Below are 72,089 nucleotides of genomic sequence, written 5' to 3' on the forward strand. Positions count from 1 at the left end.
AGGTGGCAGATTTTAAATTAATTGGAAAAATACAAAATGGAGAAGAAAGAGTTTTTTTCCACCTAATTGTTAAGTTTGAATATACTGCCTGAAAGGGTGGTGTAAGCAGATTAAATAACATCTTTATAGAAATGAATGGAATCAATATATGAAAAGGATAAGTTCCTATGTTATGGGGAAAGAGGAAGAGAATGGAAATAACTCTTTGTCTATTTTACTGAGCCAACACATGCGGTGGGCCAAATGGGTCCCCTTTGAACTTTGACCATTCACACAATGTAACAGAAGACTGCTGATACCGGAATTATATCCTGCTCACAAAGATTTTCAGTAGAGATAGAGAGAACATTAAGCAAGAAGAATAAATGGAAAATGACAAGGTATTGCAGCTCACTAATGCTGGTTGATTTGCTTTCAAATGTTAATAGTTAAATGTGATATGCACCACTGGACCAACTATAAGCTGATTGCTTACTAGGAACATTATTTACAGTTGATAGCCATAATGAAATATAAATCTAATGAGATTAATTCTTACAGCAACATATTTGTGTTTTGGGTGATGCAATCTTTGTAATGATAAATGACAAGTTAAGCCAGTTGGAGTCAACACTGTGGGAAATGAGACAAACACTGCCTCAGTAGTCTTGGCGTCAGTGCACTCTCTCTTCAGTAGCTCACTGCTACAACTAGCAGATTGAGTGAAACAGATGCTTCATTTCATTTTGATCCCATCAGAGGCAAGTCATGTTTGGCTTCAAAATGAGGAAAGAATCCTGTAACATTATATATGTCAGTAAACAGGAAAGTTGCTGAATAATAAACATAATATGTTAACTATTTTTATCTGTCGAATGCTTAAATTAAGATTTCCTATTTATCTGACAATAAGTCAAGTCAAGTCAAGAGAGTTTATTGTCATGTGTCCCAGATAGGACAATTCAATTCTTGCTTGCTGCAGTACAACCGAATATTGAAAACATAAATACAGAACAGATCAGTGTGTCTATATAGCATAGACCATATGTGTATATATATATACACATAAATAAACAGATAAAGTGCAATAGGCTTACAGTTCAGAGTCTGTTTGTTGGCGAGTTTAATAGCCTGATGGCTGTGGGGAAGAAGCTGTTTCTGAACCTGGATGTAACAGATTTCAGGCTCCTGTACCTTCTACCCGATGGTAGCGGAGAGATGAGTGAGTGAACAGGATGGTGTGGGTCCTTGATGATGTTGGTTGCCTTTTTGAGGCGGTGACTGCGATAGATCATTTCGATGGTGGGGATGTCAGAGCCGATGATGGGCTGGGCAGTGGTCACAACTTTCTGCATTCTTTTTCGCTCCTGGACGCTCAAGTTGCTGAACCAAGTCACGATGCAACCAGTCAGCATGCTCTCTACTGTGCACCTGTAAAAGTTCGAGAGAGTCCTCTTTGACATACCGACTCTCTGTAATCTTCTCAGGAAGTAGAGGCGCTGATGTGCTTTCTTTATAAATGCATCAGTGTGCTGGGACCATCTTCGGAAATGTGCACGCCCAGGAATTTGAAGTTCTTGACCATCATCCCATTGATATAAACAGGATTGTGGGTCCCTATCCTACCCCTTCCAAAGTCCACAATCAGTTCCTTGGTTTTGCTTGTGTTGAGAGGCAGGTTATTGTGCTGTCACCATTTGGTCAATCAGTTAATCTCACTTCTGTACTCTGGCTCGTCCCCATCAGTGATATGTCCCACAGCAGTGGTGTCGTCGGCGAACTTGATGATGGAGTTTGCACTATGTCTGGCTACGCAGTCATGAGTACAGAGTGAGTACAGCAGGGGACTGAGCACGCAGCCTTGAGGTACTCCCATGCTGATTGTTATCGAGGATGACACATTTCCACCAATAAGGACAGACTGTGGTCTGTGGATGAGGAAGTCGAGGATCCAATTGCAGAGGGATGCACAGAGACCCAGATCTGAGAGCTTGGTAACCAGCTTTGAGGGGATCATTGTATTAAAATGCCGAGCTGTAGTCAATGAATAACAGCCTGACATCTCTCCCTCTCTCTCTCTCTCTCTCTCCCCCTCTCTCTCCCCTTCTCTCCCCTTCTCTCTCCCCCTCTCTCTCCCCCTCCCCCTCCGCCTCTACTTCCCTACCTCCCTACATTATGTGATCCGTTTCCGCGCTATATCTCTAAAGTGAACTAAAAGCGTACTCCCCCCTACACAAATTACCGTCACCACACAAACTGAGTTTCAGCTAACGACAGTCTTTGTTAACCAACATCTCCATCTAATACTAGACCAAGTGCAGACCCGTTGGGTCTTTTCCCCCAACGTGCAGTTGTGGGGGGGGGGAAGGCGGCGTGCAGTGTCACACACACTAACTACCCCCCCACCCCCCCGCACTCACGCTAATTACCCCCCTTGATATTATATTAATATTATTAATTTGCTCCTTTTACCCCATAAACACCCTATCTACTGACACATAGCCCCCAACTTGCAGTCACACCTAGAGAGGGGGTGGGGGGCGGGGGTCGAGAGTGAGAGCAGAGAGAGAAGGGGCAGAGACAGAGAGAGAGACAGAGACACAGAGAGAGGGGCAAGAGGGAGAGGGGGTGGAGAGGAGGAGAAGAGGGAGGGTGGGTGAGGGGGGAAAGGTGGGGTAGGAGGGGAGGAGAGAGAGAGGGTGAGAGTGAGGGGAAGAAAGAGGGGGGTGAGGGGGAGAGGTGGGGAGTAGGGAGGGGGAGGGGAGAGGAGGAGGAGAGAGGGGGAGGAGAGAGGGGGAGGGGGGGAGAGAGGGGGGAGAGAGGGGAAGGGGGGGAGAGGGGGGTGGGTGCGGGGGAGGGGGAGGTGGGAGGAGGTGAGGGGGAGGGGGGTGGGGGAAGGGGTAGGGGGTGGGGAGGGGAGGGGGTTTAGGGGAGGAAGGGGGGGAGGGGGAGGAGGGGAGACCCAGCGGGGAGAGAGAGCGGGGGGGCTGGGGGGGGCGTGCGAGGCGAGGGGGGGAGCGGAGATGGGGGAGAGGAGAGGCACGGGGGGGGCGGCCAGGGGGGAGGAGAGTGGGGGAGAGAGGCGAGGGGGATAGAGGCGAGGGGGCGAGAGGAGCGGGGGGGAGAAGGAGAGGGGGGGAAGGAGGGAGAGGGGGGGAGAGGAGAGGGGGCGACGAGCGAGAGGGGGGGTGAGAGGAGAGGGGGGGAGAGGAGAGTGGGGAGAGGAAGAGGGGGGGAGAGGAGAGGGCGGGGGAGAGGAGAGGGGGGAGGTAGAGGAGAGGGGGGGGGAGAGGAGATGGGGGGGAGAGGAGAGGGGGGGAGAGGAGAGGGGGGAGAGGAGAGGGGGGAGAGGAGAGGGGGGAGAGGAGAGGGGGGGAGAGGAGAGGGGGGGAGAGGAGAGGGGGGGAGAGGAGAGGGGGGGAGAGGAGAGGGAGGGGGGAGAGGAGAGGGAGGGGGGGGGAGGGGGGGGGGAGAGGAGAGGGGGGGGGAGAGGAAAGGGGGAGAACCTAAAAAAACATTTTAGAACCAAAAAAGACACATTCTGCAAGCATTGTAGAACCAAAAGAGACACTTTTTGCAAACATTTTAGAACCATAGACACATTCTGCAAGCGCTTTAGAACCACTAAGGACACTTACATTTGAGTAGACATGTGTTCAGTGTTATTCACAGCTCAGAGAAACATGACCCTCTGCCTTCCTCCATCTTGATGAGAGACTGATTGAGGCACACCACTTCCTGGTTTTATAGTCCCTCACCCCTGCCGCCAGTGGGGGCAGCAGAGAGAATGGGGAATTTTGTAAAAGCATTAATATCTCTGTCATTTTTCATCGACGGGAAAAATCCTCAGCACACATATGGCGGAGGGGGGCTCTGAGCAAGGTGGCCAAAAATGACGGCCGTAGGTGGCGGCGTTCTCTCGGAAATCGCAGCACAGATGGCCAAAACCGGTCAAGAACAGACTTTTAGTAATATAGATAGATAGATGCATTAATACACCAACATCAAACACCTTTATCAAGCCTCAGGCGCATATTTTGCACATGTACCCGCCATTCAACAAAGACAGATACATCAACTAGCCTGACTTTCTAACAAACTTCCCTATCCCCTGCCTAGATGAAAGGCCTGGATAGAGTGAATGTGGAGAGAATGTTTCCACTAGTGGGAGAGTCTAGGACCAGGTGCCACAGTCTCAGAATAAATGAATATATCTTTGGAACGGGGATGAGAAGGAATTTCTTAAATCGGAGGGTGGTAAATCTGTGGCATTCATTGACTTGACTTAGTGGAGGCCAAGTCAAAGGATATTTTTAGGGTAGAGTTTGACAGATTCTTGATTAGGAAGGGTGTTCAGGGTTATGGGAGAAGGCAGGAGAATGGGGTTGAGAGGGAAAGATAGATTAACCATGATTGAATGGCAGAGTAGACTTGATAGGAAAAATCGCCATAATTCTGCTACTAGAACTTATGAACTTATGACCTTATGAATGCCAGCATCAGAACTTCACCAGCGGGAGCCTATGCCCTTTGAATCAGTACTCTGGAGGAGACAATGCTGGCAACTATTGATGCAGCTGACAATGGATCCATTGGTATTCAAGTGTGGATTCAAGTGGGCTGGAGGGCCTTTTTCTATGCAGTATAACTCTACAACTAGGTACATTTTCCAGCCTTCACTCTGGACAAACCACAATAGACCGTTGTGTCCCTGCATTCGACACCAACACCATTGTCAAGTTTGCAGACGACACAATGGTGATTGGGCTGATCACCAACGGTGATGAAACAAAATACAGAGCGGAGGTGCAGAACCTGGTGGACTGGTGCTCACGTAACAACTTGTCACTAAACACCTCCAAGACCAAGGAGCTGATTATTGACTTCACAAAATCTAGAATACGCCCCAATCTCCATCTACGGGGACAGTGTGGAGAGAGTGTCCAGCTTTAAGTTACTGGGCACTCACATTTCAGAGGACCTCACATGGTCCACCAACACCCTGCGCTGGTCAAGAAGGCACAGCAACGACTGTTCTTCCTGAGAACATTAAAAAAGACTGGTCTGCACCAACAGCTGCTGACAACCTTCTACCGCTGCACCACAGAGAGCATATTAACGTATGGCATCTCAGTGTGGTATCTCAGCTGCACGGAGGCGGAGAGGAGAGCTCTTCAGTGCATCGACCACAGAGCGCAAAAGATTATTGGGACACAGCTACCAGCCTTTGAGGGCATCTACCACACACGGTGCCTCAGGAAGGCCGTCAGCATCCATAATGACTCCTCACACCCTTGTAATGGACTGTTCGAACTACTTCCCTCCGGCAGACGTTACAAGGCCTTCTACGCCCGCACCTCCAGGCTCAGGAACAGCTTCATTCCCAGAGCTATAGCGGCTCTGAACCGGCCCTGCTGAGTGCCCCCCCCCCCATGGACAGTCTCCCTCGGCTGGTCACGTCACACAGACACATCTGCACTCTAGTCTGTTTGAACTGTTTTGACTATTTTACTGTTGCAATGTTCTTTTTACAAACCATGTTCTCGGGGTATCTAAATCTAAATTTTATTAGTTATTTAAGTTATGTCATCGGATGGAAGCTGCATACCAAATCTCGTTCCGCTCATGTGCAATGACAATAAAATATATTATTATTATTATTATTATTGTCACCCGAAATGTTCTCAACCCAAATCGTCACCTATCATTTTTCTCCAGAGATGCTACCTGACCCACTGAGGTACTCCAGCATTTTTTTGTCTAACTTTGTGAATCAGCACATAATTAAAACATGGTATGATGCTGGACTTGATATTAAATGTATACATTATAAAATACTCGTTTTTCTTTGGAGAACTGATTTTTTTGTTGGTGATTATTTCACATTGCACAAGCTGTTTGACTCTGTCCCAGGACAATTTGACTGCTCCTGTCAATAGTTGTCATCCACATAGTTCTAGAGTGTTACCTAAAGGCAGTGAGAAATAGCAACAGGAGCAGCCCAGGGCATGGGAACTGTGCCTTAAAGCAAGCCTCAAGGATCTGCACCCAGAACTTGGGTAAGTGGCAAGGAAGAGGTTGTGCATTGTGAATATAACAACCTGGTACTTTCATTGCCTTAAGCCAAACACAAAGTGCTGGAGGAACTCAGCAGGTCAGGCAGCATTTGGGGAGGTAATGGACAGATGACGCATCCGGTCATGATCCTTCTTCTGACACTTCTTCACTTTTTGCCTTTCTAGTTGAGACCTGGAAACATTCTATTTAAGGCCAAAGTAAAACTCCTGCTGTTTGTGGTCCCATGAGGTAAATAGGTTTGTGGATTTTCTATTCACAAAACACCCGTTTCTTCAGGAACTTCATGCCCAATGGAACTGCTGTGGTAATGGAAAGCAGAGGTCAGGGGCTAAGGGACCACAGTGATCTAGGAGAGTTATGCCCCTGTCCCACTTAGGAAACCTGAACGGAAACCTCTGGAGACTTTGCGCCCCACCCAAGGTTTCCGTGCAGTTCCCGGAGGTTTTTGTCAGTCTCCCTACCTGCTTCCACTACCTGCAACCTCCGGCAACCACCTGCAACCTCCGATAACCGCACGGAAACCTTGGGTGGGGCGCAAAGTCTCCAGAGGTTTCCGTTCAGGTTTCCTAAGTGGGACAGGGGCATAATATAGGACTGGAGAGGACTATCATAGAAAGTCAAGAAATAATTTGAACGCAGGTTTGAGCCTGAGTCCAGGATGGGAGTCTGACTCAGTCAGTTGCTGAGTATAGAAATGATGGTCTCACGGGACCCATTGCAAATGAGGACACTGGCAACAGAGAGGTTTGGGGACACTGAAACTTACCGAGAATGAGAAATGGTGGGGGTTGGTTGATGGCAATATAGCAAGTCAAATCGCATGGCAGTAGATTCATAAGGATGATGGGTAGAAATGGAAATGGGGCGACAAAGATATCCCTTAGCCTGCTTCTTTAACTCTGTAGATGGGTTGTCAAATTATCGTCATATGCAAAAGTATGGTGAGGGCACAGGAACTATGAAAATCTTGCTTGCTGCTGCATCACAGGCACATAAACACACAAATACATACATTTACACCGGATATACACAAATTCTTCAAAAATAGTAAAAAGAAAGATAATGTGCATAAAACAAGAAATTAGTGTATTTCTAGCAGTGACCAACCCAGCAACCCATTAGATCTCACCATCACAGGAAATAGACTATTGACTGACATCTACGACAAACCTACTGACTCCCATAGCTATCTTGACTACACTTCTTCCTACCTTGCTTCCTGTAAAGACTCTATCCCCTACTCCCAATTCCTCCGTTTATGCCGCATCTGCGCCCAGGATGAGGTGTTCCAGACCAGGGCATTGGAGATGTCCTCAATCTTTAGGAAACGGGGGTTCCCCTCTTCCATTATAGATGAGGCTCTCACTAGGGTCTCCTCTATATCCTACAGCTTCGCTCTTACTCCCCTCCCCCCATTAGGAACAAGGACAGAGTCCCCCTTGTCGTCACCTTCCACCCCATCAGCCATCGCATACAGCATATAATCCACAACATTTTCACCACCTCCAATGGGATCCCATTACTGGCCACATATTCCCATCTCCACCCCTTTCTGCTTTTGCAGAGACCATTCCCTCCAAAACTCCCTGCTCAAATCGTCCCTTCCCACCCAAACCACCCCCTCCCCAGGTACTTTCCCCTGCAACCGCCGGAGATGCAACACCTGTCCCTTTACCTCCCCCCTCGACTCCATCCAAGGACCCAAACAGTCTTTCCAGATGAGGCAGAGGTTCACTAGCACCTCCTCCAACCGCATCTACAGTGTTCGCTGTTCCAGGTGTCAACTGCTGTTCATCGGTGAGCAGAGCGCAGGTTCGGCGATCGTTTCGCTGAATACCTCCGCTCAGTCCGTCTTAACCTACCTGATCTCCCGGTGGCTCAGCACTTCAATTCTCCCTCCCATTCCCAATCTGACCTTTCTGGCCTGGGCCTCCTCCATTGTCAGAGTGAGGCCCAGCGCAAATTGGAGGAACAGCACCTCATACTTCACTTTGGTAGTTTACACCCCAGCGGTATGAACATTGACTTCTCTAACTTCAGATAGCCCTTGCTTTCTCCCTCCCTCCCCTTCCCCATCCCAGTTCTCCCACCAGTCTTACTGTCTCCGCCTACATTCTATCTTTGTCCCGCCCCCTCCCCTGACATCAGTCTGAAGAAGGGTCTCGAACTGAGATGTCCCCCATTCCTTCTCTCCAGAAATGCTGCCTCATCTGCTTAGTTACAGTATTTTGTGTCTACCCCAGTTGAGACCAAGTGCCTGAGGGTTCATGCTGACTTGGTGTCTCGAAGCATTATGCCTCCATGACTCTCTCTAAATTCGGACCATTGAACTAACAAAGGTACCATTTTGATTGAAAGCCTTTCCTTTTGTTTTTAGCTTAGTTTAGTTTAATTTAGTTTACTTTAGTTTTGTTTAGAGATTCAGCATGGAAACAGGCCCTTTGGCCCACTGAGTCCACGCTGACCAACAATCACCCCAATACTAGTTCTATCCTGCAATTTACAGAAGCCAATCAATTTACAAACCTACACATCTTTGGAATGTGGGAGAAAACAGGAGCACCCGGAGAAAACCCACGGCGTCACAGGGAGTACGTACAAATTCCAGATAGTCCGCACCCATAGTCAGGATCGAACTTGGGTCTCTGGAATTAGAAACATAGAAACATAGAAACATAGAAAATAGGTGCAGGAGGAGGCCATTTGGCCCTTCGAGCCAGCACAGCCATTCATTGTGCTCATGGCTGATCGTCCCCTATCAATAACGCGTGCCTGCCTTCTCCCCATATCCCTTGATTCCACTAGCCCCTAGAGCTCCATCTAACTCTCTCTTAAATCCATCCAGTGATTTGGCCTCCACTGCCCTCTGTGGCAGGGAATTCCACAAATTCACAACTCTCTGGGTGAAAAAGTTTTTTCTCACCTCAGTCTTAAATGGCCTCCCCTTTATTCTTAGAAAGACTGTGGCCCCTGGTTCTGGACTCGCCCAACATTGGGAACATTTTTCCTGCATCTAGCTTGTCCAGTCCTTTTATAATTTTACTTCGGAGTCACGTGATTGATTCCGTGAAGAACCCGCTCAGCACGCATGCGCGGCATTACGTCCAGCAGAGCAACAGCGGCACAGCGGGAGTCAGGCGCTCCCGCTATGGAGGTGAAAGAACGGACCGTCAGGTAAGCTGACGTCGGGTTTTTCTTTCACAGGGAGCCTTCTGCTTTCAGGCAGAGAAGAAAGGCTCTAGAACAAACCTGTCCCCCGCTCGACTCCACGGAGGAGCGTTCCATCTGGGGGGGGGGGGCAGCAACAGAACAAACCTGTCCCCCGCTCGACTCCACGGAGGAGCGTTCCATCTGGGGGGGGGGGGGCAGCATCAAGGCGGTAGGATCACTTACTCCGACACCGTGTCGAACCCAGCCCGCTAGCGCCTGAGCAGCAGGCTGGAAGTACCACCACGGAAGAGGCGTCCGGCCGGTGGCTCCGACTTATCGGACGGGACGTCTTTCCACCCGCGCGGGGGAAAGACAGCCGCCTGAACAGACCTGCCCCCCGCTCGACTCCACGGAGGAGCGTTCCATCTCGCGGGGGCAGCAACAAGGCGGTAGGACCGCTTACCGGGCGGTCCGCTATACCCCGACACCGCGCCGAGCCCAGCCCGCTAGCGCCTGAGCAGCGGGCTGGATGTAAAGCCATGGAAGAGGCGTCCGGCCGGTGGCTCCGACTTGTCGGACGGGGACGTCTCTCCACCCAGGCGGGGGAGAGACAGCTGCCTGAGCCGCATGGAGCGGCTCTTGGAGCAGGAGCTCCAGCGAGGTGCACCCCAGGAGGGGCGCTCTCGCAGAGGGGGGTCAGGCACTCCCTCCACAGTGCCTTGTGCACTGTCCATTGCTTCCTCCTTTCCAGAGGATAGCTTTGGTGACCAGGACTGGGCTGGTCAAGAACAGGGGCAATGGCTGAAGATCTCGGGAGTATGCAAGGGGTGCAGGAACAGGAAGAGCTGCTAGGTGTGGTGGACAGCTACGTGGAAACCCCACGTGCAGGAGGCCGTTAAAAGCCTGACGTCAGCCATCACATCATTTTTCCTCGTTCCATGGACAAATACGGAGATGACCACAACCTTCGTAAACAAGTCATAAGACCTGCCATAAAATCCTACATTGCGGGGTTGTGCATACCCAAGCCACTGAGCCAGACCCACTGCTCTTTGGCAAAAACCTCACAAAGCATATGAAGGACATACAAGAGGTTTTACAAAACATTCGGCTCATGAGGGCAGGGCCGGGACGAGCAAACCAAAAACAGTAATTCCTACGCAGCAGCACCCCATCGCGTCCATCAGTCAACGTCTGCCATATCGGACTGATGAAAGCTCGGGGTCTGCATTCTATCACCGAAAGTCTTCTTTAGACCAGGGCCCAGAGCGGACCCCATGGAAAATGTGCCACCCCCCAACGTCACCGCCACGTCAGACGACGTGCAACACTCGTTGGACCGGCAGGAAACAGAAGAATACCCATAACCATGGAGGTAGGTGGGTCTGGTTCCTACCAGTATATAGAGTAATACTAACACATGGGAGTCTATCACGAGTGATCAGTATATACTCAATGGCATTAGTGAATACAAATACAATTCATACTAGAAAAATTGCCACCAGGTCAACATTCACCCCAGAGGGTATTTTTCCCCTCTCCGTTAAAGAAACAAAAGGGACAAGCTGAACTGGTGAGAATAATTACAAAGGGTATCATGGGAAAACCTGAACCCTTGCAATTCGTATAAAATATATTCACTAAACCCAAAAAAGATGGTGGATGTCGCATCATCATTGACTTAACTTCACTAAATATGTTTGTTAAGTATATACATTTCAAAATGGAACCGGTTGTTACTGCCAAACAACTAAATTCCAAAGGATACTTCATGGCAAGCATTCATCTTAAAGATGTTTACTATTTAGTACCATTCACAAGGATCATCGCAGATACCTGAAATTTACCTGGATGGGGCAGCTATAGCAGTTTAAAGCGTTACCCAATGGGTTCACATCAGCCCAAGAGTGTCACCAAGACACTAAAACCAGCTCTGGCAATATTCAGAAGACAAAAACATATTGTCATGGCATATCTTGATGATATTCTAAATAGTAGGCAAGACCATGAAATTGACTATGTTAGCTGTTCAGCTACCAAACAGTTATTCGAAACCCTGGGGTTATCTTACATCCAGATAAATCTAAGTTGAAGCCATCCACTATCATGGACTACTTGGGCTTCACAATTAATTCAGTCTACGTGACTGTAACATTGCCAAGAGACAACATAGTTGAATTGGCACTATCATGCAACAATTTAATGGTCAACAAACTACCAACTACTCGACAAGTAACAAAGTAATTGGGAAAATGGTAGCAGCATTTCCGGCTACATAATTCGGACCTTTGTACCAAAAACGACATACAGGTCATTATGATCGTTTCATGAAGTTACCCACTGAAGTAATATCAGAACTACAGTGGTGGGCAAAAAACGTTTGACATAGTTTCAGCCTATTATCATCACTAACCCTACGTCAGTTATCCAAACAGATGCCAGTGCTCAAGGCTGGGGAGCAACTAACTCTATATCCAGCACAAGTAGTAGATGGACTAACCCAGAATCATCGTTACCACTTACACTGGGCATTAATTATCTAGAGATGTTGGGTGACTTTTATGGTTTAAAAGCATATGCATAAATATGCATCACTTGCATGTACGGTTATAAATAGATAATACTACGGTGGTGGCCTACATTAACCATATGGGCGGCATAAAATCGGTATCATGCGACAAGTTGGTCAACACAATTTGGCAATGGTGTGTCCAAAGACATATTTGGCTATCAGTAACTTACCTGCCAGGTAAGCTAAATACAGTGGCAGACACCAGGTCACGTAAATTTAATGACATCGAATGGATGTTAAAACCCCCAAAAAAAAATTTTCACAAAAGTTATAAAGCAATATGGCACACCAGATATCGATTTATTTGCATCAAGGCTAAATCACCAGGTACCTATGTATGTCGCTTGGGAACCAGACCCTGAGGCAGCAGCGGTAGATGCGTTCGCGCTGGATTGGGGAAATTCTTCTTCTATGCATTTCCTCCCTTCTGCCTCATCAGTCGGGGACTACGCACAGTACAAATGGACTCTGCTTCAGGTATTTTGATAGTACCCGACTGGCCTACACAGCCATGGTTCCCAATACTCCATGACATGGTTGTTGAAACTCCGATGGTATTCCCCAGTGACCCAGAGTTATTAACACCCAGTGTCGGGCACAAGCCACCCGTGCCATGAAAAAATCAAACTCCTGGGTTGCAGATTCTGCACAAACCACTTCTGGGACTGGGATTATCATAACAAACCGTCGACACCATGTCAGCATCCCTCTAAACATCCACTAAAAAACAGCACTTGTCCAGCATCAAAAAATGGGAGAAGTACTGCTTGGATACAGGGACCACCTACTCAACCGTTACAGTTACCAACGTACTGGAATTCCTGGCGAACTTTCACCACGATGAAGGACTCAGCTACAGAACCATCAACACAGCTAGAATTGCCCTGCCTGTCTATTTAAAACCAGCTCCAGGACAACAGGCCATGGGGTCCCACCAGCTGGTGGTCAAACTAATGAAGGGTATTTACAACTCTAACCCCCTAGACCAAGGTACACCCCTATATGGGATGTCAGTGTGGTCCTGACATACCTCAGGGGATGGCCACCAGCCAGATCCCTCAACCTGGAACCATCTATGCTCAAAACACTCATGTTGATGGCACTTGTATCTGCACAGAGGGTCCAGTCACTACACCTATTGCGACTGGACACCATGCTCACAGATCCAGACCAGATCTCTGTCGTTATCCAGGGAATGATCAAACAGAGCAGACCAGGAACACCTAATCTAGTTGTGGAATTCCGGGCTTACCCGCCAGAAACACGGTTATGTGCCATGACCCTACTATCCTACATAGACACAACCAAAATATTCGAGGGAGATGAAAAGCCTTGTGGGTCAGTCATAAAAAAACGTATGGTCGGGTGACGAGCCATTTCGAGATGGCTCAAGCAGGTGCTAAAAGCTGCTGGGATAAAAACTAACATGTACACATTTCATTCCGCCAGGGGAGCATCCACGTCGACGGCTAAAAGAATGGACGTGCCTATAAACCACATCCTGGCTACAGCAGGATGGTGGGGGGGAAAGACCGTTCAGAAATTTTATAATAAGCCGTTGGCAAAACCTGTTTTATTTGCAGGAAAGATTTTACAGACTGCAAATATTTAATTTAAGCCCAGGGGAGCAATTTAATTTCTTTGTTGTTATTGTTAAAACATACCATTGTGTTTTTCTACAAACAGATTCATTGGTTGGTTACGATAACACACTTCCTCCCTCAAAGACCTCGGCAGTGATGTAATAATAACTGTTACACGGTTTGAAATCACAGAGCTTTGAAATCTTCACGGAATCACTCACGTGACTCCGAAGTAAAATAGTAAGATTAAACGAGAACTTACCAGTTTGAAGTTTGATCTGTATTTTATGAGGAGTTACGATGAGGGATTACGTGCCCTCCGCTCCCACCCTCAATAATATGGGTCAAATTCATAAACTGATGTCTCCTTATCTTTACTATGTTTACTTCAATAACTGTGTCTATCTGTGATTCCACACCGCTGCTTTGAAGTATGCCGCGCATGCGTGCTGAGCGGGTTCTTCACGTAATCCCTCATCGTAACTCCTCATAAAATACAGATCAAACTTCAAACTGGTAAGCTCGTTTAATCTTACTATTTTATATGTTTCTATAAGATCCCCCTCATCCTCCTAAACTCCAGTGAATACAAGCCTAGTCTTTTCAATCTTTCCTCATATGACAGTCCCGTCATCCCAGGGATCAATCTTGTGAACCTACGCTGCACTGCCTCAATCACAAGGATGTCTTTCCTTAAATTAGGAGACCAATACTGTACGCAATAATCCAGATGTGGTCTTACCAGAGCCCTATACAACTGCAGAAGAACCTCTCTACTCCTATACTGACATCCTCTTGTTATGAAATTATGAATTACTACTCTGCTGCTGTGCCACTGTGCTGGAGACTGATTGCCACCATGTGCTTTTATCAGCCAAGTCTCCTGTCACCATAATGATCTAAAAGCTTATTTCACCAAAATGTTAAAAATGAGTGAGGTCAAAGCTTCAATGAACCTTATTGTCTCAAAGCTAATGTGCAATGCAAAGTATGTTTTCTGATGTCTGGCTTGTTTGTGGTCGGGGTTGAGGAATTATCTGAATTAACATTCTCAAACCTTTGTGTATGTTTGATAGCTAACTTTCAGTTAGCTGAATTGAACCATTTTATAAGGCATAAAACTTATGAAAACAAATTTATATCCAAAATATATTGGTAAAACCATCAACTTTTAAAGAGGATCTGAAGAGGACAAATGCTACTCATCATAATAGCGCAGGGACCTGGTTGTAGTGTCCATTGAACGTCTGGACTGAACAAGCAAACTTCCATTTTCACTGTATTTGTGCATGTGTCTGAAAATTTACAAGTCCTATATGAAAGCCTGATTTAGTCTTGGGCTTGTAAATCCACCAATGGATTTTTAAAATCTTGTTGTTGGTAAGGTTTATAAAAACCACAGCATTAAAATTCAACAAGGATTCCTCTGGTCCCTTGGTAGGAACCTAATTCCCCACCTCATCTGGTCTATAAGGACCTATGTTGGTGACCCAACACTGGCTGAACTGTGTATAACCTAAGGTTAGATGACGGGGGAATCCTTCAGTGAGGATTCCACAGGGATCACAAGGAAACCTTGCCCATGACGTTGCCAGTTTTCCAATGCTGATCCACTTGACCAACTCTTTGAGTTCATCTGAAGCATTAGTGCATCTTACACCAAGTCTCCACATCCTGTTCACACACCGTTCCCTTGATCGCTGACCTATATTGACTCCAGGTCTGAAAAGCCTTGATTTAAAAGCCCTCCAGCTAATTTTCAAATCTATTTTGTGGCCTTACCCTCCCGGCCTCTGCCACACCATCTATATTACTAAAACAATGTGTCACTCTGCTCTCCTTTTTCCTATCTTCTTCCAAAAGCTATGCCACAGCCTCCCATTTTCACATATTCTACTTACATTTTCCCCGTCGAAGCGATAAACATCTTCCCGTCGCATTCCGACCTATATTTCGGAAGTTATTCATGATTTAAAGTTTCAAAAAACGCCAAAACCGCTTTCTCAGAGAGTGTCCAGTGATGATGTCACAATGCCTCTCACAGTGCACCAATCACAATGGGCTCTCAAGCTGCCTGCCGACTGCCACAATGACATCACAATGGGACGTTGCCAACGGTAACAATGGGCTCTCAAGCTGGCTGCCTCTCACAGTGCACCAATCACAATGGCCGCTTCACTTTTTGACCTTAGACTTTAGAGATATAGTGTGGAAGCAGGCCTTTCGGCCCATTGAGTCCGCACCGACCAGCAATCACCCCCTACACTAGCATTTTCCTACACACGAGGGACAATTTACAATTTTAACAAAGCCAATTAACCTACAAACTTATACATCTTTGGAGTGTGGTGCACCTGGGAAAACCCTCGTAGGTCACGGGGGTGAATGTACAAACTCCGTATTGACTGCACCCAGAATCAGGATTGAACACGGGTCTCTGGCACTGTTAGACAGCAACTCTGCCGCTGCGCCACCATGCCCAAATGAATGAAAACATGGATATTGGTGAAAATAAGGTTAGGACCTGGGAGGCGATAAGCAGGATCACAAATGCTGCCAGTGCTGGGATCTCTGCTAAGTAAGGAAGGTAATGTGATCCATTAGGGAAGTGCTGAGTGGAAGATGGAGGGAAGGTGCTCTGCAAGCCATCCACCTAAACTGCACTTGGTCTCGCTGACGTAGAGAACACCACATCGGGAGTGAATGCAGTATATGAGGTTGGAGGAGGCACACATGAATCTTTGTCTCACCTGGAAGGTTTGTTTACGTCCATAGAGGCGTAAGGGCATATGTTTCCCCATGGAATGCCTTTTGTTAATAAAGATGTTTAATAGGTCTAGGCTATTGTTATCAGTTCCATTCCCCAGAGTTTGCCTGGTTTCACTCTTGTCCAACAGCATATGTTGGGAGACATAGTCTGTATAATTAGAGGTCTTTTGTTTGGAGACGGTGCAGTGAAGAAGGACTTGAAAACATTTTGTGGAAGGAATATCCTCCAGGCTTATGAGCAGCATTATTATTTTATTCACAAAATGCTGGAGTAACACAGCGGGACAGACAGCATCTCTGGAGAGATGAAATGAGTGATATTTCACGTCGGGACCCTTCTTCAGACCCTTGAAGGGTCTCAACCTGAAATGTTACCCATTCCTTCTCTCCAGAAATGCTACCAGTCCCTCTGAGTTACTCCAGCATTTTGTGTCTATCTTTGGTGTAAACCAGCATCTGCAGTTCCTTCCTACACATTATTATTTATTCCCTATGCTGGTGACCCAGCACCGGCTGAAGTGTACACAGTCTACTCTAGATGACAGGGGAATCTACTAAGATGTTTCCACGGGGATCATTCATTCTGAGACTCAGAGAGTTAAAGAGAGATACAGCACAGAAACAGATCCTCCTCCTCACCAAATGCACTGATCACTAAACACCTATTTACACTAATCGCACTCTCTCACACAGGCCCATCAACTCCACCCTGGTTCACCTGCCACCCATTTATTCCAGGGATAATTTGCAGCAACCAATTAACCTCCAAACCAGCACACCATTAGGGTATGAGAGGAAAATGGAGAAAGCAGAGGAAATTCCACACAGACATCAGTGAACGTCAGAATCAATGCCAGATCACTCTAGCCATGAGGAGCAGTACTAGCCATTACGCCGATATGCTGCCCTTCATCAGAAATTACGACAAGTCTTCAACCTGAAACGTTAACTTATTTTTTCTTTCCACGGATGCTGCCCATCCTACTGAGTGTTTGCAGCTTTTTCTGATTGGGAAATGTTAGACAATCACCTAAAATTAACAGTGATATAAATAACTTGCATTAATGTTGCATTTTTCCACTACATCAGCATGCCCCAAAGCATCTTTCAGCGAAACAAGTGCTTTTGAAGTGCAGTCAGTGTAATGCTGGAAGAGTGTGGGACAGTTAAACTTTTGCAGTGTACAGTGTTCCTACAATGAACAGAGGTGCTTGTTTTCTGATATCAGTTGTGGAATAAACATGATTCCTTGCCCTTCTTCAAAATAGTGCCAGACCTTTCCTGCCCCCTTTAGAGGAAGTTAAGGCCTTGGTTTATCATTGCCTCTGAAATTTCTGTTGCAAAGCACAATGTTTATGGCAGCATGCAATTGCATATTTGTTAACAAAAAAGCCACGTCATCGCTGAATAAGCATTGGAAAGTTTCTTTTGTGTATTAAGAATTCAAGATCTGTTCTATCGTACCTGAGGCCTCAGGCTTGGTGAACCTTGGACTGACACTGGAGAGAAACATTGCCTTGACCTTCTGCATACTGTTAACTTAATGTGGCTTTCAAGGTGATGAACTATTTTTAGACCAGGACCTCTAAGTGTCAGCCAACAACTTGTGCCCTCTGCAGGGGAGTGGGCCCAATCCACCTTAGAACCAAGAGTGCTATCCACTGAGCCATGACTGATCCAGTTAATTGGCAAGGAAAATAAGTCCATTGAGTTCAGTCTTGAGGTCCTGACTTCACTGATGCTTCTGTCAGGTTGCAGATCAAAGGACAGGAAAAGATTCCATTTATTTTTATGGACCCAATGCATAAGGCGCATTTGTAAACAGATGTGTGCTACATCAAACAGGATGTAGATTAAAGAAAATACCGAAAGTAAAATTGTAAATACATGGATTTGTGCTTGGGATCAATTACATGCATAATTCCAATCGTATTTGTCCGTATGGATTTCAAAAAGACTATTTTCAAGGAATTAAGTCATTACATGCTGTTATTATTGATGCAAATTTCATATGGCTTAAAAGCTTATGTTTTAAATAAAAAGTAAAATGTTATGTGAATTTCCACACATGTATAAATGCATGTTTTTTGTATGTAGACCGATGTAAAGACCTACACAAGCATTTTATTTAAATTCACTCGTTTAAAGGGTATGGATATCCCTGGTTGGCCAGCTTTTAGTGACCCCAAATTGTCCAGGGACAACCAAGCTGGTAGGTCTGGAGTCACAGACATCGGAAAACAGGTTTCCTCTCCTCAATAAGCCAGATGGGTTTTTACAACAATCCAATACTTTTAAGATCACATTACAGACACCAGCTGTTTAATTCTAGATTTATTCCATGAACTGAATTTAAATTCCTCACTGGTATTGGAGGATTTGAGGTCCAATAACTGAATCATTTATGCTACTCTACTGAGGGATAGAGCTTCACACATTCATACACAAATAGTTGGACAAAAATGATAGGATTTATTTCCATTTGAGCTTATGAAACCCTTGTGGTGCATGCACTTACTATTGCAGATCCAAAAATGAATTTGTGCGTCCTCCAGGTTACCGCGTGAGTTTTTTCCGGGTGCTCCAGTTTCCTCCCTTACTCCAAAGACGTACAGGTTTGTACGTTAATTGGCTTCTGTAAATTGTACATTGTCCCCCGCGTGTGGGATAATGCTAGTGTATGGGGTGATCGCTGGTCAGTGCTCACTCGGTGAGCTGAACGGCCTATTTCCATGCTCTAAGTCTAAAGGTCCAAACAGCATCAAGGCCAGTCTGTCACAACTGTCCCGTGTGACAATTGGTTCTCTCCCAGAATGCCCTGGTGTTCTTTGACTACCTGTTGGTGATAAAGGCCTTAATTGTCTTTGATGAGAGACTTTTAACAAATCTTCAGGTGCATTTCAATCATTAAGATAAATACATTTATTTAAAAACAGCCAAAAATCTCAGAAACAATACAAAACATGAAAGTTAACTTTAAAAAAATCCTATTTGTAGGAAGGAACTGGAGATGCTGGTTTACACCACAGGTAGACACATAACTCAATGGGACAGGCAGCATCTCTGGAGACAAGGAATGGGTGACATTTCTGATTTTTCTTGCACTTTCCTTTCCACACACACAGGATGACCTCATGAAATGAATGTTGTACAGTCTATCCAGCTATCCCTGGCATAAGACTAAGGCTGGCTGCCAAGTACATTTGCCCTCTCAGGTCAGGGCATTAGGGCTCTGCCTCTGAACTCGCTGCTGATCCAGGTGAGAGGCTGGATATTCCACCATCTGTCCTCTAATTCATTGCTGACTTCCCCCTTGCAGTGCACAGGTCTGGAACAACTGACCCATGCACGGTTGCAGAAGCACTGGCAAATATTAATACTTCCTAGGCTGAGATTTTACACTCATCTCCTCAAGTCCTTTGCTAATTGTTACTGGGTTTCATTTGTGAAACCTGGCTATGTATATTATCTTGTTTACGGCAATCCTACTTCAGGTAATTAATAAAAAATAATATGCAAAAAACCACAAGGTATCTACTTCAATGCGAAAAAGCACAAGTGATTTAAAATACTTCAGAAGAGAGTTAGATGGGCGCTTGAGGGAAAATTTCAGGCAATAGGACTAAAAACATTTCTCAAATGAGTGCTGGTATTGTCTTGAAGGACTGAATGGCCTCCTTTGTGTTGCAACGACTGCACAATTCCAAGATTTGCAATTCTGTTTGAAACATTTGGAAATGCTTGATTAACTGGTACAGTAAGTGTGGCACAGTGGTGGGGCTGACAGACCTGCTGCCTTACATTCACCAGCAACCTGGGTTTGAATCTGACCTCAGGTGCTGTATGTGTGGAGTTTGCATGTTTTGCTGTGACCCCATGCATTTCCTCTGGGTGCTCCTGTTTCCTTTCACACTCCGAAGATAGACACAAAATGCTGAAGTAACTCAATGGATCAGGCAGCATCTCTGGAGAAAAGGTCTTTAGGAGCCTTTTTGGTCAGAACCCTTCTTCACTATAACTGTTAGAGTGACCATTCCACAGGACTTCCACCCGTTATTCTAACTTTGCATTTAACTTCATCAGCTCATAAGTGGTAGGAGGAGAATTAGGCCATTCAGCCCATCAAATGTACTCTGCCATTCAATCATAGGTGATCTATCTTTTCCTCCTAACCCCATTCTCCTGCCTTCTCCCCATAACCACTGACACCCGTACTAATCAATAATCTATCTATCTCTGACTTTAACATATCAATTGATTTGGCCTCCGCAGCCTTCTATGGCAACTAATTCCACAGATTCACCACCCTTCTCTCACATCTTGAGCAAATGTATATAATAATGGTGGTCAACGTGGCCTTTAATATCCCAACCATTAAGAGTGTATTCTTACAGTGGTAGCCAGCTAGTTTTTGTTGTGGCAGAGAGAGCCAAAGATAATGAACGGGGTTTGATTCTCACTTCCTGATTAAGTTGGTCGAGTTATGGATGTGTGAGGGATCTGTAATTAGCATTACAGTTAATTAGCATTACTTTCCTCAAGGGATTGAGGAGAAAAAAAATCATCAATGTTTCCACTCTTGCTTATTGCAGAATGCTCTGCTGGAAAGTTCAATGTGCGTGAAACTTGGCTGAAGTGAAATCAGTCTCATCCGCAGGCTCCCACAGGGAGGAGGTAAAGAAGTATTTCCATTTATATAGATCTGTATGGTCTCAAGATGCCCCAATGTGAATAACAGCCATGCACACGCACTTTGAGAGGTAAACACATGCCTGGACATGAATGTAGAACAATGACAGGGATATACACAAAATGCTGGAGTAACTCAGCGGGACAGGCAGCATCTCTGGAGAGAAGGAATGCATGACATTTTGGGTCAAGACCCTTCTTCAGACTGATAGGGATGTGACTCTATTAATATAAACAGCTCGTCAGCATTGGGCAGCACAGTGGCGCAGCGGTAGAGTTGCTACCTTATAGCGCCAGAGACCTGGGTTGGATCCTGACTATGGGTGCTGCTGTCTGTATGGAGTTTGTATATTCTCCCCATGACCTGTGTGGGTTTTCTCCGGGATCTATAGTTTCTTCCCACACATCTGATGATGTAGAGGTTTGTAGGTTAGTTGGCTTAGTATAATTATAAATCATCGCTAGTGTGTGTAGGAAAGTGTTAATGTGCGGGGATCGCTGGTCGGTGCGGACTTGGTGGGCCGAAGGGCCTGTTTCTGTGCTGTATCTCTAAACTAAACTAATAAATATATCGTCAAAAAATGCCAGATCTGAATTCTGGGGAGCAACGTTCTCACTTTTCACTTTATCTCTCAATTTACTCTATTCGGCTGATTAAGGCAGTTGGAAGTGATCGTCTAGCAGTCTGTTTGTATTCTATTCAATAAGAGATTAGAAGATGTTCCACTAGAGTGTTCATAACAACAACAGTTCATGTTTATGTAACACCTCCTATATAATAAAATGATCCAAGATGCTCCACTTAAGCAAGAGCCAAAGAAAAATCAGCACACGCTGAAGATGTGTTAGGACAGCTGACCAAACACATGATCATAGAAATAGTGTTCCAATACTGTCTAAGAAGAAGGTAGAGAAGTAGAGGGGGAAAGAGCTCCGGAGCAAAATTCAGTGTTTTCTTCCCGGTCTCCTTGTGAATTGCTCCCATTCACAGGAGAAAGCACAATCACTAAGCTGCCGACAAAGCGTACAAAACGATACGATACGATGTGATAGAACGTTATTTATCCCAGGAGGGAAATTGATTTGCCAGCAGTCATAAAACACAAGCTGACGAGTGGAAAGGATAGGGGATGTGCAAATATTTGTGGGGAGGGGGGGGGGGGGGGGGGGGGGGGGGGGGGGGGGGGGGGGAGGGGGAGGGGGGGAAGGGGGGGGGGGGGAGGGGGGAGGGGGGAGGGGGGAAGGGGGGGGATGGTCAGTCTATCCCACAATAGAAGGGGGAGTATTTGTGCAGTTTGATAGCCGCAGGGGGGAAGCATCTCCTGTGGCATGCGGGCAATGGTGATGAGGAAAGGTGCCTCGGCCCATTGCACTGTTATCATGATCTGCATCATCTGAGATGGCAACGGCAGTTGTTGCTGTAACTCCCAGTGTGTGTGTGTGTGTGTGTTGAATATCTAATGGTCAGCCCTGTGACTTCCTGATGGTCAGCTCACTGTAAAGCCAATTTCTCTGGCAAGTCTGGGAGCGGATCATATCATGGCCTTCACATCAGTGGGCAACTGCTCAGTAAAGGGGCTGTCTCACTGCGGTGACCTAATCCGCAAGTTCTGACGAGTTTGCCCTCGACATACGCGCAGCATGGTCGACACGAGGTCCCAGGAGGTATTTGTAACTCTCCTACATGCTCAAGAGTAGTCCCCGCGTACTCGAGGCCTCAGCTAGGTCGAGGCGTATTTTTCAACATGTTGAAAAATGCCCGCGAGTGAAAAAAGGTCCATGGAAAAAAACGATACTTTTTTTACTCGTAGGTTTAGTCGAAGTAGGTCGTAGTAGGTCGGCATGCTATTCGTAGGTAATCGAGGGTTGTCGAAGGTAATCGAAGGTAGTCAAAGGTAGTCATAGATGGTCTTCAACATAGTCGAAGGGAAGTCGATGGGAGGCCGAAGGAGATCGAAGGAGGTCGTCTTCACTCTCCACTATTCCAATTTTGTCCAATTTTCCGGAAGCTAGTCGAAGCTAGTCTTCAACATAGTCGAAGGAGGTTGAAGGAGGTCTTCTACATTGTCGAAATGGTCTTCAACATGACATTTTTTCAAACTCTCCTGAACTCTTCTAAACTCTCCAATTAGGTCGCCGCAGTGGGTCAGCCCCTTATTGCTCCAAACTTTGCTGAGCTTTGGTGGTAAATGTGAATTCGCAGAGGACAGCAGAACTCGGGCTGAGTGAGAGCCTAGGCAAAAAACAAGTTCAATCTGGGGCTTGGGCTGTGGGAGTAAGGTGCTGATGGTTAGATGGGGAACCACATTACAATGCCTGGTATAAATGAGATATTTTGGGGCACGTTGCCCAAGCAGTAGTTGCTGACCTACAACGTCAGAGACCCAGGTTTGATCCTGACTCTAGGTGTTGTCTGTATGGGGTTTGCATGTTATCCCCATGTTTGCTGCTTTCCCCGGGTGTTTCAGTTTCCTCCCTCACTCCAAAGACGTACAATTTTGTACGCTAATTTGGCTTGGGTAATAAAAAATTAAATTGTCCCTAGTCTGTAGGATAGTGCTAGTGTATGGTGATCAATCGTCGGCTTGGTGGACGGATGGTCCTGTTTCAGTGCTGTATCTAAACTAAATTAATTTAAACGTGTGAGTTATACCTCCACTTGTGGGTGAGATAATACAATCCACATATTATTCAGTCTCTCATTCTACACACTTAATAAAAATGAACATATGTTTAATGTAGGTACATGTTTCCACAGACAAATTCAACTTACGATTATAATGCTTCTATATATTTTATTTACATCAATGCCATAATATATACTGAAGCCAAATATCGTGAAATTTAACTGAAAATGCATTGTGATAGTTTAATTCTATTTTAAATTCTTCAATGCAATAGGGATTGTATTGAATAATTTTTCAGATTAAAATATTGTATTAAGCACATACATTTGGCACTCGTTTAGGTCAGATTGCAGGAGATTGATCTGCATTTACTCTGCTGAACATAAGTTGCTTATTCTGGAACCAGCTGAAAATGTTTACTTATTTTCTCCCTCTGCAAATCGCAAAACGATGTGAAGATTTTTCAAAGCAAGTTTTCAAAACGGCATAGGTTGGGAATTGAGAAATGAATGTGTGAAGCCATAGGGGACTTTTCTAATGCATTGTGTGCAGACACATGCATTAAATGGTGAGCTCGCTTACACAGCTTAATGAATGCAAAAGTGTCACGTGCTGAAGTGCACACACCATATAATTAAGTCAGAAACGCTGCATGGGTTGGGGGATGGGGGTGGGGATGGGCTGCTTCAGGATGGTAGCTGGAAATGGTAATTAATGGTAATAGTAGGGTGCAAGTCTTGAAAACAGGTTCGAAATGATGTTCCGGTCAGGAAACTGCCTTCAGGTGGAACGTCGGTAAAATATGGAATAGTCGAGCACAACACAGTGGAGGAACACTGGGAGAGGAGGCCAAACAAATACTGGCATGAGAATAATGCAATAAAATGTGTGACATGGGATGTATAATGAAGTGTTTAAAGAGATAAAAGAGACAGGCAGTGAGGACGAGGGACGGAGATGACAATGGATATAAAGCGGACAGGGCAGGTAGTAATGAGTATGAAAAGAAGCGATTATATTCAGTGACAGAGGAAAGAGAGAAAATGAAAGGAGAGAATATTTCTTTCTGTGTACATTTCAATACACATCTGCTCTTGGTTAAGAAAATATACAGGATGTTTCTTCAAATACTGTCAGTGGTATTTACTTTTATTGCAAACGTAGGCTATAAACATGTTTGTGCTGAGGTCTATTTAACTGAAATGAATGTTGAAATATTTATTATCCATAAAATCTTCTGGGAGAAGAATTAATTCTAAAGGCAAGGTGGACCCTATTCTGCCTGCACATTCAGGTATTGCTCATTTACTGATAGCAGCAATGTAATTGTTTTTTGCTGTCCGACACATTTGGTTCACCTCAATTGTTATCAGATTGTAATTTGGTTTGGCAAAGGATTAAATGATGTAGCAATCAATTGGCCTTTGTTGAACAAAAGTTAATTGTTTGAATAAAATGCACTGTGAATCTCTACCAGGTTGAGTACGGTAAACACGGCAACTGGAAATTCAATATCAAATAGGTTTTAGCTATCCTCAAATGCTCTGTGAGCATCTGACTAACAAGAAAACTGGGGTAGAAGCAAGTTAAAACTACCTTTTGTGTTCAGATCGGTTGCATATGCCAGAATAATCAGCCTCAGTGTCCCCGAGACAGGGAGGAAAATATCTAATTTTCCCACTCCCAAGCATTAAAAATAGTTTTTCATAGGCTTTCCAACCACAATTGCTTGGCTCCAACTTATCCTTTTCCACCCTGAACATTACTGCATGGTTGTGAGAATGTCCTCATTTAACTTACAAACTGAAGCACTTTGTTAGGTGATCATCTTTGCAGCAAATATCAGACGACTATAGCACAGGATTCGTATCTTAGATGTTCAAAATTAAGGAACTGGATTATTGTTATTTATTATTGTTATTTGTTAATAGACTAAGTCCCTGTCACACGGGAGGCCTGGTCCCCCAATGCAACCCATTCCACAATGCAATATTCTGCCACTCACCCATTCCCCTAATGCAACCCATCCCCCCCCAATGCAATATTGCTCCACACACGCATAGCCCCAAACTGCGCAGGCACAGCTCATTTCCCCTCATCCATCAGCACTCACACCCCCTCCACTCTCCTTTTTTCTCCTCTTCTCCTCCCCTCCCCAATCCATCCTTCACCTTCCCCTCCCTCTCCTTTCCCCTACCCTCAGTCACTCCATCCTCTCCCCTCCTAGCCCATATCCCCTCTATCCCCCACCCCCTCACCTCCCCTATCCCCCCCACTATCCCTCATCTCTTCCCCCGTGCCCTCCTCTCCCTCTATTCCATAACCTCCCCATCCCCCCTCCTCTCCACCCTCCTCCCCCTCCATTCTCCTTCCTCCCTACTCTCCTCACCTCCACTTTCCCCCTCTCCCTCCCTACCCCTTCCTCTCCCTCCTCACCTCCCCAGGACCTTTCCCCTCTCCACCTCCCCTCCCCCAATCCGTCCCTCAGCTCTCCCTCCCTCTCCTTTCCCCTACCCTTAGTCACTCCCTCCCTCCATCCCTCCATCCATAAAAAGCAGCTTCTGCAGTTCCTTCCTCCACAGGTCATTAATTGTTAGCTGTGGTTTAGATCCAGTTGACTTGACGATTGGACCAGCTTGCATCGTGTGTGTGTGTGTGTGAGTTACTCAAACTCCAGGCAAACTGCTCAGCCACCCTGCAACCCAACCCTCTCTCCCTCCCTCCCTCCCTCCCTCCCTCCCTCCCTCCCTCCCTCCCTCCCTCCCTCCCTATAGAGGGGAAAGAGAGCGGGGAAAGAGAGAAAGGGGGTGGAGAGAGAGAGGGGAGAGAGAGAGAGAGAGAGAGAGAGAGAGAGAGAGAGAGAGGGGGGACAGAGAGGGGAGAGAGAGAGAGAGAGAGAGAGAGGGGAGAGGGGCGGCAGCCCGAGCGAGGCATGGAGCGATCTGAGGATGGTGAAAAGCAGCGGGGGGACCAGACGATTGTGGCTTCCGCCAGCGTGACAGAGCCGGGCCGGGCCGGGGGGGGTGGGACAGACAATCGGGCCTAGCTGCATTAATCCACAGTGGCGGGGGGTGGGGGCAGGAGGCAGGTGGGCCTTGATTGGTGGGCATGTGGGCTTTGTGACATCAGCAGCTGGCAAGCGGTGTTTTTTTTTGTAAAGTGAATTTTGTGAACAATTTTATTCAAAATCTGGGGAAATAATTGAGCAAATTTAGAGAGGAGTGGGATTTCTGAAATCATAAGTTAAATCCCTACCGAAATATATCAAAATCCCCACGTTTTTGTGTCTGGTTTTCGAGGAAATATGTTTCAAAGGCAACATGACACACACACACACACACACACACACACACACACACACACACACACACACACACACACACACACACACACACACACACACACACACACACACACACACACACACACACACACACACACATAGAGTTTTAATAGAATGTGGATAGAATAGAATAGATAGATAGATTTGTTCTTGCTGTTACTTTTATTTCTGGTCCCCCTGCTGTTCCCACCTCCCTCTTTCTCTGAATTCAATTCACTCATGTCTCTATTCAATTTCTTTCCCCAAAACAAAGCTAAGGACGACGGGAAAAGATGCGAGGAAGAAAAGAAGGACGGGCAAGCGAGAAGAAAAGACGGGAGGAGGAGAAGAGAGGGGCGAAAGGGAGAGGGAGGAGAGAGGGAGAGAGGGGGAGAGGAAGAACAAGAGAGAAGAGAGAGCGAGAGAGAGCGCGAGATGAGGAGCGAGAGAGAGAGAGAGACGATATAGAGCAGCGAGAGAGAGAGGAGCGAGAGAGAGGAGGCGCGAGGCGATCGGAGCGAGAGAGGAGCGAGAGACTCGATAGAGCTAGCTCTCTCCCTCCTCTCTCTCTCTCTCTCTCTCTCTCTCTCTCTCTCCTTCCTCCCTACTCCTCTCCCTCCCCCTTTCTCCCTCCTCACTCACCCCTCTTCCCGACTCTCCCTTCCTCATTCCTGCCTCTCCTTCCTCCCTCTCCACTCCTCATTTTTTCAACTCTTATCTAATTGGATTTAGGACTCTTTCCTAAATGATGTGTGTAACCCATCACCAGCCAATGGTCAGGGTGGATATCACTTTCTGTTCCATCCTCACTTTCAAACTGTATCTTTTTGGAGAATTCTGTGGATTCCACACCAATTGCTACAATACTCATGTATAATGAAAAGCAATAATTTGCTTGACTCCAGGGAAATTACTTTCAAGAATTCTGCATGTTGGGGATCTTTTAAACCATTCTATAGACTGCACCATGTATAACCTTTTGAGTTCATGGTGACATGTGAAAGGGTGTAAGAGTGTATGCTGAAATGTAGTAATTTATTTTAATTGTCTCAATGGGACCCGCTATTACACTCCTCTAGAGTGGGGTCAATGCATTAGAAAATTAAAGCTGATGTAAGCAATTCATTTTTATTCCTGTTTGCAATTCAGACTGTCAGATCTCTGATAGGCTGCATGACTGGGTCAGGTATTACAGTAAACCTTGCTGGACGTTTTGGCTATAGTTGTGTTTAAGTCAGAGCCTAGTAAACCCTCCAAGATGAAGATGATGCCTTTCAGGATCTATGAACTGGCTATGCTACCCAATATATCAGAGCGATATCTATCTATCTCTCTATCTCTCTATGTCTCTCTCTCGATGTCTCTATGTCTCTATCTCTCTATGTCTCTATGACTCTATCTCTCTATGTCTTTATCTCTCTACCTCTCTATCTATCTTCTCTCTATTTTCTCTCTATCATCTCATCATTCCACAGAGCGCTCATATATCTACTCTTCTGCATCATCATCGCTACATATCTATCGATATCATCTATCTAGCATCTATCTATCTAGCGATCTAACTATCATCTATCTAGATCTATTATCTAATCTATCTATCTATCTATCTATCTGATTAGTCTGATCTATCTATCTATCTATCTATCTGTCTATCTGTCTATCTGTCTATCTGTCTATCTGTCTATCTGTCTATCTCTCTATCTCTCTATCTCTCTATCTCTCTATCTCTCTATCTCTATCTATACACACGTGTGTGTGTGTGTGTGTGTGTGTGTGTGTGTGTGTGTGTGTGTGTGTGTGTGTGTGTGTGTGTGTGTGTGTGTGTGTGTGTGTGTGTGTGTGTGTGTGTGTGTAGGAATTGCAGATGCTGGTTCATACCAAAGAGAGAATTGCTGGAGTAACTCAGCAGGTCAGGCAGCATCTCTGGAGAAAAAGCGAAAGATGATGTTTGGGGTAACCCCTGCATGTTTCTCTCTTCATGGTTGCTGAACAGCTCGCTTTTGCTAAGTGCTTCCAGCAGTTTTTATTTCCACTTTCTAATTCCAGTCTCTCTTCCCTTTCTACTGAGTACATGCAAGCTTGAAGCAAAGTCAAATTTGTCAAAAACAACATTCCTCGCCAGATTTTATGGTCACGCTTGCAATTTTTTTCAACATGTGGATGTAAGAACATATGAGAATAATAATTATCAGCAGGACTGAGCCATCTGGTCCCTCTGGCTGCCTTTGCCATTCATCGAGTTCATGGCCGATCTGCTTCTGCAGATCCATTTGCCTTATATCTTTGATTCCCTTGTTATCGTAAAATAATTGAGTTATACAGCTCAGAAGCTTGTCATGAGGTCCACTATTTCAAATTGACCATTGGGTACGCACCGATACTAATCCTATTTCCCACCATAACCTTCTCCGCCTTGGCAATTCAACTGCTTGTCTAGATATTAAATGTTGTGAGAGTCTCTGCCTCCACCACCGGGTTCAACCACACTCTTCCTTTAATCCCCTATTCAACTCTTAATTTTTATTTTAAATTTATGGCATCTTGTTTTACACTCCTCTGCAGTAGGGAAAATGCTCTCATGCACATCCTCCCTCGTTTTCAGTACTCTATTCTTACCATATTTTATTTTATTTTATTTTTATTCAACCCTTGATATTCTTCGACTTACCTTTCACCCTGATGGGAACATGTTGTCTTGAAGTATCACTACATTCATCCTTTGTTACCATGGACCTCTTTGGAATGGATTTTGGTTATGGGGATGGGCCTACCGACCTTCATCACCAGCTGGCTGCCGAGGCCACCCCCAGCCCGCACTGCCTTTCCGGCAATTTCCAGGCTGGACCTACTGCCACCACCGCTGGCACACACAGCTTCCTCGACCGCTTGCAGGCCACGCCTGTCCGTTACTGCCAACCCCTTACCTCTGGCTCCGACGGCAGGCCAGAGCCGTCAACTCAGCTGGAATCCAGGCCCTGTTCCATCCCGAGAGTCTGAAGAAGAGTCTCAACCCGAAACATCACCTATCCATGTTCTCCAGAGGTGCTGCCTGACCTGCTGAGTTACTCCAGCACTTTGTGCCCTTTTGTGTATTAACCAGCATCTGTTGTTTGTTTCTACTACTAATACAATGATGATCCCCTTCTCTAGGATGATCCCTATAGTGGGCAATCAGCAATAATGGACAATAACTGATCAGTTTGCTCAAGATGATTTACTCAACGGAATTCAATGCGGAAACATGAACCTAACACATTTTCCTAATGTTAGGCAAAAATGTTAGTAGAAATTGCAAAGGAATACCCTCTCTGTACTTGGTCTTGATTATGAGATTCCTATCTCTGTCCAGCACATCACAGATTCCCGGCTTTAATGAGGGATGAACTTTTGGATTAACAATAGCACTTGTGCCTGTTGGTTAGAATTACAAGGGATCAAATCCCTGTTCAATCTCATTTTTGTGAGTGGTATCTGGAATAAAGATGTTGAAAGGTGTATTTGCATTTGAAGGATGGCAATGTCTCGTGTCTAAATGATAAATGAGGTGCTTTAATCTCGGTTACAGCTTCATGTAAAAAAAGGTACTCCAAAGATTAAAAGCTATGAGTTGGGAAATGGGGAACTGTCCGATCAACTCTTTCTTAGTAAGTTGTTCAAGCACCTCACATTTAGTTCTTGGCCTAGAATTTGGGCAGAAAAACAATATGTTGATATCTTAAGGAGGGTCTCAACTCGAAATGTCACCTATCCATGTTTTCCAAAGATGCTACCTGACCTGCGCAGGAAGGAACTACAGATGCTGGTTAACATCGAAGATGGACACAACATGCTGGAGTAACTCAGTGAGCCAGCTGAGTTACTCCGGCACTTGGGTCCTTTTATGTATGGATGGAAATCTTCAAATGAGCAAAAATAAAGTTTGGCCTTTTGCAGCCATTATTGATATTGTTATATTTAATTCCACAGGTCCTGTCAAATTAAAGGTCAATTGCCATTACTAGAATGGTTGTTAAATAGAATGAATTGTCAATAGTCATGATATATTTCTGAACCAAGGTTTTCTTATTACTTCTGAATGTCATATGAAGGGAATGAGCTGCAGTGGAATGTAACCTGTTGATGAGAACATAGAACATAGTATAGTACAGCACAGGAACAGGCCCTTCAGCCTACAATGTTTGTGTCGAACACGATACTAAGACTAACTCATATCTGCCGGCAGATAATTCATATCCCTCCATTACCTGCATATCCATGTGCTTATATAAAAGTCCACTATTGTATCTGTCTCCACACCACCCTCAGCACTACATTCTAGGCATGCACCACCCTCTGAGTAAAAATACATGCCAGCTTATCTACTTTAAAGTTTTTCCCTCTCATCTTAACGTTATGCTCTCTACTATTTGATATTTCCAACTTGGGAAAAAGGTTCTGACTGTCTACCCTATCTATACCTCTCATAATTTCATAAGCTTCTATAGCGCCTCCTCTCAACCTCCTGCATTCCAGTGAAAATAATCTAAATCTGTTCAACTTTTCCTTGTAGCTAATACCCACTAATCCTGGCATCGTTCCGGTAAACCTCCTCAGCATTATTTCCAAATCCTTCACATCGTTCCTGCATCAGGGCAACCAGAACGCACATAATATTTCAAATGTGGCTGAACCAAAGTCCTATAAAACTGCATCATGACTTTGTGACTTATATACTCAGTGACCACTAGTGAAGGCAAGTGTACAATATGCTTTCTTTACAACTCTACCTATTTGTGTTGCTACTTTCAGGAGTCTTGGACCGCAAGATCTCTCTATGTCTCAATGTTGGTAAAGGTATTGCTATTAAATGGATATTTTCCCCTTAGATTTGTTCTTCCAAAGTGTAACATCTCACTCGTGCTCAGATTTATCTCCATCTGCCATCTCTCTGCCCATTTTTGTACCTGATCTTTATCCGGCGGTATACTTTGACAGCTTTATTCAAGTCCGTGATCCCAGCAATCTTGGTGTCAGCCAACTCACCTATATTTATGTCCAAGTCATTTGTATATAATCACAATCAACAGAGCGCAGTTCCCTGCCGAACTCCACCGGCCATGGACCTCCAACCTGAATATTGTCCTTCCACCAAAACCTTCTATCTTCTATAAGTAAGTCAGTTATGTATCAATATGACCATGTCACTGTTATTCCAGTGCATGTTAATCTTTTGGATCAGCCTACCATGGATGACTTTATCAAATGCCTTACTAAAATCCATGCAGCCAACATCCACTGCCCTACCCTCATCTATCACCTTCTTCACCTCATCATAACACTCAATCAAGTTAGTTAGGCATGACCTACTATGTGCAAGGCTGTCCCTAATGAACCCATTCTCCTTCAAATGGGAGTGAATCCTACCCCAAAAAACTGCTTTCCTGCAGCTTCCCTACCATTGATGTGAGGCTCACCAGCCTATAATTCCCTGCATTCTCTTTACTTCCCTTCTTAAACAAAACAACAACATTGGACATTCTCGAGTTCTCCAGGACCTCGCTTGTGGCTAGAGAAGCTGCAAAGATCTTCTTCAAAGCTCATGCAATCTCCTCTCTTGCCTCTCTCAATAACTAGGGATAGATCCTGTCAGGCTCTGGGGATTTATCCATCTTAATATGCTTCACGAACCCCAACACCACCTCCTTAATTTCAAACTGCCATTGCATATCATTCTCCACACTGATCTCACTGTCCTCCACATGTAAGATCTCACTGTCCTCCATGACCATCTTCTTGGTGCAATTGGATGCAAAGTACTTGTTTAGTACCTCGCCTACATCCCGTAACTCCAAGCACTCATTCCCTCCTTTATTATTGAGGGAACCTGCCTTTCCCCTGGTTTTCCCTTATTTTTAATGTATGAAAATGGTGTTGTGCTTGAGAACAATATTACCCAGCGATAGCTTGTAACAGAGCTAAGTATTGGTCTACAGGCCTCTCCTAAGATAATGTGATGGTGAAGGAGATATTGTAGATTACAAATAAAGCACTGAAGTAACTCAGCAGATCAGGAGCAGATCAGGCAGCATCCAGTCTGAAAAAGGGTCTCAATGCAAAAATCTCCGTTCCTTCTATTCAGAGATGCTGCCTGTCTGTCCCACTGAGTTACTCCAGCATTTTGTGACAATCTATGGAGGACATGGGCAGACAGCATTTCAGGTTGAGTCTCTTCTTCAGACAGATTACAAATCCATATGCAAGAATGTAACAAAGCAAGACCAGCAGAAACTACCTAGATAGTGGAGGAAAGGTGTAATTGAATGAAGTGGCTGTGCCGAGAATTTTAGACTGGTCATAATGAATGGACTGAAACAATTACAATGATCAATATCACAGAGATGCCATTTGTGATTTTGATAAGGCCATTTCAGTTCTATCCGAGACTGATGTACTAGACTGGAGTCTAAAACCAGGTTCCTAATACGGATACTGTCAGTGGCTGTGTATTAAATAGGATCAGAGTTAGGTTTGCTTGCTTTATAAATTTGTACTACATTTACTCTACAGCTGGTGTAATTTAAGAATAACAATCATTGTATAACGAGGACAGAAAATCCATTTATAGCTATTACACGTGAAAAGCCTTGGCCCAGTCTCCGGCAAATTTATAAATCTCTCCTTATTAAATAAGGCAAACAGCATCAATGACAAATGTCTGCGTCAATAAGATAAAATGCCTTTCAGTGGATCAGAATGGTGGATAAAGTTGATTTATAACTCCTTATCCTTGTTTGTCTTCACATTGCTAAAATCACATTTGGTTGATAAGATGACCGTTCGTTAATTGCTTAGTTAGGTAAGTAATGGATAATCCCATGAAAAGTGACACATATATTTAGTGCAATGCGTAAGTGCTTTTATTGTTATAGCATTCTGATATTGTCCCAAAATTAAGTTAAAGTGAATTTCAATAAAATTTTGGATATCCCCTCCCCTCTTGCCACCACATAAAATCTCAATTGGCCTCTACTTCCTTAGAAGGATTTGAGTATTTGAGTAAAGAGGTCTTCTGCTGTTGTACAGGGCCCTGGTGAGACCACATCTGGAGTATTATGTGCAGTTTTGGTCTCCTAATTTGAGGAAGGACATTCTTGCTATTGAGGGAGTGCAGCGTAGGTTCATGAGGTTAATCCCTTGGATAGGAGATCGGAAGACCAGAACCAAGGTCACTATCTGAAATAAGGGGTAGGAAGTGTTAAACTGGGACATGTGGAAATGTTTTCATTCAAGGAGTGGTGAACCTTTGGAGTTTTCTTCCGCCAAGGGCCGGGGGAAGCTGAGTTGTTCATCCAGAAGAAGGAGAGTTGTTTCCACTGTATTGTATTCACTGGTGGGGAAGTCTGAAAGGAGAGGAGATACATGAACAAAATAAGGGAGCAGTCATGTAAAACCGAGGCACATAGGATTTCTCCTCACAGAGGGTAACTAATCTCTGGAATTGTTCATCTTTTGAAAGATCAGGCAAATTGAAACTCTGGGGAACTGTCAGGAAAGAGGAGTGGGAGCCTGAGGGAGATCAGCCATGATTGTATCAATTGGCTAGGCGGATGGCAGCTGGCCCTCTCCTGTTCCAACTTTCACTTGTCTTTGCGTAGAGTTCTTTCAAAACTGAGATCAAATGCTTTCGGAATAACGGGCTCAGGAAGATGATGCTGAGGTAGATCAGTCATGATCTAGGCGAATGGCAGAACAGCCTAGAAGGGCCAAATTACATACATCTGCCCCCACAACCTAGGAACCTATGTTCAATGACTTCAGCTGAGAGCTTGATCCAAATAGTTTAAAATGTCCACATGATATCGGTGATACTTGCACATAATTTCCTAAATATTGACCCAGGTAAAAAAAAACCTTGCAAACTGAAGCACTGAAAGTGGCAGGAAGGATGAGAAATCCTTTGTTGATTAGTCTGCTAGATCCAATTTTAAGTGCAATGACACTAGTGTTCCTCGCAACTAATTATTGTTAAACGACAAGCTAGTAAATGTCTGGCAGGAACTGCAGTATTTAGGGTGATACCATTTCCAATGATCCATCACTGAGCTGTACCCAAAGTCAGTCTTATTCTGGAGCCGCTCCATTGTCAGATTTTTCTGTGGCATTTAAAGATAGCAACTGATGGATCTTCTCCTTATCCAGTTAGCCTGTCTAAAAGGTTATGGCTTTGGGCAGCCATTTGACTTATCAACAAAAGTTTGTTTTTTGTTTTGCTTTACTGATTTCATTAAATGCTGAGAAGTCACATGATGAAATGGTGTTGACAGAGTGACAACAGACCTGCTGGTGTTTAGAGAGTCAAAAATCCATACTATTGTCAGTAACTTTGAGCTACTCTTCAACTTTGGGGATCAGACTTAAGGGCAGTTCCCAATTTGGCCGGGCTCACATGATTCATTTAGATTCAGTCTTGGATTGAGTGAGAAGGGAGCATTTCTTCACACCTTTCACCAGTGACCCCCAAAAACTGTATTGTTTCCAAAATTCTTCTTTGTTTCAGCCCTTGATAAATGTTCTCTTTACAACGATAATATATGAATAATGTTAGAGACCACACCATGTCCATCTCCCAAGCAGCAATGAACTCCCCTGCCACATCTGATACAGGCATCTCAAAGAGCTAGAGAGGTGTTGCAACTATTCTCTGTAAAATCTCATAGGTACAATGGAAAGATAAGTGAACATAGAGTCATAGACTTTACGATACTGCCATCGTAGAGTCTGTCCTCACCTTCTCCATCATGGTCTGGTTTGGCTCAGCCACCAAGCACGACATCTGGAGGCTGCTGCGAATCGTTCGATCAGTTGAGAAGGTTGTTGACTGCAACCTTTCCCCCATTGACAAACCATACATTGCAAGGGTTAGGAAGTGAGCGGGCAAGATCATCTCTGACCCCTCTCACCCTGGCCACAAACTCTTTGAAGCACTTCCCTCTGGAAGGCGACTTAGGACTGTCAAAGCCACCACAGCCAGACATAAAAACAACTTTTATTTCCGCGGGCAGTAGCTCTAATCAATAAGCAAAAGTCTGTAGCCGCCTTTTGCTCTGGTATTTTATTTCATTCACATGTTTAAACTATAATGTTTTATTCTTAATTGTTTACTGTATGTTGTGTTGTTACTTGTGAATGGAGCACCAAGGCAAATTCAACGTATGTGTGCATACTAGGCCAATAAACATTCATTTATAGAGTCTTACAGCGTGGAATCAGGCCCTTCAGCCAAACGCCTACACCGGGCAACATGTCCCATCTACACTAATCCCACGCCTGCATTTGACCCATATCTCTCTAAACCTCCTTAAAAATGAGGAGAACATCTCTCACTAACATCCCCTTGATCTGAGTGTATTCAGCTGACTTCCATTTGGAGGTGGATAGTGTGACTCCCAGCTTAGGCACACAACTCAAAACTCCATTACAACAAGAAATAAGCAAGGAGTCATAGGAAATGCTCAAAGAATATTGTTTAGTCCTCTTTGAAAAAACATCATATTATTTTTGACTTATCCAGATCTTTGGCTATGGCCAATCAGATTGGAAAAGCAGCATTTAGGATGGCATATAAAGCCTTGAGATTTTTCAAAGGGAGCAGTCAGGAACCCACTGTAAATGATGAATGTTGGCATTACCTCCCAAATTACTCATTTTCCCAATTAACAGTTCCTACATGTGAAAGGGTCTGTAGCTGCCACAATGGGCTCATCAGTCATAGCACCATAGATCTTTACAGCATGGAAACAATATCTATGGCCCAATTTGTCCATGTCGTCCAAGTTGCCTAACTGAGCTGATCCCACTTGCTTGTGCTTGGTCCATATCCCTCCAAGACTTTCCTGTCCATTCACCCTAGAATTCATAGAACTAGAATGGAAGCAAGTTATCCCTGACCCTGAGGGCCCCACTTCAAAGAAATAAATCGTGCTATTAAACAGATCTGTCCAGGGAGATACAATACATCCAGGAGCCTGGAAACGTATCAGATTTGTCTGCATTTCTGAAGATTTTAGTTTCAATTTCAGTTTATTTTATTGTCACGTGTACCGAGGTATAGTGAAAAGCTTTTGTTGCATGCTAACCAGTCAGCAAAAAGACAATACATGATTACAATCGATCCATTAACAGTGTACAGATATATGATAAGGGAATAACATTTTGTGCAAGGTAAAGCCAGCAAAGCCCGATCAAGGATAGTTCAGGGTCATCAAAGAGGCAGATAGTAGTTGAGGACTGCTCTCAGGTTGTGGAAGGATGATTCAGTTGTCTGATAACAGCTGGGAAGAAACTGTCCCTGAATCTGGTGCCATGCGTTTTCACACTTCTATACCTTTTGCCAGGTGTGAGAGGGGAGAAGAGGGAGTGGCCAGGGTGCGACTCATCCTTGACTATGCTGCTGGCCTTGCCGAGACAGCGTGAAGTATAAATTGAGTCAATAGAAGGGAGGTTGGCTTATGTGGTGGCCTGGGCTGCGTCCACAATTTGCTGCAATGGAGATGGAGCTGTTCCCAAACCAAAAGCTGTGATGCATCCCGATAAAATGCTTTCTATAGTGCATCTGTAGAGTCTTTCATGCTTGCATTTTGCAGGCTGTAGTTTAATGTAATGCCGACAGACTGGTGAATTTGCAGCTCCACATCTTGCGGTGGGCTAACACAATAGCAAGGTTGACACAAAATGCTGGAGTAACTCAGTGGGACAGGCAGCATCTCTGGATAGAAGGTGGTCACCCATTCATTTTATCCAGAGATGCTACCTGTCCCGCTGAATTACTCCAGCATTTTGTGTCTATCTTTGGTGTAAACCAGCATCTGCAGTTTCTTCCTACACCATAGCTAGGTTACTGGGCTGATAATTATGAGGCCCTGATTGATGACAGAGATGCATGAGTTACAACCCCATTATGTTTTGGAATTCAATAAAGGTAACAAATTCAGCATTGATGGTACTTAAGAAAGAAATAGATTGTAAAAAAAAAACTCATCCAGTTCACCGTCATTCTTTATGGAAGACAGTTTGCTACTCTTGCCTGGTCTGGCCAATTAATGACTTAAAAGATGCAGCTCTAGGCTTGAACCATAATGGGCCTGTCCCACTAGGCGACTTTTTAGGCGACTGTTCAACATGTTGAAAATTATTCGGCGACAGTGGCGACAATTTGGGCTGTCATAGCTTGTTGTATGTCGTCGAAGGTGCTGTAGTAGATTGTCGCCAGGTTAACGTAGGTTGTCGCCAGGTGACGTAGGTTGCCGCCGGTGCTGACTTCGGTGAATTCCATTGACCTAGTTGCTGGCAATCGCCTAAAAAATCGCCAAAGTGGGACAGGCCCATAACTGCTCTTTAGCAAGTCACTCTGTTCAAGGGGAAGTTTGAGATTGGCTTTAACTACTGATTTTGCTGCCTGTGTCACCTACTGTGAATTAATACAATACATTAATACATTTAAAAGAAAGACATAGTAAGTATTCCAACAGTGAGATATCTACTTTGAGGCTCGAGTTGGTTCTACAGTGAGTGACATAGCTCAGCGACAGTCTCTAGGGTTACAGTTTGAGGTATTTACAGGGAAACCTGCTTTTTAAAAACCTAGACTAACGAACAAATTGTTGCATCTTTGACAATCCATAACTACACTAAGATATAAAGGCCAAATCCCGTAAATGATCAAAAGTCAGGCATCATCTGTGAGAGAAATGATGGATCAAGTTTATGATCTTTCACCAGTGCGGATAAAGGAGTATGATGAATGGTCGACTCAAGGAACTTGCAGATGCTGATCTTTCTTTTCTCCACAGATGCTGCTTGAATTGTTGGCTATACCAAGAGTTTTCTATTTTTATCACCATTTTCAGGCATTTGGAATATTTTGTATTAGATTTATTCCAAGCTGTTTTCTCCAATTATATACACATTCCGCCTTAAATATAAAAACTGGGGACTGCGACAGAATGATCTCACCCACACAAATTCCTTCATGCAATGTATATTTACTTGTCATGTCAGGGCATAATATAACTGTATAAATATTTTCACTTCTAATGCCTTACTCCTTACATTCTTGTTAACAATTCCCTCTGACATCAATTTCTTGGCATGCATTACATTTTTTAACTACAACCTGTTTTTATATGCATACAAGTCCTGCATTGTTACTTGGCAGTAATATTCTTGTCTCGCTTTTATACATCGTAAGTTCTGCAATAAAGTCTGGTCCTCTCACCAGGACCTTTGGATCATTAATATAGAGTTGCCCCTTGCAGTGATGTACTGTCACGCAGTTATCTCTTTCGCACAGTTGATAACTTTCCTTCTCAGCCAAAATTATCCTCACATTTCTTTGCAGCTGAGCTCCAAGGGATCTGCAAGCTTATTTAAGGAAATGAGTTTTCTCGAACGGGCTGCCATGCCACTTTAATAAATTCACATTGTGGCGGGATTAACAGACTGACAACATTTATAACTGGTGAAATAGCTCCTTAACTGATTGAGAAGTATTAAAGTATTTCTTTTACATGCATGTTGTGATTGACTGCTATTTCGGCAAACAAAACCGCATTCATTAGAATTAGATCTTTCAAATCATGTTTTATTGCAATTTTATAAACGAATCATAAATTAAGAAGAAAAATTGACTATTCTGCTTTTAAAACAGCAAGAACAAAATGCTTCCCCAAGTAATTATTATTTATTTGGACAAGTACTTTAGTGTGCTGTCAAGAACTCAAAATGTAAGCTATTTATCTGGAAGGTGACTGATAGAATGGAAAATATAGTCATAAGCAGAGAAGATTGTAGGCCTCACCATTGGAAAAAAACTGTATAATGATTCACAAAGCCAACTATAACCTATCTACATTTATAGGTGTTTGATAATCATACTTTTCCACATACTCACAAGTTGACTGCTGTTTCAAATTGTGGAGAGAATTACCCATTTAGTCAAAATCCAATTCAAAGGATGTGATTCTCTAGTTTAAAGAATCTAGCCGATAAAACCATGTCAAGCACTGTCATAATATTGCAAATGGAAAGTTAAACATATGTTACGTATCTGTAGTCGATTGAATTGTAGATTGCTTTAAGAGTAATTGACACCACAGGTTTATAAAAGTGATCAGGTTAAATAAAGAAGGCCAAGTTAATTCAGCCATATGAAACCAAGCAAGTGTTAGTAATCTTAGAGATTCAAATGATGGGATCAAATGCAAATGAAACTTTCTGTGGTTTATGATACTTCTTGGAAGTTGCTCAAATTACTCAGATAGTTTCTTTTGTCAACGCACTCTTAACTTTCATGCATCACCTACAAAATTGATGTAATGTTTGATAAAGGTGCAGATATGGGTAATTTCATAACAAAATTTTTCCCATTCCACCAATGTTCTGAACACATGGTAGCTGGGAATAACTGAATGTTTTTTTTTGTTCCGTGCCCAATACCTCTAGTTTGATCAGTGAAACTAGGTCATCTTTTCAAAGAAAGACACAAAATGCTGGAGTAAAGGGGCTGTCCCACTGCGGCGATCTAATCCGCGAGTTAAGAAGAGTGCCTTTGACCTTCAAGCTCGAGGGCACTCGCCTGGAAAACCTCGAGCTGGATCGACCGTCCACGTTGAAACCACGAACTGGAACGACTGACCACACACACACACACACAAACACATCGCAAAGGCGGGGACCAGGGAAAGCGGGGGAGCGCTGTCTGAAATTCACACCCGCGATGAAGAGGAAGGTAAACGGCTGCCACAGTGTATGGTAAGTCCTTTAGAGAGCGCAGAGGCGGGGGCGGGGGGGGGGGGGGTGGAAGAGAAGGGGAGAGAGGGGGAGAGAGGGGAGAGAGGGGGAGAGAAGAAGGGGAGAAATGGGGAGAGAAGGAGGGGGGGGGGGGGAATGGATAGGAGACACTTTTAAGAAATATAATAAAGTTTAGCAGGCATTTTACCTACCGGTCGGTTTTCCCTGGTCCTGAGGCTTTGAGCCAATCAAAATGCACGGTCAGTGAAGGAGAATTGCCTATGGCTGCCCTCAACTGCCTGTAACTAAATAGCGACCCCACTCCACTGCACTATGAGTCAAAAAGAACCATGCCGACCAAATTTTACTCACGGAAAAAATTTCAGCATGCTGAAAGATTTTCCGCGACCTAGCTGAGGCCACAAGTATTCGGGAACTTCCCTCGAGCATGAAGGATAGTTCCAGTGACCTCATAGGACCCCCTCGAACCTCGTGTCGATCATGCTGCAAGTTTGAATCAAGGGCAACTCATCGAAACTCACAGATTAGGTCGCCGCAGTGGGATAGCCCCTTAACTCAGCAGGTCACGGCAGCATCTCTGGAGAACATGGATAGGTGACATGTTGGGTCAGAATCCTTCTTCAGAAACAACCTAAAATGTCACCTACCCATATTCTCCAGTGATACTACCTGACCTGCAGAGTTACTCCAGCGTTTTGTCTTTCTTTGGTAAACTAGCGTGTGTAGTTCCTTCCTACTTCATCTTTTCAAATATTGGTTAACAAGAATGACAAAATGATCCATGCTTCACAATGTTCATAGGTTTGCAGTTTTAAAAATTGCATTACAAAGTTATAAAGCAAAGTAAATAAAAGTAAATATTAATTTATTGATTGATATATCAATTAATATCTTATAATTGATCTTCACCAAAACACCACAAAATTGAGTATATTGTATGTTCATACAACTATCATTGTGGATTATCAACCTCAATCAGTTTGGAATATCTGCCACTTTTTAATTGTTGAAGAAAAATAAACAAGTCGAATTTGGATGTAAGAAACTGTGAGAAATTATTCCGAAATTTGAAATGTTCTCCGTTTTCCAAGAGAAATTATGTTCCAATCGACATTCCATTTCAAGATCTAGAATGTGTGTACTGAAGGTTGCCAATAGTCATTTTTGGTCATGGAGTCAATTTTTCTAATAGGAAAACTATTTATGGGGATGTATTACCAGGAAGAATGGGTGGAGACCTGGCAGTCAATTTTGCTTCAGTTTAATGCAGGGTTTTTCATACACAGAGAGGAAATTAATCTCCATTGGCACATGGCAATCTGTTGAAGCCTTGCCATCCATACAGGAAGGAGAGGAAACTGTTTCTGGCCTCATTCCTTCTTTTGCAGATGCCCCAATGCATGTGTCAAGGGTTTCTCCATCTCCAGCTGTGAAAGTCAAGAAACTTTCCACATCTCTGCTCAGTATTGTAAGGAAACTGCATTTCAGCTTAGTATCCATAGGAAACTCTGTGGGATACTGAGGTACACTGTTAAACTCCATCTAAAATTATGACTTTCATCAGTTTGTGAATGGAATAACTCGTGGAATCCTCCATGCCCTTTCAAAAGCATGGTAATTTATCAATGGTCTTTAAAAAAACTTGAGGACATCGATTTATGACAAGGGGTGAGAGATTTAGGGATCTTAAGGGTCCTTTCTGACCAGAGGGTGGTGAGTACCTGGATTATACTATGATGGAAGCAGAGATGCTGACACCACTTTAGATGTGTCTGGATGAACACTTAAATGCCAGACATGTAAGTTTGTAGCTGGAAGATGGGATCAATATGGCTGGGTACCGACTGGTTGGCATGAACATGGTGGCCTATTTCCATACACCATGGCTGTACAAAGAGTTCTCCAAGCTATTTCCTTCCATTTTCATTGTGAAATATTATCTGCGACGTCCTTCCTGAATCATGGGCACCTCATTCATTATTCCCTGTTGAGGTTGAGGGAGGAGAATTACTCCCTCAGAATAAATGCCCTCTCAGAGAGACTCTTCTCACCCTGTTCTTCATCTCTTGTCTCTGAACCAAAGTTCTTGAAGTGAAACATTTCCTTCAACCTTGCAAACATCGCACTCCTGATGTCAAGAATTTATAAGGCGTCAAGCATTAACAACAGTACAAAACGCTAATTGAATCAAAAGACCAGTTGGTCAAATTTAGCCTGCAACTAACTTGCAGCCGTTAACATATTGAATTGCAGACAGACTGGAGCAAGGAGGAGGAAGGAGGGGAGTGGATGGCTGGTGACCTACTTCTGTCCCAATTCAGACATGCTTACAACTCAGTTACTCACCATCATACTGATAACACAAAGTGCTGGAGTGACTCAGCGGGTCAGGTAGCATCTGAGGAGGAAATGGATATGTGATCTTCAATATAGTTTAATTTCACAGTGAAAAGCTTTTGTTGTGCGCTAACTAGTCAGCGGAAAGGCAATACATGTTTACAATCAGGCCGTTAACATGATACGGAAATAACGTTTAGTGCAAGGTAAAGCCAGTAAAGTCCCATCAAAGATAGTCCGAGGGTCACCAATGAGATAGAGAGTGGTTCAGGACTGCTCTCTAGTTGTGGTAGGATGATTCAGTTGCCTGATAACAGCAGGGAATAAACTGTACCTGAATCTGGAGGTGTGCATTTTCACACTTCTGTGATGTTTCGGGTGAGGACTGTTCTTCAGACAGAAAGGTCCGACCCAAAATGTTGCTATCCATTTCCTCCACAGTTGCTGCTGGACCTGTTAAATTACTCCAAAGCTTTGTGTTTTATTCAAAATACCAGCACATCATGTTTTACTCATAATTGCAGCATCAGAGTGTCCTTATGACATCCTATTCTACCTACTCTGCAGTCTTCCAGTGGGGGGTTTCTGTGCTAATGTCCTTTTCAATACTCCCTCTGGTGCTGTTCATGCTATGGATGAGCATGAGGCATGAAGCTTTAGTTTACTTTAGTTTAGTTTAGTTTAGAGACAAACAGGCCCTTTGATCCACTGGTTTGGCACCGGCCAGCAATCCCCGCATATTAACACTATCCTACACCTACTAGGGACATGTTTTACATTTACCAAGCCAATTAACCTACATACCTGGGTAGACAAAAATGCTGGAGAAACTCAGCGGGTGCAGCAGCATCTATGGAGCGAAGGAAATAGGCAATGTTTCGGGCCGAAACCCGTATCAACAAAACGTTGCTTATTTCCTTCGCTCCATAGATGCTGCTGCACCCGCTGAGTTTCTCCAGCATTTTGGTCTACCTTTGATTTTCCAGCGTCTGCAGTTCCTTCTTAAACCTACATACCTGTACGTCTTTGGAGTGTGGGAGGAAACCGACGATCTCGGAGAAAACCCACATAGGTCACGGGGAGAAGGTACAAACTCCGTACAGACAGCACCGTAGTCTGGATTGAACCCAGGTCTCTGTTGCTGCGTTTGCTGTAAAGCAGCAACTCTACCGCTGCACAACCGTGGCATCCTTGAAACAAATCAACTGCACCACATCTAAACAATGGATGCTGAACAATGGAAATTTGCTGCAAAATTGGTGTCGGTTTTTAATTCTGCTATAATTCACTTGTGAAAAGGAAAATACTTTTATCCTCATGTTTTTATTTAAAAAATGAAGCATTGAGCTCCCAATCACTAGACTGCACATCTCCTTGAACTTTTGAACTCACATGATGGATTACTCATCACTGAACTTTCAGAGGTGGTGAGGTCTTTTTTCTAAACAAGATCTCTGTTTTCAAACCTTAGACGGGCACAGTCAATGCTTTGTTCTTTTGCAAATTCTTACAAATGAGAAATTTAGCTGGATTTAATTCCAACTCACACACCTGAAACAAATTATCAGAGAAAAACAAGATTTGTTAAATCGGCGCAACAATTGTGCATCTGGGTTTTACTTAGCAGTGGAGATCAACGTTGCCTTTCATGAGATCAATTCTGTTTATTCACCACTGCACTGTTGAAATCAGTTGAGAAAAAAAAAATCATTGAAAAACCATGTTTAAAGATATCTCAAGAGAAGATTAAATCCACCTAAAGTAATTTGTTGTCAGAGCAGAAGCTTCATTTTAACACACACGAGCAGCGAAAATATTCAGTTCTGCGATCAAAGAATGTATATTGTTTTTAATTCAATTCAATTTTTGAACCTGATTAACCTTGCAGGTTTGTCTTCATATATTGAAGTAAACAGCACCAATTTATGTTTTCTCTGATGGATTATTTGGTGTTTTTCCACCCCTTATTTTTGCTGGTACTTCGCACCCTACACATCTTTTCCTTCTCCCTTGGAGCAGCAGCTGATTCTAGCTGCAGAAGGTCAGTCAACACATGGTGGGCAGATTCTTGCATTCAAAATTTACTACAGGAAAATAAAATTTGATTCCACAATTTCACACAAGAAAATATTAATTCTAGTCACTTTCAATGTCTTCCCCTATTGGTTCTGAATAATACCCTGTACAAATATCCGAACAAAATAAATAAAAGAGTGGGCCCTTAAGCTTTATTTTTTGTATTCGGTGTTCGGCAAGCATAGAGGCAAATCATGAGTGTTTAAAAATTCACTGCTGAATAAGATTGTGGTTACTGAACGTCAGCATATGAATCCACAATCTTATTGTCCACGCCTGGGAAGAGGGGGGAGGGGGTGGGTGGTGGGAAGTATACCCGGGAACCTCAGGGAAGCTGTAATCATGACCATCTTTAGGAAAGAAGAGAAATCCGACTGTGGTCGTTGTCAAGGTCCACCTAATTTACTTCCTATTAGTCGACAAATACTGTAGGCGTTTCCCGAATCAATACATACAGGGACACAGTGGAGATGATCTTCACTGCGTTACAAATCCATGAAAAGTCCAGGGAGCAGGACCCGTCACTTCACCTGGCCATGTTTAACCTCACCCAAGCATTTAACTCCATTAATTGGGAGGGACTGTGGAACTCCCTCTTCAAATTCAGCTGCCACCGTTTTGTTTCTCCATGTTTGCTTCATGGTGGCATCCGAGCGCGGAAATAGGCCCTTCAGCCCACCGAGTCGGTGCCGACCAGCGATCCCTGCACACGAGCACTATCTGACACACTAGGAACAATTTACAATTTTACTGAGGCAAATAAACCTACTAACCCAGAGAAAAACCCATGTGGGACGTATAAACTCTGTACAGAAGTACTCGTAGTCAGGATCAAATCCATTTCCCTGGTGCTGCCAGGCAGCAACACTACCGCTGTGCCATCATGCTGCCCTCAGGATCTTATGGATCCTATGGATTTCTAAGGGTCCCTTATGCCCCTGTCCCACTTAGGAAACCTGAACGGAAACCTCTGGAGACTTTGCGCCCCCCCCCCCCCCCAAGGTTTCTGTGCGGTTCCCTGAGGTTGCAGGTGGTTGCTGGAGGTTGCAGGTAGTGGAAGCAGGTAGGAAGACTGACAAAAACCTACAGGAACCGCACGGAAACCTTGCGTGGGGCACAAAGCCTCCAGAGGTTTCCGTTCAGGTTTCCTAAGTGGGACAGGGGCATAAGGGTCCTAGGGATCTTTGGTATCACACTGTGGACTGTTAATCACAGCACTGACTCACCACTTTCTGGCATTCAATTCTCATTCCAACTCCCAACACAGTTTCTCTCCCCCACAATCTGTGCGACTCAGCTCTGTATGTGAATTTGCATTATCCAATCTCAAAGTTAGGAATGTGTAGGAAAAAACTGCAGATGCTGGTTTACACCGAAGATAGACACAAAAGGCTGGAGTAACTCAGCAGGTCAGGCAGCATCTCTGGTGAAAAGGGCTAGGTGACGTTTCAGATCGGAACCAGAACTGCGTCAGGTCCGGTCTGAAGAAGGATTCTGACCTGAAATATCACTCATTCCTTTTCAGAGATGCTGCCTGATTTCGCTGAGTTACTCCAGCATTTTGTGTCTATCAAAGGTAGGAATATTACATGGTGCCTCACTATCCAATAGCCGCACATATGAGAGTCTAAAGAAATGTCCCAACTTTAATGTTACCTATCCATGTCCTCCAGAGATGCTGCCTGACATGCTGAGGTACTCCAGCACGTTGTGTTTTGTTTTATCCACACGTCTAAGACTTCCAGCCTGTCGATTGAAAACAACTCCTTCTATACAGATTTTTTGTCATAATGCCCCCCAAATTATTCTGAAGCTTGTGCTGCATCTTGTTTTGAAGTCTTAATTATGATGCAGGTTTCTTGCAGGTTTGATCTGATGCAGGCTGGAAGATTTCACCATGCATAGCTGGAAATTGTAGGTACAGGTGCTTTCTGAGTATCACTATTCTGAAATGACTTTGAGATTAAGCACTAAGTTTCTCAGAGAGATGGTCTTTTATGGAAAGGTCTTTTGTGGAAAATATTAAAATATTGCATTCTACATGTAAATCATTTTCATGTCCTATTTTGCACCATTACCATATTACAATTCTTAATCCCAATCACAAATTATATCAGTCAATTTGATGGCAGCTGCAGAATGTTTGGAAATGTTTTTAGTCTTGCTCGCTGCACCCCCTATTTAAAAAATAAAAACCACTGCTGGAGCATAGAATCTTATGTTCAAGAAGGAACTGCAGATGCTGGAGAATCGAAGGTAGACAAAATTGCTGGAGAAACTCAGCGGGTGGGGCAGCATCTATGGAGCAAACCCGCTGAGTATCTTCAGCAATTTTGTCTAGCATAGAATCTTGTAGCAGGGATGGGGTCCATTTGGTACATTGTACCTTGCTGATTCTTTATAGTGCCTCTAAAATTATTCCCAGCCCCAGCTTTCATACTACAACTTCATAATTCATTTCCTTTCAATTAAATATCCAGTCTTTGTTTTTTTTAAACTAGGTCTGGCCTGTAAGAGACTCCAGATCCACCAAAGTGTTTGAGTCTGAATCGCAGTCTAAAATGAGTTAACAGGCCACTCAGTTCGGGGGTTGATCAGTAATGGAAAACAGTGGCTGCCCAGCCAGCTATGTCATTTAGCTGTGACTGGATAGATATATTAAATAAAACCTTTTCAATCAAAGGGAATTAGACAGAAATTGAGAGAGGAAGTTCCAAAGAGATCTCGACAGAGTGGAAGGAAAGAAAATCTAGAACAAGGTATCACTCACGGCAGTCCCCGGAAAACGGAATTCCTGAGAATTGTCCATAGTTGATTTCTTCGTAAGTCAGAATCATCCATTTTTTATAGGCACTCATATTGCATCGCTCCAGTACACCTACTACGATTCATTCATTTTGTTGAATAATAACCTTAACACTAACCATAATTAAACTAACTGAATATGTACTGTGTCCAGTCATTAACTAGACTAAGTGGGACCCATTGGGTCCCATCATCACACGGGAGGTCTGGTCACCCAATGCAATATTCCACCTCTCCACCAATTCCACCCTCCACCTCACACAGACACTCAAACACCGACTCTCACACACACACACAGACTCATACACACACACACACACACACACACACACACACACACACACACACACACACACACACACACACACACACACACACACACACACACACACACACACACACACACACACACACACACACACACACACACTCATTCACTCACACACACTCATTCACTCACACACACTCACCCAATACTAAAATGCCAAGTAACTTCAGAACGTGTTGAATATAGAGTGTGTAAAATGAATGTTTAAAGCCTTCTGTAGAGGCTGCTGGTGCTGAAGCAAAAACGTGCTTTAAATAACATCCAACAAACACTCATCATAGACAGAACAGTCAGCTCTCTTGAATTATTCAACAGAGCCTGCACTCGGTGCCATCTTGACGTCACCCTTTCACTTCTTGCCAAGAACCAGAAATGTTGCACTGAGTGCCAGCATGCCGCTGACTAGAAATGCCATCATCTGCGCCATCTTGCAACTAAGCGAAAATCACTGAATGAGGGCCAATTTTGAAATTAAACACAGTCCTGATCTAATAAAATGTTTATTGATGCTTTATCCATCCGAAAATTGTTGCAAGCCCTTTAAAAGCCAAGCCAATTGGACAAAAACACTTTGCAAGCCAACAAAACACATTTGCTGAAAGTCCTTTAAACAGCCAACCCAATTGGGCAAATACACTTTGAAAGCCAAAAAATCACATTTGCTGAAAGCCCTTTAAAAAGCCAACCCAATTGGGTAAACACTTTGCAAACAACAAACAAATTTGCTGAAAACCACATCCCGGGAACTCACCGTGGAGTCGATGTGCGTTCAGTGTTAATCATACATGATTACATATTATTTTGGGAAGACACGAAACAAACATTAATAAGGGGCGACACGATGGCGCAGCGGTAGAGTTGCTGCCTTACAGTGCCAGAGACCTGGGTTCTATCCCGACTACAGGTACTGTCTGTATGGAGTTCTCCCCGTCACCACATGGGTTTTCTCCGGGAGCTCCGGTTTCTTCCCACATTTCAAAAAAGTACAGGTTTGCAGGTTCACAAAAATGCTGGAGAAACTCAGCGGGTGCAGCAGCATCTATGGAGCGAAGGAAATAGGTGACGTTTCGGGCCGAAACCCTTCTTCAGACTGAAGGGGGGTGGGGGGGGGGGAGAAGGAAGGAAAAAGGGAGGAGGAGGAGCCCGAGGGCGGGGGAATGGGAGGAGACAGCTCGAGGGTTAAGGAAGGGGAGGAGACAGCAAGGGCTAGCAAAATTGGGAGAATTCAATGTTCATGCCCACCGGCCGCAGACTACCCAGGCGGAATATGAGGTGCTGTTCCTCCAATTTCCGGTGTTGCTCACTCTGGCAATGGAGGAGACCCAGGACAGAGAGGTCGGATTGGGAATGGGAGGGGGAGTTGAAGTGCTGAGCCACCGGGAGTTCAGGTAGGTTATTGCGGATTGAGCGGAGGTGTTCGGCGAAATGATCGCCCAACCTCCGCTTAGTCTCACCGATGTAAATCAGCTGACATCTAGAGCAGCGGATGCAGTAGATGAGGTTGGAGGAGATACAGGTGAACCTTTGTCGCCCCTGGAACGACTGCTTAGGTCCTTGAATGGAGTCGAGGGGGGTGGTGAAGGGACAGGTGTTGCATTTCTTGCGGTTGCAACGGAAAGTGCCCGGGGAGGGGGTGGTACGGGAGGGAAGGGAAGAATTGACAAGGGAGTTGCGGAGGGAGCGGTCTTTGCGGAAGGCAGACATGACTCACATGGCTATCTGGACTACATGTCTTCCCACCCTGCCCCCTGTAAAGACTCCATCCCCTACTCCCAATTCCTCCGCCTATGCCGCATCTGTTCCCAGGATGAGACGTTCCACACCAGGGCATCGGAAATGTCCTCGCTCTTCAGGGAACGGGGATTCCCCTCCTCCACCATAGATGAGGCTCGCACCAGGGTCTCTTCCATACCCCGCAACACTGCTCTCTCTCCCCATCCCCGCACTCGCAACAAGGGCAGAGTCCCCCTAGTCCTCACCTTTCACCCCACCAGCCGGCAAATACAACAAATAATCCTCCGCCATTTCCGCCACCTCCAACGTGACCCCTCCACTCGCCACATCTTCCCATCTCCCCCCATGTCTGCCTTCCGCAAAGACCGCTCCTTCCGCAACTCCCTTGTCAATTCTTCCCTTCCCTCCCGTACCACCCCCTCCCCGGGCACTTTCCGTTGCAACCGCAAGAAATGCCACACCTGTCCCTTCACCTCCCCCCTCGACTCCATTCAAGGACCCAACCAGTCGTTCCAGGTGCGACAAAGGTTCACCTGTATCTCCTCCAACCTCATCTACTGCATCCGCTGCTCTAGATGTCAGCTGATTTACATCGGTGAGACTAAGCAGAGGTTGGGAGATCGTTTCGCGGAACACCTCCGCTCAGTCCGCAATAACCTACCTGAACTCCCGGTGGCTCAGCACTTCAACTCCCCCTCCCATTCCCAATCCGACCTCTCTGTCCTGGGTCTCCTCCATTGCCAGAGTGAGCAACACCAGAAATTGGAGGAACAGCACCTCATATTCCGCCTGGGTAGTCTGCGGCCGGCGGGCATGAACATTGAATTCTCCCAATTTTGCTAGCCCTTGCTGTCTCCTTCCCTTCCTTAACCCTCGAGCTGTCTCCTCCCATCCCCCCGCCCTCGGGCTCCTCCTCCTCCCTTTTTCCTTCCTTCTCCCCCCCACCCCCCATCAGTCTGAAGAAGGGTTTCTGCCCGAAACTTCACCTATTTCCTTCGCTCCATAGATGCTGCTGCACCCGCTGAGTTTCTCCAGCATTTTTGTGTACCTTCGATCTTCCAGCATCTGCAGTTCCTTCTTGAACACAGGTTTGCAGGTTAGTTGGCTTCAGTAAAAATTGTAAAATTGGTGTGTAGGATAGTGCTAGTGTGCTCGAATCCCTGGTCGGAGTGGACTCGGTGGGCCAAAGGACCTGTTTCCATGCTGTATCTTTAAACTAAAGCAAACTAAAAACAAAGTTATGAAGCCAAAGGTACAGCAAGCACAAGCATTTGCGATGTGTTTAATTTTCTTAGTATTTACTGTAATTTTGCTTTTATATCACCCTTTAATTCTTTTTGCAAGATTTAATTATAGCAATAAATTCACTCCATTAACAAATGGAGGCATTCAGGCCTTGTGGTGTGCTACTTTTCTGGCCTTAACCTGTCTGAAATCTCTCATGAATTGTTTGCCATTCTGTAGAATGTGTCTTCAAAGAGTATGTGTGATTAGTACAGCCCAGTCGGTCGGTGAGTGGAGGTGGATAATTGCTAACAGACTGCAATTAACATTGGAGGACAATGGTCCCATTAAACAAGCACTTTGCACAAAGTGCCTCACCCTGTACATAAATAGAATCAAAGCCACACAAATCCTAGTTAGCGAAGGATTGAAGACTTACATTAGTTTTGCTCATCACCCTCACATAACTGATCCGCAGCTCAGATAATAATAAAGTCTAAGTGTGCGCATTTCCATTTGGCATGTGTGCCTTATAACAGATGGCATATTCATTGAACCTTATTAAATGAGATTGAATTCCAGAAGGCTTGCTGACAGATGACTGAGACTTCAATCAAATAACAGTCATGTACACTTCTAACGAACAAATATTTCTTTATAATTGTACATTTTCTTCTCCTGTCAGTAGCTTGGGAACAGAGAATAATTTAACGGAGTAGCAAATATTAAAATGAAGGCTGACATAAGATAATTACACAGTAATGAATGAGCATCATAAAATGAGATTAAAATGTTATTCAAGTCTCATTTATCAGGCTGATGACATATTCAGGCAAACATCAATGCTAGCCATATGTGCCAAAGGATTTTTACTCGTCCTACACTCTTCTCTCCGTGGCCCAAGGATTGCATAGGTTAGATAGAGAAAAGAAAACCTTTGCTGCTTGTGGGGGAATCCAGGGTAAGGGGATGCTGCTGTAAAATTACAGCCAGGCAACTCCAAAGTCAAGTCAGGAAGCTGTGAAACACAAAGGTACCATGTCACCCATTCCTTCTCTCCAGAGATGCTGCCTGTCCCGCTGAGTTACTGCAGCTTTTTGCGTCTATCTTTGGTTTAAACCAGCATCCGCAGTTCTTTCTTACACACACATACTAGAAATCCACCACTGGCATCCGCAAAAGAATGGACCCAGAAAACGAATCACAGAGAACATGTTTTATTGTTTATGATGCAACTGAATTGAGATGAAAAATTTGATTGTTGAAAGTATTTTTATTGACTTGTTCACTGGACGGATCTAACGCTCACAAGGCCAGCATTTACTGCCTCTCCTTAATTACCCTGAGATGAGTGTCTGGGACAGTGTGAGGTGGACAAGTGCAAAAGAATGAAAGAGGGACGACACGGTAGAGTTGCTGCCTTACAGCACTCGCGGCACCGGTGGCCCGGGTTCGATCCCGACTACTGGTGCTGTCTGTGCGGAGTTTGTACGCTCTCCCCGTGACTCCATGGGTTGCTCCAAGATCTTTGGTTTCCTCCCACACACTGAAGACGTAGTTTGTAGGTCGATAGGCTTGGTATAAGTGCAAATTGTCCCAAGTGTGTGTAGGACGGTGTGGCTGAAAAGCGTGTTTATATGCTCTGTATCTCTAAACTAAACTAAACTGTCTGGAATCAAGTATTCATTATGGCAACAAGCCTTGCAATCTGAGAAGTGATTTGGAGGGAGATTGCTATAATGAAAAGGGAAGACAAATTGGACGATTTGACAAAAGCCAGAACCAATCAGGGGGTAAATGACAATAAGGGACGAAGAGTGAAAATCAGGTTATGGAGTTAGGGGAAGAGAAGGTAATAAAGGAGGAGGAGATAGTCAAGTGTAGGATAAGGCAGAAGATCGGGAAGAAGGTAGAGTGATTAAGGGAGAGGAACCAATTGGTGGACAGTCAAATCTGGGAAGGGCCAAAGTCTTCAAGACTGTTGTGGAAACGGAGGCAGCAAGTCTGATTGCAATGGCTCAACTATTGGATTTGGGTGGAAATATCAAAGACTGGACAGCATAGCTTTAAGGTGAGGGGGGCAAAATTTAAAGGAGATGCGCGGGGTGATTTTTTTACACAGAGACTGGTGGGTGTCTGGAACGCGCTGCCAGGAGTGGTGGTAGAAACAGGTACGTTAATGGCTTTTAAGAGGCTTTGGGAATATGTATGGAATGGGGAGGGGAATATGGATCATGAGAAGGCGGAGGAATTGAGTTTAACCTGGCATCGTGTTCGGCACTGACATTGTGGGCCAAGGGCCTGATCCTGTGCTCCACTATTCTATGTTCTATGAATCAGATCAGTGTCAAGTTCAACACAGACGTTTTATTTAGACATCAGCAGAACAGCCTAGAAATGGGTCTCATAAATGTATCTATAGAACCAAAGCCTACACAAAACTGGCGAAGACTGCCCAGTGCCAAGTTGGTACACTCAGCATCTATTTTATGTCCAAAAGCCAAGTGTGGAACACGCCAGCTCCTACTAAACAGAATGGGGAGAAATGTGGCGACAGTAAAATCACACCACAGCTGCCTGCTATTCCTGTACTAAACACATTGAAACATTCAATTCCAGCATTATAATTGCACACTGCTTGGTGTTGTAAGAAGATTTTTGACAAGTATTACTGATGTTAATTAATCAGTGAAGCATATAAAAAGCAGAGCCCGTCTCAGCAGCTTGGGGGGATGGTTGCAGTAATTGATGCTTTAATCTACAGTCAATGGAAATGTGTCTCGATGTGAGCAAATTAACAACATTTATAAATTATAATCATAAACTCACTCCTTTTGACTTTTGCCAAATATCGGTAACACAATTAATTCTCAGGAAACATTGGCAAGAAGCACGATTGACTGGACGATATGTGAACTACCCCAGACACTACCCTACACCCCACTGCCCACATCACCCCTCCAACACTCACAACCAAACCTCTACCCCACACCCGCTGGAGGATGAGGGGTAATCTTATAGAGGTGTATAAGATCATGAGACAAATATATAAGGTAAATCCCCAGAGGTTTGTACCTGGAGTAGGCGAATTTAGAACCAGGGGACATAGGTTTCAGGTGAGGAGAGAAAGATTTAATAGGTACCCACGAGGCAACATTTTTACACAAAGGGTGGTAGAACAAACTGCTGGAGCAGGTAGTTGAGAAAGGTACTATCACAATGTTTAAGAAACATTTAGACAGGTACATGAAAAGGTCAGGTTATGGGTCAAGAGGGATATGGGCCAAATGCAGGCACGTGGGACTAGGGGAGATGAGGCATGTTGGTCGGCATAAGGATGTTGGGCCGAAGGGCTTGTTTCCACGCTGTGTGACTATGACTCGATGACTAACATGGATAGGTGATGTTTTGGGTCAGGGCCCTTCTTGAAAGAATGACATACTGTATGTAGTTCCTTCAGAAATAAAACAGAAATTACTGCAGACACTCAACAAGTCAGGCAGTATCTGTGGAAGCGAAACAGAGTTAACATGTCAGGCCGAAGTCCTTTCGTAGAGTCTATAGACAATGTTACTGAGGTACTACCAAAGATCCATTGAGCAGTCCAAAAGTGATAGTGAGAAGGAAAGCTATGTTTGTTTAGATCAGTAATGGTGCACCCATAAATTTAGAGGTTGTGAGGACTGGGAGTGTATAAAAAAGCATCTTAACAAGGCAAACGATGTATAAAAAAAGACAGAGAGTGCTGGAGAATGCAGCATCTCTAGAGAACACGGATAGGTGACATTTCTGGTGGACCATTCTTCATAGTGTATATATACACACATGTGTATATATGTTTTACTCTACTTGGCTTCTTAGATTTACCTGCTGAGTTCCTCTAGCACTTTGTGTTTCGGTCATATTTTGGTTTGCTATTCTGAATGTAGGACCGAAAATGACTTTGGAATCTGATCATGCAACCATAAAACAGCTCACTTTTCCTCACAGGTTAACTGGAGCAGACTCTCTCTCCTTCTTCTCCTCTCTTGCTCTTTTCACCCTTGAGGGCAGACAATGTCACCTCAAAGAGTTCCATTGCACGATGGAAGAGGTTAATGCCACTGAGTAATTACAATCCTCCTCGTTTGTGATGTCCACACCCATTTCCATTTCCTGCACGTTTTTAAGCAGTTTCATCTACCTCTGACAATGAGTGAGCTGGGAATAGAGGGCTTGTTTGGAGAAACAAGCATCTGACACCTGTACAGTGTCCAGTCCAGCAGAACTGGTGCATGAGTACCATTGCTTTTGTGTTAACAAGAGTACTGACAGGAGTGCAGTGACCTTATAGAGATGCACAAAATCATGAGAAGCATAGATAAGATGAATGGTATATCTTTTTTTCCCAGAATAGTGGAATCTGTAACCTGGAGGGCATAGGGTTAACGTGAGAGGGAAAAGGTTTAAAATATACCTAAAGGGATAAACGTCTCCTATTCATGTTCTCTAGAAATGCTGCCTGACCCCTGAGCTACTCCAGAATGTTGTGACTTTTTTTTTGTAAACCAGCATCTGCAGTTGCTTATTTCTCCACTTCATCTGCATGCCTGGGTTCAATCTCTAGGGCTATCCCTAGTCGGGCTCTCTACACACTGGCATGAGAATGCTCTCTGAGAAGCACTTCAAAGTTCCACCCCTTCTAATCCTTTCATACTAAGGGGATCCCAGATAATATTGGGAAATTTGAAATCCGATCGGTCTTACTCTCTCAGTGATTTGCCTACATTTGTGATTCTCCATCTTCTGCAGACTGTGGGCAATCCTGTGGTATGATCCCAGCAAGCTAATTATCCCTTTTTTGGTTCTAAACTCACCTGACCTCAGATTTGCTTGACCAGTAATGCAATGCCCCTTCCTCTTTACATCTTAAATCATGTTTGAACCTTCTACGCAGTGGTAGAGTTGCTGCCCTACAGCGCTTGCAGCGCCAGAGACACGGATTTGATCCTGACTACGGGTGTTGTCTGTACAGAGTTTGTACATTATCCCCGTGGGTTTTCTCCGAGATCTTCGGTTTCCTCCCACACTCCAAAGACGTACAGATTAATTGGCTTGGTATAAGTGTAAATTATCCCTAGTGTGTGTAGGATTGTTTTAATGTGTGGGGATCGCTGCTCGATGCGAACTCGGTGGGCCAAAGGGCCTGTTTCCGCGCTGTATCTCTAAACTAAACTAACATGGAAATGGGCCATCAGACTTGTCTCATTATTCTTGGACATGTGTAATCCATTTATTCATTCAGGGACACAACCAGATCTACACACCTCATCAGATGAGTTCTCATTGAGTTTCTCGTGGTTACCTTGCAGGGTTGAAAGGTCGTGGCTGTCACAATCTAGGTTACGCTGTAGATTGCATGCATTGACAGACCTCGACCCCCTAGATATATAAAAGCTCCTGATTTTTCTTCCATTTATTTTAATGGGCAGTAAATGTCAGGTTCACGAACATAGCAGCAAAAGATCCTTGTACTTCTGTAAACAGGTTGTTAAGTGATGAGATATAGCCTGCTATATCAACTGACGTGTTACAATATTGTCCCTTACTCTGCCAGACAAAGCAATTCAATCTTCATTTGGTGACAGAAGCTGACTAGTGAGCGGTGTGCCTTAAATGAGGCAATTCTAAAACGGTTTGCCCAGCAGAAAGTGGAACGGCTTAACATCTAAAATCGGTGAGAAATCCACAGTTTAGGAATTTCAACTTGCTCCACTAATGTTCACACAAAGGTCGCAGATACCTCTGTGGGTCTGGCAGCATCTCTGGAGAAAAGGGATGAGCAATGTTTCTAGTCAGGACTCTTCTTCTGCCTGACTTGCTGCGTTATGGGCCTGTCCCATTTACGTGACTTTGTCGGCGACTGCTGGCACCCGTCATAGGTCGTCGCAGTCGCCGAAAAATTTGAGCGTTGAAAATCCAGCGGCAACCAGAAAGATGCTACGACTCTTTGGGCGACTGAGGAGACTAATCACGACCATAAGGGCGACACCCTGGGGCCATGTCGCGTGGTGAAGCCTGTATGGTCGTAAGTAGTCGCCCAAAGAGTCGTACCTTGTTCTGGTCGCCGCTGGATTTTCGGCGACCTGCAGCGACCTATGATAGGTGCCGGCAGTCGCCGATAAAGACGCGTAAGTGGGACAGGCCCATTACTCCTGCACTTTGTGTCTAGCTTTGGTATAAATCAGTACAGTATATATGTTTCGACTAGCTGCAGGTTGGGTGTCTGAGATTCATCTGGACACTTCTTCAATATTAACTGGCTGTTTGAACAGGGGACACACACCCTGCCCCTCTCCCAGATGAAGGTCCTGAGAAGTTGAATGTGTGCCCGCTTAGACATGGGGAGGGAAATATTTACTGATAAGCCAATTCCACATGGAAATCCCATCCCCTGCTGCCAGTGAGCTGGCCCCAGACAGTGATTCATGGTCCATTTGGCATTTTAATGTAAACTAATGTTAAATAGGTTTTTTTTTAAACAACTCCCATAGTATTCCAGATAGTCAAGAAATTAGCGGGTTTTACCTGAGGTCTTAGCTAAAGGAACTGGCCTTACCCAGAACAATAAACTCACTTGAACTTGAAGGTTAAAGCCTGTTCTTGCATATAGAAAATAGGCGCAGGAGGAGGCCATTCGGCCCTTCGAGCCAGCACCGCCATTCATTTTGATCATGGCTGATCATCCCCTATCAATAACCCGTGCCTGCCTTCTCTCCATATCCCTTGACTCCACTAGCCCCTAGAGCTCTATCTAACTCTCTCTTAAATCCATCCAGTGACTTGGCCTCCACTGCCCTCTGTGGCAGGAAATTCCATAAATTCACAACTCTCTGGGAGTAAATGTTTTTTCTCATCTCAGTCTTAAATTACCTCCCCTTTATTCTAAGACTGTGGCCCCTGGTTCTGGACTCACCCAACATTGGGAACATTTTTCCTGCATCTAGCTTGTCCAGTCCTTTTATAATTGTATATGTTTCTATAAGAACACCCCTCATCCTTCTAAACTCCAGTGAATACAAGCCTAGTCTTTTCAATCTTTCCTCATGTGACAGTCCCGCCATCCCAGGGATCAATCTCGTGAACCTACGCTGCACTGCTTCAATCACAAGGATGTCCTTCCTCAAATTAGGAGACCAAAACTGTACACAATACTCCAGATGTGGTCTCACCAGAGCCCTATACAACTGCAGAAGAACCTATTTACTCCTATACTGAAATCCTCTTGTTATGAAGGCCAACATTCCATTAGCTTTCTTCACTGACTGCTGTACCTGAACGCCAACTTTCAGTGACCTGTGTACAAGGACACCCAGGTCTCGCTGTACCTCCCCCTTACCTGTTATGGGCAACCTTCACAAATCTGCTTTAAGAACATGTGGCACAGTGGAACTAGCTGGTAATTTTGTATGTGATCCATCCCATATAATGTAAGATTGAATAATCTGACAACCATGATGCATTGTCCATGAGAATACAAACCCCCTGAGCTCACAAACAAAAGTGACGTAAGACCATGCACATCCAACTTCTGCACATACTTAAGTGAATTATGGAATTTCTAGACTATGTCTTAGTTTAAATTGGTGCTGCGTTAATGTATTCTCACACCTTCTTTATATTTGGAACTGTACTATTCAGGTCTTTATTTCAACAAGTAAAACTAAACATAAGATTCTCCGTGAAAAGTCTTGCCTTCTAAGACTTGGGAGCAAGGTATATGAATAAAAAGGTCTTTTATTCAAAAAAAAATTGCTGAAGTTTTTATTTCCGTAAATTGAGTCACACCAAATAAATGCAGAGATTGTAACAGAGGAGACATTTGACTACAGCATGAGACATTCAGAAGACAGGGATGATTTATAATCCAACACACAATCACCCCACTGAAATTGACCTATATGTTTGTAAAATACTTTGCAAGCATTTCTGTTTTGTGAAAATAACTCCTAAGGATGATTCACTGCAAAGCAAATAATATTGCTTTGTCTTTATCCAAGATCATTTTTTAAAAACTCATTTATAAAGGGCCTGTCCCACTCGGGCGACCTAATCCTAGTTCTGGCGAGTTTGCCCTAGACTCATACTCGCAGCATGGTCGACATAAGGTCGTATGAGGTCTTCTTAACTCTCCATCATGCTCGAGAGTGGTCTCCGCGTACTCGAGGCCTCAGCTAGGTCGCTGCGGTTTTTTCAATATGTTAAAAAATGCCCGCGAGTAAAAGAAGGTCGCCATGGAAAAAAACGATACATTTTTTACTCGCAGGTTTAGTCATTGTAGATCATAGTAGGTTGTAGTAAGTTGGCATGTTAGTCGTAGGTAATCGAGGGTAATCAAAGGTAGTCGTAGATAGTCTTCATCATAGTCGAAGGGAGGTCGAAGGGAGGTCGAAGGAGATTGAAGGGGGTTGTCTTCACTCTCCACTATTCGGTGTCCAATTTTCCCAAAGTTAGTCGTAGCTAGTCGCAGCTAGTCGAAGCTGGTCTTCAACATAGTTGAAGGAGGTCGAAGGAGGTCTTCTACATAGTCGAAGGAGGTCTTCAACATGTCATTTTTTAAAACTCTTCTAAACTCGCCAATTAGGTCGCCCAAGTGGGACAGCCCCTTAACACCAGAGGTGAAATTGGATTGCATGGCTGTTTGGAACGGGTGCAGGGAGCAGGAGGGCCTAGACAAAAAGCAATGTTGCAACATAGGTCTTCTTCTGATAAGATCATCAAACATTTGCATCCCAGAGAAATCTTCTGGCAAAATTAGCACCTTACAGTTGGGTTGATGCCTGGCCTGCATTGACCCTCAAGGTCCTGAGAGTGGGGAATGGGTGGAATGGCTGATCTGGGCAAAACGATGGTAATTAAGGGTGAGGTGATCAACAAGGAAATTGTTAGGACCAAAAAGCTGGAGTAAATCAGCGTGACAGGCAGCGTCATGGTGAGAAGGAATGGTGACATTTTGGGTCAAGACCCTTCTTCAGATTGATGTCAGGGGAGATACATAGATAAGGAAGTGTAGGGTGTGAACATAGGACAAAGGGAATGGAGATCAAGGAAAATGTAGAAAACCCAAAATGTCACCCATTCCTTCTTTCCAGAGATGCTGCCTGTCCCGCTGAGTTACTCCAGTATTTTGTGTCTACCTTCAGTTCTAACCAGCATCTGCAGTTTATTTCTACACATTAAATCAATAGTAATTGGCATCTGATTTCAAAACTGCTTGGGATAGAGTTAAAAGCACCTTTGCTCCTCCTAATAGTATATGATAAAATGAGAATATTTTTAAACACATGAAAACTAAAAAAAACTGCAGATGCCGGAAATCCAAAATAAAATTTTAAACATGCTGAAAAATATCAGTCAGCATCTGAGAAAAGAGAACTCACCAATCTTTCAGAAAACGTTCACTGATTTTGTCAGCACTTTAAACAATTTTAACAGTTTAAATAATATTTTTTTGGCTATTAGGTATTTTAACTTGGTTGCCTTAGCATCAAAATTTCCAGAAATCGGCGTTAAAGTTACTATTTACAAAGGCTCACAACTATTTAGGTCACAGGATTTGGATGCCGGGATCAGGCGTTATGGGGAGAAGGCAGGAGAATGGGATTGAGAGGGAAAGATAGATCAGCCAGAATTGAATGGTGGAGTAGACTTGATGGTCCGAATGGCCTAATTCTGCTCCTATCACTGATGAACCTACATTATGCCTATTCTTTCCATTATCATATGCAGTACACGTCAGGAGGATTAGATCCACACTGATAGCACCTAAGTCAGTGAGCATTTAGATGTCGTGTTCCATCTGTTAATTAGATGTAGACCAAATTTCCTCATGAGATACATAAAGTTCTATCATATCATATCGTATCTTACACATTTCTTACACATTGAATCCTGCTTTGGTTTCCTGAAATTGTGAGGAATACCAAAGTTTTGGAAAAGGTCCTGAGATGGGTGGATGGGACTGCAGCTTGTACAGAACTGCACTCCCAGGATGATTCGACCCAGATTTATAGAAGACTGAATGGACTATATTGCATTATGTGGACTAACTAGTTCAGTGGCCTAATGCCCCTGTCCCACTTAGGAAACCTGAACTGAAACCTCTGAAGACTTTGCGCCCCACCCAAGGTTTCCGTGCGGTTCCCGGAGGTTGCTGGTGATTGCCGGAGGTTGCAGGTAGTGGAAGCAGGTAGGGAGACTGACAAAAACTTCCGGGAATCTCGGAAGGTGTAGGGCATAACCTTCCTCCAGCCATCCCTCACCACCAATGGGGCATCTGCCTCTGATGCTGTGTCAGACACAGGAGAAAGGGCTGCTTTGCTGCCTTCAAATGAGGCAGTGAAGGATGGGGTGGTGGTGGGGACATATACTACCACCCTGGTCTCCTCCTTCAGGGGTCTCTCATGCAGGGCTGCCTCCTCCTGCACTATCACCTCCTGTGGCATCACCTCCTGCCACTCCTCCTCTTGCGTGGGCAACACCTGCATGGCCGTTTTTTTTAGGGTTGTGTCCTCCCCCTGCGCTGTTGCGTTTTTGGTGCCATCTCTAAAACACAAGTCTCCTCTCCAAAAAACTCTCCAGCTATGAATGAACATACCTTGGAGTGACAGAGGTGATGTCCTGCTGTTTAAATAAACTTTTTTTTCTGCTAACCTTTTTTTCACCCCAGAGCTATTACCTTCGATTGCCTCCGACCACCTACGACTGCCTACGACTAGCATCACGACCCACTATGACCTACCTACAAGTAAAAGTATCGATTTTTTCCATGCCAACCTTTTTTTCACTTGTGGACATTTTTTATCAGGCTAGAAAAAACGCCGCGGCCTACTTGATGCCACGAGTACCTACGACTAGCATCACGACCTGCTACGACCTACCTACGACCTCGTGGCGACCATGCTGCGAGTATGAGTCAAGGGCAAACTCGGCAGTGGTCGTGAAATTGGGACAGGGGCTTTAGCATTGACCTCCATGAACATCCTTTTCTCTATGAAGACTTCTTTCCCTAATACCAACGTTTTCACCAGATAATGCACTAATTATATTTTTGAACCTGTATTTTAAAATCACCTACAGTATGTGGACTAATTTTCTCCTAATCCATCCTATTGATCATCTTCATACCCTTTAACTTTCTACATAAAAAGACCCGAGCCAGCTCAATATCCCTTTCTAAAAGGTTTTTCACTACATTACACTAGGTCTTTTTTGTAATTTGTCCAGTTCTTTAACATCCTTTTTTATTGTGCAGTGGACAGAACAGTGCAAGATGTTCTGTGCAGTTTGACCAAGATTTCAAAAAATGAATGCTACCTCCTTGCCTTCTGGAACACCATCTGGATTTGTTCTACATGAAACATTTGTTTCATTTATTGTCTACATTTGTCTACATGAAAAACATTTTATCAGAATGCATCACAAATTGGTTTGGGAACAGCTCCATCCAAGACCACAAGAAATTGCAGCGAATTATGGACGCAGCCCAGACCATCACACAAACCAACCTCCCTTATATTGACTCCATTTATACCCCATGCTGCCTCGGCAAGGCCAGCAGCATAATCAAGGATAAGTCTCACCCTGGCCACTCCCTCTTCTCTCCTCACCCATCAGGCAAAAGGTATAGAAGTGTGAAAACACACACCTCCAGATTCAGGGACAGTTTCTTGCCAGCTGTTATCAGGTAACTGAATCATCCTACAATCATCCTACAGAGCAGTGCTGATCTACAATCTGCCTCTTTGGTTCCCCTCGGACTATCCTTGATCGGACTTTGCTGGCTTTACCTTGCACTAAACGTTATTCCCTTATCATGTATCTTTACACTGTAAATGGCTCAATTGTAATCATGCATTGTCTTTCTGCTGACCGGATAGCACGCACAAAAGCTTTTCTCTGTACCTTGGTACACGTGATAATAAACTAAACTGAAAATTATGACTATTAAGGGAGAACGTGGTTGATTTAGTTTCTTTAGCGTTTCTATGTGGGGGAGGGGGGTAGGGTAAGGGGGAAACCGTTTCCCAGTCACTTCCTGGTGAGGACGCGACTATTCTCTGAGTCACGTCCTCGCCCCCCCCCTCCTCGCGGATTGGAGGAGGACTGCCTGGATTGAAGCGGCCTTTCCTGCCGGGGACCCGGACCAGAAGTTCAGCGGCGGCGCAGCGCTGGATTCACCGCGGAGCAGGCGATGCCTTACCTGGGATCGCCGTTGAAGGTCCGGAGTGTTGGGCCTGCTGCTTCAACATCGGAGCTGTGGTTCGTAGAGCTTCCAGCACGTGGGGCGCTGACTTGAACATCGCGGAGTCCTGGGATCCCTTTGCCGAGGGCCACCAGCTTTGAATCCCCGCCCAGTGCGGCCTGTGAACTTTGGGAGCCGCGGACTCCGGCAGGAGGTGGCCGATTCGGATGTGCAAGCCGCTGAGGGTGTCCTCCAGTCCTGACGTCGGACTTCCATCACCCCGGCGAGCGGACCTGAACATCGGGCCGCTCGTAGCGGCGACAGCGGGGGGTTCGGGAGCCCCTAGACCACGGGAAGACAACAGAGGAGGATGACTGAATTTTGGAGCCTTCCCTCACTGTGGGAAACTTTGATCCCACTGTGTGGGGATGTCTGTGTTCAAAAACCATCGTGTTCTGTGCTCTTTATTATTCGTATGGCTGTATGGCGACCACACATTTCACTGTACCAATTGGTACATGTGACAAATAAATATATCTTGTCTCTTATCTTGATTTGTCAGAGTCAATAGGAAAGAGTTTGTGAAACATTAAGGTAGTACTAAATTTGAATGATGGTTTGGAACAAAAGACAGTGAACAATTACACTAACTGCCCCAAATCAAAATTTACTATATTAAACATTGGAAGGGATATAAAATTGGTTGGAGACCATGCACATGATAATACACACCATCTATATAATATTATTCCACAATAGAGCAACCTACCTACTTCACAGCATAAAATAGGGAAAAATGTGAAGTGAAACATGGTAACCCTTTTACCAATTATTGTGTGATATGAAAGCAAGAGTCATTTTAGATGCTTATATGTGAATAAATGTCCATGTCTCTACTGTAGAGTCATAACTTTGTGCAGCAGCTGAAGTAAACAAAATTATAGCTGCTACATTTTTGTGCTGTTTCAATTTTTATATAGAAATTTCTTGTTTACTGAAGCATTTTGGTGTTGAATAAAAAGGAAAATATAATCTTTTCTTCTGGCCATTTGGTACTCATTTCTTTAGGCTCATCTTAAATACCGCAGCCGGAATTGTGTGTTTTTTCTTTGCCTGCCACCTCTGCTCCACTAACATGTTGTCGGGAAGATAATAACCTATTTCACTCCTCACACAAGCGAGCTGGCAATGACCCTGGCTGACCCAATTGAAATTGATTTTGTTGTTGAACTCTTAGGTACTGCAAATTAATCTTAGATCTACAGAAGATCAAGAAAGCAAGGCAGAGAGCACAAAGACTTTGATAACTAAGCAAGGGGGGGAATAGCCTGAGCAGAGGTATTTAAGCACGGGAAGATAAATGGCTACAATGGCTTGCTTTGATAGAACATCTGTAGTAAAGCAGAGAAGAATGACATGAGGTTTGAGAAAAACCTGTAATTTAATAGCCTAATTTCCTGCATGGCCCACTTGAAATATCTGTCTGCCACTGACAGCTGACGAAATGCCACAAGGATTTGATTTGCTCCCCAGTGCAAGGCAAGTTCAGGCCTATCTGTCCCTTAGGGTGCTGAGCATTGTATTGCTACAGACGGTCCCTGTGTCTGGTATCCACTATCTCATTATACATTTGGATATGTTTTTCTTTCTTCTTCCCCTGGTGCTTTTGATGTCTCCTTCCTTCTTCTGTGGTTTAATTGAACCTTAGAAAGTTCAAAATGAGTCACTTGACAAACAAGAACAAGCGCACGAATCAGTACATGATCCCTGGCTTAAAGTGCTTTAGGCTGAAGTAATGCAGCATATCTGTCACACCTACAACACTGACTAATTCCAAATGAGCTCTGTCAACTTGTAGTGGCAGAGGAATTTAATCTTTTCTTAATGCAATCTAATTTAGTCATTTCAGACCCTGCTAAATTTTGTTTCTTGCAATCATTTGAATCCTTTAGCATCATAACACCATGGTAACACTACAGATGTCACAGAGGTGACACTAGCAAGTTGTCCAGTGTTCTTCGTGCTGGCCTTGTAACACAGCAGGAAATATCTAAAATATTCAGTTGCCATTGGAAACAGATGAGCCCACTCTAAGCTGCTGCACTGGAGATGTCAAAACCCCCAAAGCCCGGAGGGGGAATGTAGCAAACATATGAAATGATTTTTCTGTTGCATCTAAGGCAAATTTGTTGTGGAAGAGATACATTGCTTCATTGTAAAATAATGCTTGTTAACTTTTCTCTTCCTTCCTGAGATAACAGACAGTAAAATTCAATGGTTCACTTTGTAAAGGTAGCAAGATTGTAAGGAGCAAAAATCTGAATTGCCTAGCTTTGAATCCAGGGTTGAGTTGTTGCATGTCAGCTGGATGACTGAAACAAAAAAAAACAACTGTCTCGCTTTGAATCTTGGGGTTGAGTTGTTGCGTGTTAGGTGAACCTAAAATACAACTGGTCTATGTGCTAGGTAGTGGTACAAACAGTTGTCCCTTAATGACCACAATTGGGAGTAATTTGATTGTGTACATGCAGGCATGTTCATTTACATGTATGTATGTGTGTGTGAAGTTTACACTTCATGCTATGTCGGGAAAGCAGCCAACATAACCAAAGACCTTCCCCATTTCTTCTTCTCCCCTCTCCCGTGGCTGAGATACAGAAGCTTGAAAGAACGCACCACCAGACTCAGGAAGAGCTTCTTCCCCTCCGTTATCAGGCTTCTGAATGGTCCTTCCATCAGCTAAGGTACTATCTGATTCTCCTCTACCTCATTGCAAACATTAGGAGGTGATTGCCACTCACTGAAATCAAGCCTTTGGAAGTGGGGGAAATACTTTACTTTACACAAGATGCAGATTTGTAATCTACTGCTCTACGCTGTGGACAGCTGTGGATTATAATCATGTATAGTTGTTTTGCTGACTGGATAGCACGTAACAAAAGCATTTCACTGTACCTCGGTACATGTGACCGTAAACGAATGAAAACTGCAGTTACTCTGCACTGTAAGAAATGCTCTGTGCAGCAGATGTTAAATCAAGGCTCTGTCTGCTCTTTTCAAATGGATATGAAAGATCCCACGGCATGAGAGAGACATCCCCAGTGTCTGGACAATATTTATTCATCAAACAACATTAGTGATTGATGAGTCAATATCAAAAAGACTATGTCTAGTATTTTCACATGAATATGCAGAAAATTGAAGGATGATGTGCAGGCAGATGAGATTCGTTTATCTTGGCAACAGGTTCGGTACAGACATTGTGGGCCAAAGGGCCTGGTCCTGTGCGGTATTGCTACATGTCCTATGTTCTATATTATCACATTAATCTAGATCAAAGGTTCTTCACTTGTTTTAAAGTTCTTATGGATGTCTAGAATTCATTTAAGTTGCAACATTAGTATATATTTATTTTATTTTTGCCTCTCAGTTAACCCAAATAAACCCTTTATTTCATGTATCGAGTTTCATCTATGAAAAATGTCAATAGCATGTAAATCTTCTGGTACTAATCAAAATGTAGTTCAATGGAGTCAACTCCAATTTCTGCAGTCCAGTTTAAATATGTGTCACTGAGAGTTCAGGTTTAGATAAAGTATCAACAACAATGACAGACATTTATACCATGTTGTTTGGCGGAAGAGCAGTCCAAGATGCCTCACAGCAGTATAATCAAAATAAATGGAACAAAAATGTGGTCAAATAGATGTGGTCAAATAGATGATATTATAGAGGCCCACATAGGAGCAGTGATGGGTAAAGAAATGGAGAGGATTAGCATTACTGTATAAGAGACCTTGAAGCTAAAATAAGTTGCAAGATAAGAGCCAAAATAGTTTTGTATGTCGAATCAATTAAGAAATATGAGGAAATAAAGGATTGAATGTAACTACTTCTCTCATCCAATCTGATTCTATTTCATGGCAAAGGAAGTTTAGAGTTCAGAGTTTAGACATACAGCATGGAAACAGGCCATTTCACCCAGCAAGGATAGGCGTATGTTAAAAAGAAGTTGCAGTGGTATATTGGAATAAAAAGATGGGATTGGATTGTCCCCACCTTGGACATAATGGGCTGAATGGCCATTAACATAATTATAAGATCAATTCAGTTTTTCCTACGTTTAATATGATTGTGTTTCAAGAAATAACATTGGCTGCAAAGTTAATTACGTGAACACGGGGGTTATATAAAATGTGAATGTTTAAAAAGTAAAATTCTGACATGAGTTGATTAGTTGCTTGACTAATTGAGGATGCTGCAAATCACTGGGCCTGTCAGCAATCCAAAGTTTATAATTTGCTGCACTTTCTTGAATTTCCACAGTGTACTGTTCCTAATTCGGTGGGAGCATGGAAGCAAATCCTCTCTCACATGGCAAAGAATACGAGGCTGCAGTTGTCGTAAGGAAATGCATGGCCAAGTGAAGGCCCTGTCCCACATAGGCGACTTTCTAGGCGAGTGCAGGAGACTCTGCGCTCACCTCATGATCGCCCCATGTTCGCCACATGTTCACTGGTGGTCTCTGGTGAGTCTCCTTCATGGTCCAGAGGAGTTCCCGCATTCTGGGAACTAGCCGCAGTCTCTGTGACCAAAAATTGGTCGCCATGGAGAAAATCGATACTTTTATAGTCAGAGATGCAGTGGTAGTGGGGTCACCATGTAGTTGTACGTAGCCGAGGTAGCCGTAGGTAGATTTTGTTAATCTCCTTTGCTGACCGGGCATTTTCATTGGCTCATTGGGGGGAAAAAAACATAAACACGGGTTTTCAGAACCAAGGAAAACCGTCAGGTAATGTTACATGCCTGCTAAACTTCACAGCTCTGTATCTCTGGCTTATTAAAAGTTGTCAGGCTTCTTAAAAGTGTCTCCACTCCTTCTTCCCCCCCCCTCCCCCCTTCTCCATCCCACCCCACCTTCTCCCCCGCCATCTCGCCCCCCCTCTCCCCTCCCCTTTCCCCCCCCCCTTCTCCCCCCTTCTCCCCCCTTCTCCCCCCTCTTCCCCCCCATTCCCCTCCCCCTTCTCCCCCCCTTCTCACCCCCCTTCTCACCCCCCTTCTTTCCCCCTTCTCCTCCCTTCTCCTCCCCCCCTTCTTTCCCCCCCTTTCCTCAAGTGTGTGTGTGTGTGTGTGTGTGTGTGTGTGTGTGTGTGTGTGTGTGTGTGTGTGTGTGTGTGTGTGTGTGTGTGTGTGTGTGTGTGTGTGTGCGCGTGCGTGCGTGCGTGCGTGCGTGTGTGCGTGCGTGCGTGTGTGTGTGTGTTCCGCTCTGACGGTCGCCGTTCCAGTTCGCGGTTTTTCAGGCGAGTGCCGCGGGCTTGAAGGTCGCACGCAGGCGCAGTCCACTGGAAAGTCGCCTGAGTGGGACAGTTCCTTGAGAGTATTAGTTTCCTCAGTTCAGCTTCAGCCTCATTTTCTTGCATGTCTGTTTGACAAAGTAGCTCATTCCTTTGATGGAATTGTGGGCGGTGCACCTGACCAGGCTATATTGCTGATGGAAGTCGAGGGGATTTAAGCCCATTGTCTTTGATCTGACTTGGCACGGTATAAATAAAAACCAAGGATGGGATTCAGATTAACTGAAACACAAAGACAAATATGGCGCAAGTTGTCACTTAAATTTCCTGCGCACTGCAGGATTTTTGTTGATTACAGCTGCGGTTGTTATTTGACTGTGTAGCATTACAATCCTGTCACATATCCTTTCACTCCGTTCTAAAGTGGGACATCATTCTCTGCCAGTGTTGCTTGTAGTTAAGGCTGTGCTCGCTGTCTTCAGGTCTACCTGGATAAGCATCCTGAAAGGAGCCCATGATGGATTGTGGAACCGGCTTGCCGCAGAAGCAAAACGCAAAATCAATTGCCCCTCATACTTATGAGGGGTGTAGTCTTTTCCCAACTGGACGGCATAGACCTAAGGTGGGAGGAGAAAGATTTAAAAGGGACTAGAGGGGCAGCTCCAAACTGAGTATAGTCAGTATTTGGAACAGGTTGCTGGAGGATGTTGCAGAGGTTGGTACAATTACAATGTTTATAAGACACAGATAGAAAAGATTAGAGGGATTTGGGTCAATTTCAGATAAACGGACTCAAACCGACAACTTGGCCGAGACTGATGCGGGACGAACATGACTTAAATGAATACTTTTGTAACTTTGCCACACAGAAATGTGGCGACTCTTATGTATATTTTGTGTATTGTATGCAAAAAGAAAAAAAATCACTGTACCAAGGTACGTGACAATAAAATATCATTTTTGAGTTTAGAGTCTATAGGATCCAAGGCAAGTTGACAAGTTGGGTCCAACATTGGCATGACAATAGGAGACAGGAGGTGTTGTTGGAGGATTGCTTTTATGATTGGAAGTCTGTAAAAATGTGTTTAAAAAAGATCGGCACTTTATGGCCGGCATGGTCATCAATGGATGAAGGGCCAGTTTCAGTCTATGACTGAAAGGCGTGATCTATTCTGGTGATAATGAGCTTGCACATTCACCCTGTGACCACCTGGGCTTCTTCCTAATGCTTGAGCTTCCTCCCCCGTCCCAAAGGCATGTAGGTTGGGGGTGAAATTGTACACTGTAACATGCCTCTAATATGTAGTTGTCCTGCCTTACTGTATACTCTCCCCTTGCCTTTGATCTCCCATGATGCATTACCTTATACTTATCAGAACTAAACTCCATCTGCCATTTCTCTGCTCAACTTTCCAACTGATTTACATCCTGCTGTGTATCCTTTGACAACCTTCCCCAATATCCACGGCTCCACCAATTTTGTGTCACCTATTAACTTCCTATTTTTAGTTTTATTTCAGGTCTATATTTTAATGGGAATGTCAGCTGGTTCAACATAAAATCCCTTAATGTGCTTTCTCTCTCAAATATGTGATAAAGTATTGCGTCACTCTAGGAGAAATGAACAAGAATATTTCTACATGTTCCGACTGTGACATTATGTGTTTTTTTGGGTGGGAGGGAGCTGTGTGTGTGGAGAGACTCAGACAGGAGAGACAGATGAATGCTTGTGTTCCTTACTTTCTGCACCTTCTTGACTACTTCACCTTTCTTCCTTCAAGATATCAACGTGTTATAATGTTGGTATTGGATTGGCATTGATTTCTTATTGTCATGTGTACTGAGGTATCGTGAAAAACTATTGTTTAAGTGCTATCCAATTAAATCAGATCATGCTATACATGAACACAATCAAGCCATGCATAAGTAGAACAGGTAGTGCAAAGAGAAAAATACCAGATTGCAGATTATATCTCTAAAACTAAAGTTGTGAGCCGTAACACGGAAACGGGCCCTTCGGTCAACCGGGTCCGCGCCAACCAGCGATCCCCGCACATTAACACTATCCTACACCCACTAGGGACAATTTTCTTTTTATATTTACCAAGCCAATTAACCTACAAATCTTTGGAGTGTGGGAGGAAAGCAAAGATCTCGGAGAAAACCCACGCAGGTCACGGGGAGAACGTACAAACTCCATACAGACGGCACCCGTAGTCGGGATCGACCCCGGGTCTCCGGTGCTGCATTCGCTGTAAGGCAGCAACTCTACTGCTGCGCCATCGTGACCGCCCTAACATTGTAGCATTACAATTCCAGAGAAAAAGTCCAATTTCCGCAATGAAGTAGGTTGGAAGATTGAACTACACCCTAGCTGATGGGAAGACTGTTCCATAGTCATAGAGTCATAGAGACATAGAGTGATACTGTGTGGAACAGGCCCTTCGGCCCAACTTGCCAACATGTCCCAGCTATACTAGTCCCATCTGCCAGCATTTGGCCCATCCCTCCAAACCTGTCTAATCCATGTACCTGCCTAACTGTTTCTTAAATGTCGGGATAGTCCCTGCATTAACTACCTCCCCTGGCTGCTTGTTCCATACATCCACCACCCTTTGTTTGAAAATGTTATCCCTCAGATTCCTATTAAATCTTTTGCCCTTCACCTTAAACCTATGTCCTCTGGTCCTCGATTCACCTACTCTGAGCAAGAGTCTCTGCACATCTACCCGATCTATTCCTCTTGTGATCTTAAACACCTCTTTAAGCTCACCCCTCATCCTCCTGTGCTCCAAGGAATAGAGTCCCAGTCTAAACCTCTGCCCATAGCTCAACCCACTAGTCCTGGCAACATCCTCGTAAATCTTCTCTGTACCCTTTCCAGCTTGACAACATCTTTCCTATAACACGGTGCCCAGAACTGAACACAATACTCTAAATGTGGCCTCACCAATGTCTTATACAACTGCAACGTAGTCTGATAACAGAGGGGAAGAAGCTGTTTCAATGTAAGACTGCCATCATCGTCATGCAATTGGGGACAGTGTTAAGCAAGTTACATCAAAGGAATTTACATCAGCCCTTGTGCATCCATTTCTACCTGGTACAGACCTGGGATGAAATGTGAAGGAAGCAATTAAAATAATTGACTTGTTTCTTTAAGAATGAAGTCAGCAATCCTCTGTTCAGAAGCTGAACTTTACATGAGTATTTCAATGGGAAAGCTAACTCTCACAGTTCTCGATGTCAGGTCATGAAACTTGGCAGCAGTGTGTTCACATAGTTGAAAACTAGCATCTCCTTTCCCCAGGCTAAATTCAGGAAGTCCTCTCTTGAGTGTTACAAGTGGTAATCCATCCTACCACGGTTGTAATTTCAGAATGTGCCCGATCATTTCTTTCCACAGAGAGTCATCTGCAAATCTTGCTTTTAATGATGTCATACTCATATCATCCGCTGTGCTATCATTGCTCCAAAGATTAACATTTTCTGAGATGAGAATTTAGGCTTA

The sequence above is a fragment of the Amblyraja radiata genome, chromosome 5, assembly GCF_010909765.2.
Source record: "Amblyraja radiata isolate CabotCenter1 chromosome 5, sAmbRad1.1.pri, whole genome shotgun sequence".
Taxonomy (NCBI): domain Eukaryota; kingdom Metazoa; phylum Chordata; class Chondrichthyes; order Rajiformes; family Rajidae; genus Amblyraja; species Amblyraja radiata.